General features: G+C 36.9%; 1 protein-coding gene across 1 annotated transcript; it reads right to left on the bottom strand.

Moving 5' to 3' along the window:
* Positions 1 to 19,364: 19,364 nt before the first annotated feature.
* GALNT3 (polypeptide N-acetylgalactosaminyltransferase 3) lies at positions 19,365 to 64,522 on the bottom strand. The gene is made up of 11 exons (XM_003266189.4): positions 64,248 to 64,522; positions 41,855 to 42,478; positions 36,466 to 36,638; positions 33,422 to 33,571; positions 30,873 to 31,107; positions 30,287 to 30,404; positions 28,602 to 28,802; positions 26,483 to 26,614; positions 26,178 to 26,279; positions 21,302 to 21,454; positions 19,365 to 20,465 (listed from the first exon to the last, which is right to left on the bottom strand). Exons 2-11 carry the CDS (start codon positions 42,367 to 42,369, stop codon positions 20,343 to 20,345), a joined length of 1,902 nt encoding a protein of 633 aa, XP_003266237.2. The 5' UTR covers positions 42,370 to 42,478; positions 64,248 to 64,522; the 3' UTR covers positions 19,365 to 20,342.
* Between the last annotated feature and the right edge of the window lie 7,567 nt (positions 64,523 to 72,089).

Genomic DNA, 72,089 nt, shown 5'->3' with positions numbered 1-72,089 from the left:
ATATTTTTCATTATTTTTATACCATACACGTTTTATATCTAAAAATTTCCATATGAATATTATATTATTTCATAATATATGAAAAAAGCAGTCTCATTCCAATAAGTGTTTGTATTTTTTTCCATGTTTCACTAAACAAACCCCTTACAAATATTCTTCTGTTAAAATGTTGCAAATATCCTCTTTTTTATCCTAGGATAAATTTCTAGAAACAGAATTGCTGAGCAAAACGGTTTGTACAATTTTAAGGCCATTAATATATATTATTAAACTGCCACCCAGCAAAGTAACGTCAATTTCTATTCCCACCAGCAATGAATGTCATTTTCTCTCATTCTTTGCCGACACTGAACACAATGAAGAAGAAACAAAATCTCTGCCAATTTGATCAGTGAAAATTTGTGTTTCATATTTTCTCTAACTTGTATTTCTTTAACTACTAGTGTTATTAAACCTTTTTAAAGTTTTTACCCATTTTCTACTTTTTCTTTTATTAATTGCTTATTAATGGTTTTTTTTCTGTTAGGATATTATCATTCTTATGTATTTATAAGGTTATATAATTAAAGATTGCAAACTTTTGTCTGTCTAACTTGTGGTAGGCAGAATAAGGCTTCCCCCAAATATCCACATCTTAGTCCTCATAAGCCTCCGAACATCTTATGTTACATGACAAAGGGGAATGGAGGTTATAGATGGAACTGAGGTTGCTAATCAACTGACCTAAAATAGGGAGATTAACTTGGATTATCCAGCGGACTAAATGGAATTACAAGGTTCTTAGAAGTAGGAGAGAGGTGGAGGAGGGATCAGAGTCAGAGAGAGGCTTGAAGGTGCTGTACTGCTGGCTTAAAGATGGAGGAATGGAGCCACAAACCAAGAAATGCTGAGGGGTTCTAGAAGCTGGAAACAGCAAAGAAATAGATGCGCTCTTGGAGCTTGCAGAAGAACACAGCTCTGCCAGCATCTTGATTTTTGTCAAATGAGACTCATTTCAGACTTCTGATCTCCAGAACTGTAAGATAAATAGATTTGGGTTGCTTTAAGCCACCTATTGTGTGATAATTTGTTGTAATGGAAATGGGAAACTGATTCACAAGTTGCAAATGTTTTCCCGATTTTTATATACATAATCTTTACAAAGCAATCAAAATGTCCCTTATATTTAGTGCCATTTTAAAATGTATTCAGTATACCTCTTCTATGTTCAACTACAGTGAAGCAGATAAAATTTGACCAAAAATACAATTTTTATTTTTTTCTTTAAAAAAGGAGGGTGTTTCCTCTTCACCCTTTCTTTCTCCTTTTCTCTTCCCTTTGCTTGAAGGTGGCTGGGGGCTGAGGAAGCTAGAAGAACACGGAGAAAATGGCTGAGGAGATAGTCCTGGGGTCAGGAGCCAAAAAAAGCTGATGACATAGTAAGTAGATTGGTTACATGCAGGCGGATTAAGGAAATAAGCAAATTTTGAAGATAGTGAGAGCCAGGTTTCTCACTGTCAGAGAAGGGATTTATAAAAATGCAAATGAGCCAGTGCTTTGACTCATGCCTATAATCCCAGCACTTCAGGAGGGCAAGGTGGGTGGATCACTTGAGGTAAGGAGTTCCAGACCAGCCTGGCCAACATGGCGAAATGCCGTCTCTACTAAAAACACAAAAATTAGCCTAGTGTTGTGTCACGTGCCTGTAATCCCAGCTACTTGGGAGGCTGAGGCAGGAAAATTGCTTGAACCTTGGAGGCAGAGGCTACAGCGAGCCGAGATCTCATCACTGTACTCCAGCCTGGGTGACAGAGCAAGACTGTCTCAGAAAAAAATATATATGGAAATGGAGAAGGCTAAGGTATTATGTTGTCATTGAGAAAGAGAAGGAGGGAGGGAGAGAAGTACAGATGAAACAGATATATATATATATATATACACACACATTTTTATAATTAGATGGATATATATAGAGAGATAGATGACATATAAATACAGCTCTGTCGGCCTGGTAGTAATGAGTATACTAAGCACCCAGATCTGGATTTATAAATGCCTCTACCAAAAGGAACCAGACTGCAGAGAAAAATAGTTGATTCTAAGGTTGAGACACGGAAAGTACAAAATTAGCCTGAAAGTATGGAAATATTCTAAGAATAATGGAAACACGCAAAATAAACCCATGGAACTTAGCTTGAAGAGGCTCTCATGGCCAAATCTGAGACACATGAAGTATCAGAATAAATGATGATAGTAACCAGATTATAACCCATTGAATAAAGTAGGAATCTATCAGACCACAATGAATGAATAAATGAATAAAAGGAGAAAATTCTTGCAGTATAATGCCAACAAACTAATGTAGAGAGAATGACGACACGTCAGAGAGGAAGTTGAATCAGGTAGGAGTCATCCGTGGATGCCAAAGCCAGTGGGTAGAAATTTGATGAAGAATTATATATTTGCATAGTCTTGAGTATCTCCCCATGAAACACTTTCACTCACAAAGGGGAAAATGGTGGACCTATGGTCCAGGAATCTGGCAGACACCAACTTGAACAGGTTGTCAATGTTAACATCTCCAGGGTTCAGATGAATTAACGTTGAAGGATTCCTGATATACTACTGGAAGTACAATATCATTTCAGTGCTATTCCTGATAAGAATGTATGGCGTGAGTGTGAACATGAGGAAATATTAGATGGTTCCAGGTTGATTGACATGGTTTATACTCTAAAACTGCAAATTACATGAAAGTCAAGGAAAAGACTGTCAAGCCGCTCCATGTTGAAGGACACTAAAATATATGACAACCAAATGCATTACATGATCCCAGATTGAGTTCTAGAACAAGAAGGAGAAAGAAATATTATGGGAACAGGAATATTTGAATGAGATCTTCAGAATAATTGGATGCTAGTATTGTATCAATGTTTATTACTTGATTTTAGATAGTGGTATCTCTATTATGTGGGAGAGTGTTTTTTGTATGAAACGCACTATGGGGTGTTAGGAATCATGAGACATGCTGCCTACAACTCTATGATCCCAAAATGATTCAGGAAAAAAAAGAATGAAGTGTGCATGTGTGTGTGTGTGTGTGTGTGTGTGTGTGTGAACTTTCATGCCACAAATAGTTATTCAAGCCTATAAGAGATGCTAATCACTGTAAACTAAATATTGATAAGCCAAGAATTTTAAAAATGTAATAGCTAATACTTTATCTTAGTGGGCAGTTAAAAATATAAACAATGCCTAGAAAAATAGTTTTACACAAGAGGTAATTAAAATGGACCTAGAAGACCATAGATTTCAAACATTAAGGAAAGTAATAAACAATAGGCAAAATATGGTAGTGTAAAACTGAATGGCATTTCAGGGAATAATGAGGTCAGTACATTAGATGTAAGTGACAAGAAGGAATATAGTGAGGGGAAGAAATCCCTAAAAAAAAAAAAAAAAAGAAAAGAAAAGAACAAAAACCTAGAGGCCAAATTATGACACTAGAGCCTTTGGATAGTATCTGACCAAAGAGTAGAAAGCCACTGTAGCTGGGCATGGTGGCTCATGCCTGTAATCCCAGCATCCTGTGGGCAAAGGCAAGAGGATTGCTTGAGACCAGGAGTTTGAGACCAGCCTGGGCCACATAGTGAGACCTCATCTCTAAAAAAAAAAAAAAAATTTAAAAATTAGCCAGATGTGATGGTGTGCACCTGTGGTCCCAGCTACTTGGGAAGCTGGGGTGGGAGGTTGAGGCTGCAGTGAGCCATGGTTGCATCCATGCACTCCAGCATGGGTGACAGAGAAAAACCTTGTCTCAAAAAAGAGAAAGTCATTGTAGGCTTTTAGTGGGCAAATGATGTATTCAAGTCTGTAAGTTATTAATCAAAAGCAGTTTAAATATAGAAGCCCATATAAAAATACAGTTTAAGAAATAAGCACCAGAACAAACAATTTCTGAAACATTTTCAGTGGATTATTTCCAATGGAAATAGATAAAAATGTGTCCAATTAAAGAATCTGTTATAAAAATAGGTTATAAGATAAAAATGTAAACATTCTTCATACTCAGCATCTCCAAGTACTCAAAGATCCCAGAGTCACAGCACTTTAAAACTAATGTGATTTTTAGAAAGGAGTGGAAAATATGCTTAGAATGCAGCATAAAAAAAGTAAAAATATTAATTTGTGCTTTTTTAATATGGCAGAGAACATCTATTCTTTCATTTAAACTGGAGTCTCGCCTTCTCCGCAAAGACACAGGGAGAGGAAAATAATTGACAAGAATAGGAAGTGAAGAATTTATGATTCTCAACAAAAGTATGTATTGAAACAAAATCAGTACTACACATCTTCTAAAAATTGCTGCTGGATGGCCTAATAAATGCTAGGTGCATGCAAGACAGCTGAAAAATGTACTTGTTACCACAAGAGGGAAGGTGTTTCTCCAAGTGCTTTGCAGCAATCTACCAAAGTTTGGAAGTTGGAGCAGTAGGATTGACTGACATACCCTGAAGCCATCTCAGTATCAGTCTAGGGGTAGGGCAGGCAAGCTGAGAGAAGTCCCTCTGATATGCACTAGAACTTCGCTAGCTGCCCACTGAAAGCTGAGTGAAAGGCCAAGAGAAGTATCCCAAGTTGCAGAAAAGTGGGGGCCATACTACAGAGAAAATATAACTCCCAAATGACCTAAAGAGCTGGACAGTCTAGTTATAAAGCAGAAAGACCTCTTCCATGATTTGAAAAACAGGTGTCTGTGCCATAAAGTATAAGGAGATCTGAAATCTCACTGATGTACAATCCTCAAGTTCTGCTGAAGACCCTAATTCTGCCCTCAGAATACTTTTATATGATAATGACCTGAATCTTATTAAAGTTATAATAAAATTCAAATGTTGCTTAAGAACATATTAAATTGACCCAATTCCCAACTCCAGCAGCTTGACAGAGGAGCATGCCCTTTTCTGTAGATAAATATTGTCAGTCTCTACTGTTTTTCGTATACAATGCTCAGTATAAGACCAATAACAAAAAAGACAAGCAGAAAAGTGTTACCCCCATGACATGCAATTTACTCATGTAACAAATCTGCACATGTACCCACTGAATCTAAAATAAAAGTTGGAAAATAAAAACAACGACAATAGGATATTTACAATATCCTCAAATTTGGAAATTAAGCAATACACTTGTAAAGAGTTCATGAGTTGAAAAGATAAACTGAAAAATAATTGGAGTGCAGTGATAATGAAAACGCCATATATCATAATTTGTGGTATGCAGCAGCTAAAATATTATAGGAGAATTTATAGCTTTGAACAAGAAAAAGTGTTTAAAATCAATTACTCAAGCTTCCACCTTTAGGCGTGCACCACCATGCCTGGCTAATTTTCGTGGGGTTTTTTTTGAAGAGATGGAGTCCCACTATATTGCTGAGGCTGGTCTTGAACTCCTGGCCTCAAGTGATCCTCCTGCCCCAGCCTCCCAAAGTGTTGGGATTTCAGGCGTGAACCACTGCATGAGCCAAGAAATTATATTTATATTATACATTATCTTTCAGAAAATAAAAGTGGAGGAAACAACTTTCCAAATGGTTCTATGTCCAGCATAACCTTGATAATAAAACCTGACACATTATAAGAAAATTCCCAAATAATATCTTTCACAAACATAAACACAAAAATCCCCCACAAAATATTAACAAATTAAATCAATCAAAATATAAAAAGTATTTGTAATGCAGGTTGTAGTCAGGGCAACTAAGTGAGAACAGAAATAAAAGGTATCCAGATTAGAAAGAAAGAAGTAAAACGATTTCTATACACAAATAGCATGATCTCGTATATAGGAAGCCCTAAGAAATCCACTAACTATAAAAACTAACAATTCAGCAAGGTTTCAGACTACAATATCAATATATAAAAATCAATTGTATTTCTATACACTTTCAATGAATTCAAAATAAACTCAAAAACAAAACTAAGAAAATTTACAATTGCAGCAAAAACACAGGAATAAATTTAACAAAAGACGTGCAAAATTTATAGTCTGCAAACTATAAAACATTATTGAAAGAAATTAGATATTACAATAAATGGAAAAACACCCCATGTTCATGGATCAGAAGACTTAATATTGTTAAAATGGCAGTCTCTATTAGAATCCCAGATATCATTGTGGAAATTGACAAGCTGATACTAAAGTTCACATAAAATTGCAAAGGGTACATAAGAGCTAAAACAATCTTGAAAACACAGAAAGCAAAGTAGAAAAAAGTCACACCTCTCAATTTCAAAATTTATTCCAAAACAATGGCAATCAAAATAGTGTGGTGCTAGCACAAGGACAGAATATAGACAAAAGGAACTGAATTAAGAGACCATGTTTCTATGGTCAACTGATTTTGAAAAGAATGCCACAACCATTCAGTGAGGAGAAGAATAGTCTTTTCAACAAATGGGGCTGGAACTATTGGATATCCACATGCAAAATAATGAGGCTGAGCCCTTACCTCACACCATATACAAAAATAAACTTAAAATGAATCAAAGACCTAAATTTAAAACTGAAAACTATAAAAACTCATTGAAGAAAACATAGACATAAATCTTCATGACCTCAGATTTGGCAAAGGATTCTTACCTATGGCATGAAAAGTATGAACAACAAAACAAAAAAATTGATAATTTGAACTTGATAAAAATTAAAACCTTGTCCTTCAAAGGAAACCACCAAGAAAGTGAAATGAGAATTTCACAGAATGGGAGAAAATATTTGCAAATCATATCTCTTATATGGGACTTTCCAAAATATATAAATAACACAACTTACTAAGAAAAAAGACAGCCCAAATTAAAAATAGGCAAATCACAATAAACATTTCTTCAAGGAAAATATACAAATGGCCAATAAGCACATGAAAGATGTTTAACATAATTATTCATCAGAGAAATGCAAATAAAAACCCAAATGAGATACCAATTCAAACACACAAGGATGGCTAGAATCAAAAAGTTAGATAATAAAAAGTGTTGGTAAGGATGAGGAGAAATCAGAACCCTCATATATTGCTGGTGGAGTTGTAAAATGGTGCAGCCACTTTGGAAAACAATAGGTAATTCCTAAAGTGATTAAACATAGACAGACAATATGACCCAGCAATTCCACTCCCAGATATGTACTCAAGAGAATTAAAAACATGTTTTCAGCCAGATGTGGTAGCTCATGCCTGTAATCCCAGTACTTTGGGAGGCCAAGGCAGGTGGATTGCTTGAGCTCAGGCTTTAGAGACCAGCATGGACAACAAAGTGAGACTCCATCTCTAAACAAAATACAAAAATTAGCTGTGTTTGGTGGCATGTGCCTGTAGTCCCAGCTACTCAGGAGGCTAAGGAGGGAGAATGGCAAGGCTGCAGTGAGCCAAGACCATGCCACTGCACCCTAGACTGGGCAACAGAGCCAGACCCTGTCTCAAAAAACAAAACAAAACAAAACAAGCAAAACAAAACAAAACAAAACATTCAGACAAAAATTTATGCACAAATGTTTTTGTGTATACACAGCAGAATTATTCATAAAAGCCAAAAAGTGTCAAATGTCCATCAAGTGATAAATGAATAAACAAATATGGCTTATCCATATAATGAAATATTATCTGGTCCTAAGAAAAAATGCTGATACTTACTGCAGTAGGCATGAATCTTGAAAACATTGTGACTAAATTAAATAAGCCAGTCACAGAAAACCACATATTATATGACACCATTTATACAAATTGTCAAGCATACGAGTATCTGTACAGACAGACAAGTAGATTATTCTTTTTTTAATCCTATGTTATAAAAGGAATACTTTGTTACGACCAAGTGTAGGTTACCCCAAGTATGCAAGGTTGGTTTCACACATGAAAAGTACAACATGAGTAGGATAAAGGATAAGATCCTATTATGGACTCAATAGAAAACATATTTGACAAAATTCTACACTTATGCGTGATAAAAACTCTCAAACTAGGAATAGAAGGAAATTTCCTGAATTTAATAAGTGCAAAATCTATAGTAAAGACCACACTTAAGGATAAAACAGTGAATATTTTCCTCTTAAGAACAGAAAAAAATGCAAGGATGTTCATTATCACTTCTATTCAACATTGTATTACAAGTCCCAATAAATGTAATAAGGTAAGAAAAAGAACTACAAGGCATAAACATTGTGTGGGGAAAGTAAATTAACAAGTAGATTCCAAAATTTACAGGAAAAATGCAAATAATCTAAAATAGTCAAAATAATGTTGAAAACAGAATAAGTAGGACAATACACAATCTATAAAACTACAGTAATCAAGATAGTGTGTGTTGCCATAAGCAAAGACATGTAGACCAATAAAATAGAAGAGTGAGTTCAGAAATTGACACACAGAAGCATAGCATCCATTGATTTTTTAACAAAGGTACAGACACAATTCCTGTATTAGTCCATTCTCACATTGCTATAAAGAACTGCCTGTGGCAGGGCGCGGTGGCTCATGCCTGTAATCCCAGCACTTTGGGAGGCCAAGGCAGGCAGATCACGAGGTCAGGAGATCGAGACCATCCTGGCTAACACAGTGAAACCCCGTCTCTACTAAAAATACAAAAAATTAGCCAGGCGTGGTGGCGGGCGCCTGTAGTCCCAGCTACTCGGGAAGCTGAGGCAGGAGAATGGCGTGAACCTGGGAGGCGGAGCTTGCAGTGAGCCGAGATTGCACCACTGCACTCCAGCCTGGGCGACAGAGCAAGACTCCATCTCAAAAAAAAAAAAAAAACAAGAAAAAAAAACAAAAAAAAAAGAACTGCCTGAGACTGGGTAATTTATAAAGGAAAGTAGTTCAATTGCATGGCAGAAGGGGAAGCAAATGCATGCTTCTTCACATGATGACAGGTAGGAGAAGTGCAGAGCAAAAAGGGGAAAAGCCCTTATAAAACCACCAGATCTCATGAGAACGCACTCACTATCACAAGAACAGGATGGAGGAAACCGCTCCCATGATTCAATTATCTCCAGGACATGTGGAGATTATGGGAACTCAAATTCAAGATGAGATTTGGGTAGGGACACAGCCAAACCATAACAATTCCTATAGGAAAGCAAGTTCCCAAATGGTGTTTGAACAACGGAAAATATAAATTAATAAATCTCAACCTCCTACATCACTCTATGTACAAAAATTATTTCAAGATTCATTATTGACCTAAAATAAAAGTTAGAAAAATAAAGCATCTAGAAAAAACATTGAAATAGGTCTTCATACGTTTGAGATAGGCAAAGATTTCTTTAGAGCATAAAAAGCACCAAACATAAAACAAAATTTGATAAATTACACAACATCAAAAATAAGAACTTCTGCACATTAAAAAATGTTATAAGAAATAAAATCAAGCTTCAGACTTGGAGACAATATTTACAACACAAATATTTTACAATACAAATATCTAACAAAGGACTTGTATTTAGAATATATAATGACCTGCAAATCAATAATGAAGAAATCTACTCAATAAATATGCATATAATATGCAAACATTTTACCAAAAAAAATGACTGTTCAATATGAACATAAAAAGGTGCTTATCAGGAAAATAACAATTAAAACCACCACAAGATACATACTAGAATGTTTAAAATAAAAAAGACTGAAAATATCAAGTTTTGGCAAGGATGTGAAACCACTGGGAACTCTCATATATTGCTGGTGGAAATGTGAAATAGCACAACCATTTAAAAAAACGTATGGCAGTACCTTTTAAAGTTGGACATACATGGTATCCATGAATCCATTCCTAGGTGTCTACCTTAAAAAAAAGTGAAAACATTTTTCACTGGAAAATGTTAAAGATGTTTCATTGTGGAACTTTTTCTCCAGTGAAAAAGTAAAACCTTTTAATTTTTTTTTTTTTTTTTTTTTTTTGAGATGGAGTCTTGCTCTGTCGCCCAGGCTGGAGTGCAGTGGCATGATCTCGGCTCACTGCAAGCTCTGCCTCTCGGGTTCATGCCATTCTCCTGCCTCAGTCTCCCAAGTAGCTGGGACTACAGGCGCCTGCCACCACGCCCGGCTAATTTTTTGTATTTTTAGTAGAGACGGGTTTTCACCGTGTTAGCCAGGATGGTCTCCATCTCCTGACCTCGTCCTCGTGACTTGCCCACCTCAGCCTCCCAAAGTGCTGGAATTACAGGCATGAGCCCGGCCATGTTTTCACTTTTTTTAAAGATAAAAAGACTTGTATATGAATGATCATAGCCCCCTTATTCAAAATATTCAAAAATTTGAAATAGCTCAAAAGTCTGTCATGAAAGAATGGACAAAGAAATTGTGGTATATCTATACATGGAATAATAGCAATTGAAAAGAAAGTCTACAAATGGACAAAACCTCATGGATTCATATCAAAAAACATTATAATGAACAACCAAAAGCAGGTACAAAAATATGTAATGTATTATTCCATTTAGATGAAACAAAAGAATAACTGATGCTAATACATGCTGATAAAAATCAGGATGGTTGCTTTCAGGGTTGAAAGTTTGAGTTGAGGGAGATGCAAAGCACTTTCTGGTGTGAAGGAAATATTCTAGATCTTATTTTGGGTGGCAGTTATAAAGATATCTAAAAGTCAAAACTCATTAAACTGAACTCTTAAATTCTGTGCATTTTATTATATACAAATTATTTTGCAATAAGAATTAATTTTTAAAAAGCAATAAAAATTGCTGCTCGGTGAAAACAAATTATGACTATACTATCTAACACACTTTCTGGTGTGAAGGAAATAGTCTGGATCTTGTTTTGGGTGGCAGTTACAAGGATATCTACAAGTCAAAACTCATTAAACTGAACTTTTAAATTCTGTGCATTTTATTATATATAAATTATTTTGCAAAAAAATTAATTAAAAAACAATAAAAATTGCTGTTCTGAGAAAACAAATTATGAATATACCATCTAACTCTACAGAGTACAGAAATAAAAATATAGTAATATCTTTGACCTATTTGAAAGTCAACAGAAGAAAAGCAAGAAAGTGCCTACAATATGATTAAGTGAATGGCATTTATATATATGTATAATCATTTAAATGTTTACAGTTTAAAGGAAAAAATAGTGAGGAAAAGAATGCTATGGTTTTCAAATCCTAAGGTTTGTACTAAAGTTGTTTGTCTTTTTTTTTTTCTTAGCCACCTGGCATCTGAACTCCCTTTCTGTGCCTGTGAAATTTCCACCTTCAATTGCAGAAGCTGCAAAGCCACATACTTGCTTTCATAGCTTCCATTGCCTTGAGGGTAGGGAACATGAATAGGCTCAGTTACTGTGAATTCAGCTTGGATACTGACTTGGGAACTAGTGAGAAAAGAAGCACTCAGTGGAGAATTCATTCTGGCAGCAATAGTAGCAGTTACCTCGAGGATCTAGTCACAGCTGTAGCAGGGGGGTCATCCAGTAGCCAATGTCAGCAGCAAACAATGCCAATGCCAATGCCAGGGAAATGAGAGGTACAAACCATTCATCTAGCATTTGCTGGCAGCAGAAAGAATATCCTCACCAGTCATGTTCTGCAGCATAATTTTAGCTTCAAAGCTATGCACTTCGCTTTATCCTGCCTGCCCATTTCTTAAGCCTTTCTCTAGTGTTCCAAATGACTCTGTGAACTACTCAATATCCTTTCAACAAACTTCTTTTCCACTTGAATCATCCAGAGTTAATTTCTATTGCTGGCAATACTAACTCTGATGGAAAAATAGAATAATAAATGCACTCTAACACAGAATAACAGAAATAATGCTCCACCTAGTTAACAAGGATTTTACAAACAAGTAGAAGTTATTTGGTCTTCTTTTTAACATACATTCTTAAAAATAACATTTTTGACACCATGAATTCCACCTGTGCTTTCAAAGAAAAGTATTTTTCACAATTAACATTATGTTTTAAAGGAGATACATTTTCAAAAGACCCCCTGGAAAAAATTAGACTTCTCCTATAATAACTTACACAATGAGTGGCTGAGATTCTAAAGGAATATCATAAAATTATGATAATATTAAATAAAAGCAAATACTCTCATAACTTTCAAGGAAACATGCTATGACTGATGTAGTATCAAAGGGATATGTTTTGGAAGATGCTCTCTTCTATGTGACTCTGAAAATATGGGGACATGCTATACATTCTATTTTTTCTTATTGATTGTGAATTTGTTAGTCATCAATTTTGTTGAGTCTATTCAACATTTCCACTTACATACACTCTTTGAGTAATGAGTTTCATAGATATATTGTGTGCTATGTGAACTAGTACCTCTATTTCTTAGTTCCATCATTCTTGTACTATAGGATATTGTAAATAAACCTATGTTTTCTGTAACATATCTTTTGAATAAATAATGCATCTTCTCAGAAAACTTTTCCTATCAAGAATTTTTATTGTTGCTCTTCATCAGTCTAAGAAAAATCTGTCTTTTTTGCCTTTTTTTATTTTTCCCCATATTTTTCTCTTCATCCTCCATTCCTATGCTCATAGCCCATCCTCACTGGCACCAATTCTGTGTTTAATGTAAACATCCTTGAAAAATAGTGTTGTTTTATTTCGAGGATAATTGAAGTTACCTAAATTTGAACATAATATGGATTTCATTATTTCTTATCTTGCTTTTGTGAAGATGACATTTTATGGAGACAAAAGATAAGTTCACGCATAAAATTTCAGGTAGTGGTAAATGTAACAAGGAAATAAACACGGCGATTCAGTAGTGATTGGGTTACTTTACAAAAGATGGTCTCTTCTCAGAATGTTTTATTTGAGCTGAGAACAGAAACATATAAAAGATACTGTTGGCCGGGCGCGGTGGCTCATGCTTTTAATCCCAGCACTTTGGGAGGCCGAGGCGGGCGAATCACGAGGTCAGGAGATCGAGACCACGGTGAAATCCTGTCTCTACTAAAAATACAAAAAAATTAGCTGGGCGTGGTGGCGGGCGCCTGTAGTCCCAGCTACTCGGAGAGGCTGAGGCAGGAGAATGGCGTGAACCCGGGAGGCGGAGCTTGCAGTGAGCTGAGATTGCGCCACTGCACTCCAGCCTGGGCGACAGAGCGAGACTCCATCTCAAAAGAAAAAAAAAGATACTGTTACTAGGGGCATCCAGACCAAGAAAATGTAGGCTCTAAAGCAAGAATCAGTTTGATACATGAGACAAATCCAAGAGGCAACTACTCTGTCTAAAGCACACTCAGCACAGAAAAGGTGGTCCTAGATGAGGCAGGAGAAATTGGCAAGGAGTCGGTCATAAAGGTCCTTGTAGGCTACAACCAGAAGCAAAAATTTTACTCTAAGAACAATTTGAGAGCCATTGGAAGGTTACAAAGCAGAGGAGCAATGTTTTTTTTTTATTTAAAAAGTTAAGTTGCTGTGAAAAAATTGGAAGTCATGGAAGAATTAATGGGGATTTATTGTCAAGAGTGTCAGATTCTATCCTCATTTTCTTCTGCTGTCTTCCAAAATCCCATTAAAATGACAGTAAAGATATAGGGAAAAAAATATATATCCCTGGAGAGAAGAGTAGGAGAAGTTTAATGACAACACCGTTTTGAAGCCTGGAAAGCAAATTAATTAGTAGTTAGTCCAAAGCTATCATTGGAGAAAGCAGAGTAGTAATGCATTTCATACTACAGAACCACAGAAAGAATCAAGAACTGGTGGAACCAAGCACCTCCAAAAGTGAGAAAGATAGGGAGGAGGAGTAGTTGACACTCCATTTACCAATCAGTTAGACTCCTTGTTCCTCTCCTACACCCAAACAGAAGCTTAGACATGCATTCACTGGAGAGGATAAAATAGAGTGTCTCTAGAACAGGGGCTACCAGCACAGTTGAGGACAAGAATCTTATACTGAAAATTCATCCCCAGTCCTCTTCTCCCAATGATTCTCAGGTTTACACCTTCCAGAGTGATTGGAAGATTCATCTCTGGGGATCTAACTTGTCATTTTGTTTTCCAGCACAATGGCCGCAGTTGGGTCAGCCTACAGGAAAGACCATAGTCAATAACCCTCCTCAGACTAAAGAGCTTTTTAGTAAGTATTCAATCCTCTGTTCAATATGAACAATTAAAAATCACCAGACTTTAGAGGAAAGCATCTGTTATGAAATGCAGAGAGTAAATAGGGGGGGAAAAAGCAGCTTGGAGGAAATAGACTATGCAAGTAGATGAAACCTTTAAAAAAAGAACTAGCATTAATATTTTTATTGATAATCTCAGAAAGACAAAAGAAAAAAATCACATTCACAAAATAATAGTGGTATTCAAGAAAAATTCAGAGAACAAGAATGTGATCTTGGAAATTACGAATGACAGAAAAGAAAAACTCAATAGAAGGCTTAAAGGAGTACATTAAGAATACATCCTGGAGTATGCAAAGATATGGAATATAGATCAGAAAAGCTGCCCTCCTATATAGACTAGAGAATCAATATGTTAAGGGTCTGATAAAATAAGATTCCCAGAAAGAAACTGAGAATACAAAGGATAAAATTAATAAATATTTGGAAAATATTTCATAATTTAAATACATGAGTATTTAAAGAGCACAGTAAAGCATACTGTAATATGACTTACAGTGAAATTTAACACATTGGGGCAAATAGGATATCTATAAGTATTCAGAGTGAAAATAATAAAATCACTAACAAAGAACCAAGAATCAAAAATAGACTGGAGTTATCAATACTGAAATTTAGAAAAAAAAAAAGAAACAAACAAAAGTTTTAAAGTATTGAAAAAAAAAAATCCATCCAAGAAATCTATACTCAGCTAACCTTCTAATTGTGAGGGTAGAATACAGGTATTTTGGATATAAGGGTCTGAAAAACTGTATGCATCCTAAACCGTTCCCCAGAATATTACTGTGTAATGTACTCCTCCAAAATGAGGAAGTTAACCAAGAAAGAGGAAGTTATAGTATACACAAAACTGGAGACCTAACATATGAAAGAGAAAGAGGAAACAAGATATCCCCAGAAAGATGGTGAATGTGCCCAGCACGACAATTGTTTGGATGCAGAAGTAGTGGTTGCAAATATTTTGGTTTATCCAGGTTTTGAGGTTTTCTAGGTAAGCACGATGGAGAAACAGACACATGAATTGACAGTGAAAGAGAATTGTTACAGTGATGAAATATTAAAACCATTCTGGATAAGAATAAAAGTATAGACTAGAGGAGAATGATAGTGAACAAGTAGCAAAATCAATGGTTTAGAAGTCCTGAAGAGATCGAAAAAGTTTCTAGAGAGCAAGAACTAGCATAAATCAGCTAGGAAAGGAGGTGGTAGTCAGAGAGGTTAAGGTGATCAAGATATTAGAGAAGATATGGTTTCTGGTGATGACCAGGGAATGTGTGGTTGAGGGAAGGAAATGTGGTGGTCAAATACTGAGAGCTCAGAATGGTGGAGTTATCTGCACCAATAATGAAGTCACCCATAGGGTGACAGAAGTAGAGGTATAAAGAAAGAAAGGCCAACAGGAACTAAAGTATTCAGTTAATGCAGGGAACGAATTAAGATAAATGACCTATAGATTCATGGTTGACAGTAGCACGAAGGGGTAGAGCATAATATATCCACATGACATGGCCTCAAATAAGCTGGGGCATTTTTGAAGAAGGACACACCTATCCCAAATCCCAGCCTTGAAGTACAAGAGGAATGATAGAAAACAAAAACAAAAAACAATAACCCTCACTAGAATTGGAAGATTTATCCTTAATTAATGTCTAGTTCAGTTAAGGCAAGACAATACATAGAATTTTCAGAGACAAAATTTCTGATATGATAGAGTTTTCTAATCAAAGAAGTTTGCAGAGTAGAAGGTAATCAGAAAGGTGGGAGATTTATCAACGTAGAGATATACAAAGGATGTAGGAGCTGCCAGGGAAGAATAATGATGATAATGGTTGATAGAGAGGCATTGACTTCTGGTCGTACTAGAAGTAATTATGGATGTCAAGCATGGTCAAAGTCATCATGGTAGTCTCAAAGAACCCTGGGCATTTGTTCACTGGGTAGCCTTTCTATTCAAAGCACGGTACCATGGCCAGTCGCTTTGGTATCACCTGAAAGTTTGTCAGAAATACAAAATTACAAGCTCTACCCCAGGCCTAATCAGTCAGAATCTTATTCAATCTGATTGATTCTTAATCAATCAGAATCTTATTATTGTGTGTACAATAAGGTTTAAGAAGCATTACTTTAATTATTTACCTCTAAAATATGGGGTGCCTGTTTTCTCCTCTAGCTCCTGTCAGTGGACTCACCAGAAGTTGAATATGTTGACTTCATCACGGGACTATTTCTCTTTAAAACATCATTATGAGACCACATTGACGACCACATTACTAAACTATAACTTTCTCCACCTTCAGATGGGGACTATTTTGTATATTATTAGTGTTTGGTGCCTAATAAAATCCCTAAAACAGACACAAAAAATTTCCTAGGTGTTGTGGAAGCCTAGAGAGCAAGAGGGCCTCGGCGTGCAGGAGGAATCTCTTTTGCAGTTGGGCTGGTGATGTGGAAAAGTTAGGACTGTAGGATTGGAAAAGGGAAGATTGAGTAGGTTGATAATTTGGAAAAGGTAATTAAAATATAAATTCATAAAAAGATGTCAAATATTTTAATTTAAAATATACACACTACACACACACACACACACACAATGCTACATTTGTATGTGTATTAATTCCTTCACAGATATTCTATTGTAGGGCCAAGACCTTTTATCTGAGTATGAACTACTTTCTGAGAGTTCTGCAAACATCTTTCTTGCACAAAGCATACTAAAAATGCATTGTCTAAAGATATTTATTTCTGCTGTCTAAAGTGAATTGTGAAGCAATCTGAGTACAGAATCTTCCTAGATTTTTGTTTTCCCTATCTTTTACAATTCTCATCTACACATAACAGCATTTTAAAAATGATTTGACTTTTTTCTAGTCTTTCCAATAAAGTCAACCTTGTCCTTTTTGCACTCATATTTTGATGGTATATAAAGTACTTAACTAAATTGTCCAATACTAGTCTCTGGTAATATAGGGGCTTAAAAAAATCCATCATCACTGGTTATAGTAATGGGCAATTCTAGTGTGTTGCTTATTTTCTCCTATAGTTAACTGTGTGATCCCCTCTCAGATTTCAGTGAACTTGCCCATCAGGTTAACCCTAGTGGATTTGGCAGTGCAGCTTACCAACCTAGAGTTCTTAGGATTTGGTCCTCTGGAATGAAGGCAGCATGCCAAGTCTTCTGTAGCAACCAGACCATTTGCCATGGCAGCTTCAAATTGAGCAAGAATTCCACAATTTCACACTTGAGTGCAGTTAAGTGTCAGGTGGATGGCAGCCAGGCTCCATAAATAACTCCCTGTTATCATTGTTTCAAAACTCAAGACTTTTAAAAGCCACTACCTACCCTAAAGGTCCAGTCCTGAATGACCTGATTTGTATGACACTTGAGCAATAGCCTGAGGCTGCCAAATCAGGTAAGAAGGACTTTCCCATAATAATATCAACCTACTCTAAGTAGATTTCAGTTGGATCATGGTATGTCAACATATGAGCGATACATGCAGGGCACGCACTTTGGTTTTTTTGAAAATATGCTTAAGTGGCTGGGCACGGTGGCTCACGTCTGTAATCCCAGCACTTTGGGAGGCCGAGGCGGGTGGATCACGAGGTCAGGAGATCGAGACCACGGTGAAACCCCGTCTCTACTAAAAATACAAAAAATTAGCCGGGAGTGGTGGCGGGCGCCTGTAGTCCCAGCTACTCCGGTGGCTGAGGCAGGAGAATGGTGTGAACCCGGGAGGTGGAGCTTGCAGTGAGCCGAGATCGCGCCACTGCACTCCAGCCTGGGCGACAGAGCGAGACTGTGTCTCAAAAAAAAAAAAAAAGAAAAGAGAAAAGAAAATATGCTTAAGTTCATTTATAAAATATTTTTGAGAAATAATTTTGTGTTTAGAGATATAATAAGCTCTAAGAGAAATATATGCTCATGGATATTCATGCCTACTGGTACTTACTATCTACTTTAAAATTACTTGCCTTTCTTTCTGACCCATGAGACATAGCTCAAAAGTAATAACAAGTCTTACTCTGCCTACCATCAGTTCTGATATGGTTTGGCTGTGTTCCCACCCAAATGTCATCTTGAATTGTAGCTCCCATAAATCTCACGTGTTGTGAGAGGTGCCCAGTAGTAGATAATTGAATAATGGGGGTGGTTTCCCCCACACTGTTCTTGTGGTAGTGAATAACTCTCACGAGACCTAACGGTTTTATAAGGGGAAACCACTTTCACTTGGTTCACATTCTGTCTTGCCTCCCACCATGTAAGACATGCCTTTCACCTTCCGCCATGATTGTGAGGCCTCCCCAGCCACACGGACCTGTGAGTCCATCGAACCTATTTTTCTTTATAAATTACCCAGTCTCAGGTATGTCTTTAACAGCAGTGTGAAAACGGACTAATACAACTTCTGATAGAAAATTAGGCACATAATACACATTAGTTGAAATAATCAACTGGAGAATGTAGGCTTTTTTTTTTTTTTAAAGAATCTTGCTCAGTCACACAGACTGAAGTGCAGTGGTGTAATCATAGCTCACTGTAGCCTCGATCTCCCAAGATCAAGCAATGCTTCTGCCTCACCTTCCTGTATAGCTGGAACTACAGATGGGTGCCACCACACCTAGGTAATTTTATTTTTAATTTCGTTTTTTATTTTTATTTTTTGTACAGATGAGATTTTGCTATGTTGCCCAGGCTGGTCTGGAACTCCTGAGCTCAAATGATCCTCCCACCTTTGCCTACCAAAGTGCTGGGATTAGAGGCTGAGCCACCATGTCCAGCTCAGAATGCAGGCTTTTTAATACAAATTCAAACTTACAAACAAACAATGAGAAGATGGGGCCAATAACCAACATATGCTCTTTTTTGTACAACTGAGGCTCTGCCAGATTTAAAATATGAAACCAATCATATTTTACTTCTGGAACAAGAATACAGGAGATCGAAATATAAACTGACGAAAAACAAAAAAAAAGTGTTAAATCTCCTAAGCAAGCATCAAATTTTTTTAAAAAGTCATTCTATCAGATGCTTAAGGAACATTATCAGAAATTAATACAAAATTTTCTAAATATTGAACGCAGAAATTTTACTATTCCTCATTTTTTGTGCCATCAGAAATATCTGATGGCTTTACAAACAATAGGCGCTTAGAAATTCAGCATACAAAATTCATTTTCCCCCACCTATTATCAATTACAGATTTTACCCAAAACAGGAAAAAAACTTAACCAAATAATTACAATAGTGTTGAGGATTTTTTATTGTGTTTTCCACATAGATAAAAAAATAAGGCTTTTTGATGAAAAGAATCCATTACAAAGTCAAAAATCCATTACGATTATAATCGAATCAGTAACAAAATTTAGCTTTAAATGAGTCAAGTATTCTGCATTTGAAATTTAATATCACAAACATTCAAGATTAGTGAATTTTGGTAAGAAAAAAATACTAGCAGAAAGGAAAAGGACACCTTTTCAACAGATAGTAATTTATAAAAATTTTTTCAAAAGTGCTTTGGGAAAACACACAATATCATTACTTAAGAAAAGTCATTTAAGGAAGACTTAAGTGCTTCAAGTGGAGTGCGTTACAGACTAAAAAATGTTTTAAAATTTGCCAAGAAATTTAAGTGTTAAAAATACTCCTCTTCTTATTCAGTTTCATGTTTAAGGAAACATTTGACAGACAAGTAAACCAAAGGCAAAAAAAAGTTCACCTGCATTTTAAAATAATAAATTCTGGATCTGTAAAAGCTCTTGGTTTGTACACAGAGGCCAATGCTGACCTTTATTGATCTATTTCTATGTAGTTAAAAAAATACAGTAACAAATCTTTCTTCCTATCCCCCCAAAAAACTAGGGGAAATATTTTAAATTGTGAGTGTGTGAATGTAGCTATATATATCCCTAAGTGTACAAAACACACAAACATCACTTTACTTGGAAAATTATTTTCGTCATACTGTAAACATCTCTTCCCCTACATCTGGACATTTTGAAATAGTCTTTGGTATTACTAGTTATTGTGCTTTGAAACAGAAACTTGCAGAATTTCTGTAGTAGTGCTACATAGATAAAGATATAAATAAGAAAAATGCACTTGGAATAAGTTACATTTAGCTGCTTTTGCATAATTTTCAAAAACTACAGTGTATGCCTAGTCACAGTTTTATGAGAAAGAATATTTCCTTTTTCAACTTAATTTTAAGGAACACTTAATCATTTTGGCTAAATATCCATTTTTGGAGTGGATCTGACGGGTTGCATGACACTAAACTTGGATGCTCTCCATTTGCTGAAAGGCACATTTTTAAGAATGGATTGTATAGAAGTTGATCCTAGAATAAAAGGAAACGACAGACATTAAATTTCAAGACTCATAGTTAAGTGATAGATATGAAAAAGATTTTATGGTTTCATTGAAGCAAACCTAATAGTAAATCTTTCTAAGGTGAGCCATGTCTGATAAACTCTTTTTGGCTTCCAGTGTAAATGCCACCTTTTAAGCTACTACTGTTCAATTAGTAAGGTATTACATAATGAAGAGAGGCAGACAGAACAAGGTTTGAATCACATTTTCAAACAAGAAGTATTCCCTTGATATATCCATAAGTGACAAACTCTTAAAAACATCATAAATTATAAAAGCCAGTGTTAAGGTTTTCTAGTACTGCACAAAACAATGTTCAGGTAAGAATTGCTATGATACAGCTAAGCCTTAAACATGTTTAAAAACAGAAGAGACCTGTTATGCACTCTCTCAATTCTAGGTTTGTGAAAAAGTGCTAAAACAGGGCAGAAAAAAATTAATCACTTCAAGTGAGAAGATATAATAATTTTTCTTCTCTCTGCCAGAAAAAAATATGACTGTTGCAAAAAGCATTATAAGAAACCCTAAATAGTAAAAAACAAGCGACTAATATTAATAATTACAGAAGTGCTCATCTGCATATATCATGGTTCAACCAAGCAACTTAATTTTTTGTTACTAAGAGTATTTAATTCATAGATATATTCTCTTATCACATGGGTAGAAACACATAATAACAAAGTTAATAAAGGGAGAGAAATTCTGATAGATAATATTAATGTACCATGTTCCACTCATTTTCCCAGATTAACAAGTAGAGCTAAGAAAAATAGTTAAATAGATGAATTAATTGCACTGAGGTACCTTCTGGATCTCCCATATCTGCTCTCCAGTGACAACTGTCTTGTGACCTTTGTAGGTACATGCCTTCAGCTGAACGAGACCTTGAGCAGCATGAAGACATAATTCCTTCTGGATGTTGTGCCGAATTTCATGTTGAGCAGAGTATTCAAAGTACTATGGAAGGAATAGCACTGTTACTGACAAAAGCAACCCATGTGCTCAGTTGCAAAATAAATAAATAAATCAGCAACTCGTTAAATAATGAAGTCATTTCTATTTCAACAAAATAATACAATAAAAATAGTTATTAGAAACATAAGCTGAGTTTTTATGATAGACGATACAACAGTCTTCCTTCATCAACAGGTGGTTACTTCATTAACAAGGTACTGTCTTCCTCCCCATACCAGAAGTTGGAAGTTATCAAGGAGAATGGAGGCTATCCCAGGCATTCCTCAGAAAAGGGAATGAAGAGTTCTAACAAGAACATTAATCGCCTCTCTCCCACAAGTGTTCCATCTCTCTTCTTCATTTCAATTAAAGGTGTTTTCACTAAACTAGGAACTTCAGGGTGTTCACCATGCCTCAGTTTTCTCACTAGAAAATGGGTAATTTAATAGTTCCTACCCCACAGAGTTATGAAGATAAGTGGGTTAATATGTATAATACACTTAGAACAATGACTGGCACATGGTGAGTTTTCATACATTTTAGCTATTGTTACTACTGATGCTTCTCTTTCTCCACATATCCAAGTAATTCGTCCCTTAGCTGTACTATTCCTCTCAGATGTTAACATCTCATCCATTCTCACTTCCGTGTACTCACTTCTGTTACTCAGACTCTCAGAATTTTTACTGAAACACCTACAGCTACCTCCAATTTCTGTTCCTATCATCCAGCAATCCAATCTGCTGCCAGATAGCCTTTTATAGCATTGGTTTGATCCCTGACTGCCCTTGCTTAAGTGAATCACTACTGTTGCTAAGATAAAGTCCACACTCCTTAATTGGTACATGAAATCTTTCTTTTTGATCTTGCATCAACCATTGCCCCAGTTATATATTATGCTTCTTTCACACAATTCTACCAATCAGAACATGTGTATCTATAACTCTAAGACTTTGCTTTACAGTCTGTCCTCTGCCTGGAATATACTTTTGACCCTTTTCTGCCTGGCTAACTCCTTTTTAATCCTTCAAGAGCCAACTCAAATACTACCTTCCTTCTTTGGCTTTGCCTGAATTTGCCCTGCTGCACAAAATTACAATCTTTTCAAGGTTCCCATAGTACATCAAAGATAACTTTTCTAGCACTCTATTAGAATTATGTGTGGTGTGTAGACCTGGCTTCCCCATAGACTGAAGTCAGGCAATTTATCGAGTCATAACACCCATTACAAATCCAATATTTCATAATATTGACATTATAAAGATAAAATAAGTTAACATAATTGATTTTCAATAATGAAATAATTAGTAGGAGCACTAATATTTGTTAAGTCCTTATTACATGCTAGGCAGGCACTGTGTTAAACTCTTTATGTATATTAGAGTAGGCACTCTACAAACATTCGCTGAATTCACAGAGCCAAATATCTTGAGTTTCCCTGCTCTTAGTCTCATGCTTAATTTATCTCTGCCCACAAGCAAAACATCAGTCATTTTTATAATTAGTAGTTCTTCAAATGGAAACCCTGGAAGAAAATGGGTTTAGATGATGAAAATAGCATTCTAGCTATACTTGGCTAAGAAAGATAAGCCTTAAGATCTCAAAGATGGTAACAAAGGCTGTCAAATATTTTACCCATTATTAAAAAGTCATTAAAATAAAAATGATAAAAAAATGGAAAATATTGAAAGTACTTTGGTAACAAAAAAGAGCTCATAATTGGATAGCTGTGAATGTTGGAGAGACCCATTACTTAGAACGAGTAGAGAAGAGGCAAAGCAGTAAATATAATCAAGTTATAATGACTCAAACTGCATTACACTAGTAATATTGGCCAGCTTAGTCACATAACCAAAATATTTATTTTTACTTGGCATACATGAAGTTTTATGCTATAAAAACATTATCTGATCAAAAGTAGAAGGAAACATGAAAAAATGATGAAGTTATATAATATCTAAAAATTTTAGCACTCAGGGAACTAAAATTTGCAAAACAGTTTAAGTGCAATGCTTGATTAAAAATAAAATGTCAAGGAAATAAACCAAAATAAAATCAATAGCTGTGTTAGGGTTAACAAAAGCCAAAGTTTCTATTTAGTATATACACTAGATAATATTTATTCTCCTGCTCAAAACTCTTCAATCGTTTCTGTCAAACTCAGAATTAAGTCCAAGTTTCTTAATGGGGCCTGTTGAGCCCTACATGATCAGGTCCCTATCAAGGCCCCTGACCTCATTTCCTAGTCCTCTTTGCTAGACCACTCTGCTCTAGGCACACTGGCTATCTGCTTTCTCCATGTGTCTGCCTCTGGGCCTCCACTCTTGGAAATCCTTCCTCCAAGATGAGCATCTTCTCCTGGAACACTCTCTCAAAGTATTCAGGCTCCCTCTAAGGTCGCTTTTCCAAAAAGGTCTTCCCTCACCTCTTAAAATAACCACCCCACCCCGAAACACTATTCCCTTACCTGCTATATTTTTCTTCATGCCCAAAACTACATATTTTTTTCTTTGTTCCTGTGAAACATAAACTCCACAAGATCAGGAGCTTTGTCTTTTCACTACGGTAACAGTCAGTACAAGCTACTTTATAGGTTCTAAACAAATATTTATTGAAAGAATATGTGAATTTTTTCCCATCCCCCAATTTCTAAAAGATAGCTATATTCTATTTAAAATGTAAACATATTTTTGATACAGAGCTATCATAAAGCTGTTATTATCTTTATGAAAATGATAACAGAGAAATGGAAAAAAGCAATGTGTACAATATATCTTCAGCTTTTAAGATAAAATAAATGTAATGCTAGAAGAAGCCTAAGAGAAATTTATAGGGATTTACATTTAGTGATAAGATTTTAACAAATGCAGAAATATTTCCCTTTGTTCAAAATCTTAATTTTTATAAGCATAGATCAGTGTTATTTCCAAAGAATGCAATTATTTATGTAACTATTTTTCTTCTAATATATGGAGGGTAAGAAAATTCTTAAAAAGATGCATATAGATTTATGCATATACACATATATGTACAGATATATATGTATATAGATATAGGTATAGATGTATGTCTGTCTATATGTGTCCATATATATCTCCATCCTATTTCAGAATTACACCTTAACCATCCAGCAATAGATCCAGTTCACCAGCTCTGGCTTCTGGGCATCTGTATCATCTGCCCTCAGTAGATTGATTGGTTTAGGTTAATAAGGATTAGAACTAGATTAAGCTGAGCCTAATGGGTAGGAAGAAATACAGAAGAGAATGGACCAGGAGATAAACTGGCTCTTTTTTCCTAAAACTGACATCTCAAAGTTTCGTCCCATTAAAATAGGACATCATGGATATTAATTATTGCAAAAATCCTCCACACACATCTTGGACTCTATACCAAAATACCTGCAATGCTCAGAAGAGATACTCCAGGCTCTTCTCTTCAGTTCACTTTCCTTCACACTCTTCTTATTCTGTTGCCATTCCCCACAGCCACCTCACTAGCTCCTACCTACTTTTTTTTTTTTTTTAATGTTTTCAAATGTCATCTTTCTCAGGAAAATGTGTGGACACCCAGTCTCATTCAGATGCCCTTTTCTATACCCCCAGAACACTCTGAATGCTTTATCCTAAGGAACTGCTAGTTTATAGATTTCCTGAAGGAGTTAGAGTCTAAATAGCTTGAACTCATCATAGTATCTGGTATGCAGGGCTCACTCAATGAATTTGTTGAATGAACAAATGAGAGAAATAGTCTAAACTTTCCAGGAGTTAAGTTGCAAAAGGTAAGGAAAGGAAGCTTAAAAAAACAGAAACTTTGTATATAACATGTTCTCTACCCATAGGCAAGTAAATAGTAATATTTGACATTTGAATCTTAATCAGTAAAATAGTCAAAAGGTAGTAAAGCAGGTATGTCACTAATCAAGGAGAATCTTCCTCTTTTGTTGGAGAAGGAGGAACATATTGAAATAATATTGTGGCCCACAAAATTAATTTATAATGCTCCATTTTGTTATCAACACTTGATGTAATTTGTGATTCAATCCAGTTATATGTGGCCTTTATGTGTAAACTTGCAAAATCACCATGCCAATAGTCATGCAAAAGTTAAAGCATCAAAGAGCTACATAGAAGTTTCTTTCCAAAAAAAAATTTCAAATGGCATTATTCTATTATTTTCTCATTTTCATTTTTTTTTTTTTTCATTTGTTTGTTTTTGAAACAGAGTCTCACTCTGTCACCCAGGCTGGAGTGCAATTGTGTGATCTCGGCTCACTGCAACCTCCACCTCCGTGGTTCAAGCAATTCTCCAGCCTCAGCCTCCCGAGTAGCTGGCAACACAGGCATGCACCACCATGCCCGACTAATTTTTGTATTTTTAGTAGAGATGAGGTTTCACCATATTCGCCAGGCTGGCCTCGAACTCCTGGCCTCAAGTGATCCACCCACCTTGGCCTCCCAAAGTGCTGGGATTACAGGCGTGAGCCACTCTGCTCCGCCTCCTTTTTTTTTTTTTTTTTTTTTAATGGTTAAGCTACTCAAATTGTTTTCAGAGCCAGAGTAAAAACCAAAAAAAAAATACTCATCAATATCAATTGCCAAACTCAGTCCGAAAACATTTCACACACAGCTTACCCAAGTATAAAGCTGCTGTTGGACTTCTGAAAAATAGGCAACATCTCACTTGTGCTTGTAAATGCTTTACAAGTGAAGGATTTTGTGCTCACCTGGTTTCCCCCAAGTCCATGACATGTATACATAATTAATGGTTTGCCTCCTTGATTGTTTTCTCCAACATCCAGACATAGAGGCTGACCAACGCTTTTAATCTAAAGGAAAATTTTCATGTTATGAAAAGTTTTTTAATCCATGCAGTTTATGTATTTTTAAAATAATTTAGAAAGTAATGTTAATGATTATAATGTAAAATCTCAAAAGCAATAAAGAAAGTATTTCAGCAATTTTCTTAGAACCATATAAAGGTTGGTGGCAAGGAGCATATTAATTAAAAAAGGAACAGGAAAATACTCACATATCCAGATATAACAGGATTAAGGTCTGGCACATACACCTCTGGATAAATATTGTTCAGATACCATGTAAAATTTTTACACTGAAGGCGGTGTTTTATTTCAAATCTTTTTGAAAGATCACCAAATGCTTTCTGTAGAAACATGAGAAATGAAGGGAATGCTTAATTAAAACAACATTGATAAAGTACTGAAAATACTGCTATTTGTATTTCTATTTAGGTATTTTTAAAAATCCATGCTAAAAATTCAAGAGGCAATTCAACAGCCTTCATCATTCATTCAAGTAAAAAGTATGCCTGCCTGTTCATTTCTGGCTTTAAAAGAGAGTCAAGACCACTTCAGTGCTGATTAAAATACTAAAATGATGCTATTTTATTCTCCATTTGTGCTGCAAACATTCCCTACAAGACAAAGATTTCTAGTAAAATGCTATGGGCAAAGGAATGGTGGTAGGAGCATCCAAAATTGGTCCCAACTTTATACCTAAAAGTGATCTGCAAAGTGAGGTGTGAGAAATCAGGTATAGACAAACAGTGCCAATACACAATGCAACTTCTATCTCTTCCCCATCAAGTTCAAAGAAAACCACCAGCAAGAAATAACCCATTGGGAGTAATTTTTCTAGTTTCAGGATGTTGCTTGTTCTTAACAGTATCCCCAACTGAACCTTTAGTATAAAAAGGCAATTTTCAAGTTAAATGAGTTTTGTTTTCCTTTATTTTAAGGTACTAAGAAAATAACTTTTTTAAAAAACCATTATTAAACTTCAAGGTATTTGACCTACAGGCAAAATATTAGAGAAAAAGTACATGTAATATCTAAACGTATGCAAAAGTAAATACTCAATCTTATCAGTTCAACTAAAGAAAATATTTTCTCATGCCAACTTTGATGTCTTGAACCCAGGCGTTTTAGCAAAAAGTATGAGTCTTTAGGACTTCTGGCTAGCTTATTACATTTACTATGTAGATCTATGTGCCCTGTGGTAACAAACAGGTATTTGCTGACTCATGTGCCCCTTTGTGGGGGACAAGCAGAGCATAAGCTTCATTTAGTGCCTACTTGCCTGCTTAGCCAAGTACTATTGTGCAGTACACAATCTGCCCAATTTGTCTTCATGGCCTTGGGTAAAAAGACAGCAATCTAACTCAGTAGTGCTCTGAATTTGCATCCTAACAGGGAGATACTGGAGACCAAAGAAAAGGGGAAAGAAATAACCAAATCGTTCTCTACCACAACAGCCAAAATATTGATACCCTTGACTCCCAATAAATACTCCACCTTCCCTCACCCTGCAAATTAGCACTATTTCCTATAAAGAGACAACTACTATTCACTGAAGCATGGCCTTAAACTATCTAGTTAATTTATCTTATCTAATATTATTAAGACTATTGGAACTCACTTCTAATATATTAGGTTTCATGGTTCTGCAGAGCAGAATCTATTTATGGCAGGTTAATAACTAGAGTACCATATATTTGTTAGCACTTATCACTTTCTTATTTCACAGCTACTCTGGGAGAGAGGCAGCATGTGTATTTCATCTCTTAAAACAGGGAAGGAGAGAAAAGAAACATGTTAAGCTGCACTCCATGTCCAGCCACCTTGCAGCCACTCTAGGAAGTGTCTTCCCTATTTTACATTCTCAAAGGCTTTGCCAAAGTAACATCTCCAGTAAGTAGTGAAACTAGAGCTTGAAAAAAAAAAAAGGCTTGGCGCTCCTGGTTTATTCTCATGCCACATTAAGACACTGTCTCTATCTCCAGTGCAAAAAGTCACTTAGAACCTTTATTTAGGTGTTATATCTCCTAAAACCAGTAAAAACAGTTCTACTTAATTTTCTTTGAGTAAAATATTGAAACAGGGCAGCAACAAAAATGAACTATCTTTCATATTAAAAACATCAAGTAGAATTCCTGATTTTTAAAAAGGAGTTTACTTAGTTTTTTACTTAAAAAAGGAAACTTGGATTCATAATTCATGTACTTTAAGAGTTAAAATTGAAAACCTACTTTCAAATTTTTTGATGTTTTGTACTTGAGATGAATCGACGCAAAAGGACATGTGAACTTGTTATAGATTTTATTGCAATTTAACTACTTAGCTTTAACTTACTTGTTTAACAATTTTTGCTGCATCTGTATTTCTCCTATAAAATATTTCCTTGTATTCATCCATCCAGACTTCTGCAAGGCGAACTTGGTTTCTAGCAATCACCTGAGTGCCTTTTGGAAAGCTATGAGGGCTTTTGCTGCGAAAAACATGTCCAACAACAGAGCAAGGCATAATCTCCAACTGCCCACCACATTGCCATACCTGATAATTAATGATATTTGTTTAAATTTACAGTATTTTAGAAAAATCAAAGTGTTGCTTTTAAGTTCACCTTTAAGGTATTATGAAAAACAAAATTAGAGATTACAATATTACAAATAGTCTCTGTCCCCTGCCATTTCAACTTAAGTTCTTAAATGTAAGGAATTATTTTATTAAATGGCATAGACACTAAAGACAACAGAAGTGCATTTTCAGTAAGTTAACAAAATGGCGATTTCAGATTTTTCATAAAAATGAATTCCAGGCTTTTGTTTTTGCAAATAATTATGTAAGTTCTCTAATATGCACAGAAAACTAAAGGCTCTTATGCATTTGACTTCTGTCTGAACTACTGACATAGTCACTTAAACTAGAGTTTCTCTTCTAAGCTTGGATATAAGTGGACTCAGACCCTATTTATCTCTTGTATATTCAATTTTGTAACCAAGAAAACAATTACAGATGGCTATTATTACCAATGACCATTCTACTGAACTTGCAAAGTAGTGGATGATTATTTAAAAATTCATGCCAATTTAGAGATAAAATGTCAAAAAAAACCTTATTTGCATTAATGCTAAATAAAATGGCAAATCATGAAATCAATGCCTTTTCACTTAAATATCTTAATAATTGACTGCCATAGTTACCAAGCAAAGAATCAGAAAAAAGTCATATTTAATACTATGTGCTTGTAGTAGAGCAAGTGATTACAATCTCTTTCTCTCCTTTCTTTCTTGAACAAATGAGAAGACTCAGTGATATGTTCAATTCGACAAACTGTGCTTGTGACCCAACACGTGCTAGGGGTTGGAAATACTGAAATGAATAAACAAGATCCCGCTATAAGCAGTTCAAACTTGGCTAAGATCATCACTGCCAGTATGTGATGGAGCCCAAGCCAAAACTTAAATCTTCTAACTCCTAGTTCAGTTCTTTTTCCACTACATTCCAGCCTAAGAGATGAAAAATGAATGATAAAGTTACTGCAGAAAATGAAACTCATGAAATCAAATACATAAGGTACATACAGAGTCTACCCAAAGCCTTTTTTTGTATTAACTTATAATATATATAGAAAAAATCCAGCTCATTCAATCCAAACAGTTAAGTCCAATGTCCTTTAAAATTATTCATAAATGTTTTTCCATTCTAACTCCCTTGATGATCAACTCATTTCCTGAAGCACTACATTTAATTATATTTATCTTGGCTGGAATTCAGTAGCTACAAGTGCATTAATTGGTGTTACTGCCTGGACACAGGAGTTTAACTGATTCCTTTTGTTACATTGGCAACAATGAATAAATATATTAAGTTACATATTAAAAGAAAATATTCTTATTCCAAAATTTCCAGCAATTAAGTTTCAGAAAGCACAAAAAGTAGAGTGCACACATCTGTAATCATATGTACCAGCTGATTAGAACACAATATATTTCACCGTTTAATATATCTGCTATATTTAATTTCCATAAACTTACTCTGAAAGACATTTCTATATTTTCACCTCCCCAGATTTCCATTTCTTCATCGTAACTTCCAATATACTCAAAATATTCTTTTGATATGGAAAAAAGTCCTCCTGCAAAAGTGGGTGTTCTGAAAAATAATCCATTGTCAAATTTTGTTATAAAAACTAAACAAGATAAAATAGCATATTTTAAGAACTGAAATTAAAAAAATTAAAGCCATATCACATTTTCAAAGCTTTTATTCAGATTAATAAAAACTAGAAGTGCTATCTTCAAAGTCAAGATTTTTGGGGTGGGGGGGAGTACTTGGTGTCCTCTCCCATTGGAGTAAACTTAAATGTCTTCTCCTACCATGTTTTACGATTTTTAAGTAATGATTGATGAGGAAGACATAAGAGCTCACTCACTACCTCTTACTCAGCAACATCATGTATAAGTAAGTACAGAGATCAATGACTTTTAGATTCTCTTTATATAGAATATGTGCATTCTTTATCAATTACCTCAGAGGCAATTGCTATAAAGCAAACAGTGCGTATGTATTCAATGTATGGTATAGGGTGTAAATATAAGACTCTGAGAGCAATCATCTTACTTAATTGGGTAGGTTTCATCTTTCCTTCTTTGCTTCTCATGATCAGGAAGCGACTCCCAGCCAAATGAAAGACTCCAGTCAAAATTTCCACGGTTATGGTTACTTCCATAAGGAGAAGGTTTGTTGAATTCAAACGTGTTCAGATCTATGGATGCAATATCTGGACTTACGACAGCCGTGTAGTTCTCAGCTATTCTGGCCAACAGAGGTTCTAACCAACCATAGAAACACTCACCTGGAGGGAACGGAATTTTAATTAATTCAATAAAAACATTGAAGTTTTTTTCTTTAGTTATTTAGGTGAAGGTTTACAGAGAAATGAGAATAACAGAGTCAATTTGCGTTTTGAACATGTGTATAATGGAGATTTCTTTCTTACTCAGATTTATTGAGATACTACAACAGACAAATAAAAATTCTATATATTTACAGTGTATATCATAGTGTTTATATATGTATACATTGTAAAATGATTATTGCAATCAAGCTAATTAACATATCCATCACCTTATCGGCTTATGGAGCGGGTGGTAAGAACATCTAAGATCTACTCTTAGCAATTTTTGAGTAGACAATATATTATTATTAATTACAGTCACCATGTTGTACAATAGATCTCCAGAAGGGGAGATTTCTTAAAGGTTTATTGTGATGAGATGAGGGTAGGATGAAAAAGGTGAAAAAAGATTCAGTACAGTTAGAAAAATTCCCCTACAGATGATGACCTTCTTTCTTCTACAAAAGATGCAAAATAACACTAGTGTATTTAAAATTTAGATGATGTGTTAAAATGGCCTATGAATCAAAGGTAGCTTTTTGCTGTTCCACATTACCTGGCCCTAAATGTGTTCTGGTTTATTTAAACTCGTATCTCCCTGAGTAAGGTACAGTAATTGAAATTTTCATTTATCTGACTGGGTCTTAGGAGAAAATAAGGAGTCAGTATAAATTCCGATTTTAGCAACTGGAGAAGAAGGACCATTCAAAGCTGCCCCAGACCTAATATAAAGGGAGGGCCAAGGAGTTTCATGTCATGATAGGTCTAGGCTCTGGTCACAGGCCAGGCTGTTTTATATAACACACAGCAAGTTCAGCCAATGCATGTGCTGTCCTATTCTGGGCTCCCCACAAAGCAGTATTTGGCAGTCATGGTCCAGGAGGACCGTCAGACATATCCACCCAGTGGGTAGTGGGTAAGAATGTCCAGTATGATCTTATTGTAATTTTGAACAAGGAAAAGAAATACCAGAGGATGGTATTTTCCTTTTTAAAGCACCTCTCTAGGATTACCTTTAGTGTTCTCTTCATTTTCTAAATGTCTGGTATTAAAAGAGAACTGAATGTGATGGCTCTAAGCAACCCAAGCACATCCAAAAGCCCTTCTGTAATAATCGGTGTGTGCTCAAAACTAGTAATTGGATGAAACATAATCTAAGCACTGGCCAATTCAAAGCTAGACACTCATACAGAGTATAGCCCACTAAACTCAAAGTTCAAGGGACAAAATGACATTTTAGTAATAACTAGCATGCATATGACACATTGACTCTAAAAATGCTTTCCAAATATCAAAAACTTTGACTCTGAAAATAATTAAAGTACAAAGAAAAACCAACAGCAGCAAAGTCAAACAAAAATTGACAATGTTTATGTAAGGGATACCAAAGAAGATGGGATGGGGCACCTCTAACCTGGCATAAAAACTATATATATAAACATATTTTGGTTTTGTGGTTTTTATTGAAAATTCGCAGACTCCTTTTTATGCCAAGGAGTCTGCAAATTAAAAAAAAACACACACACAAAAACTAAAATATAAAAAAAGCAGCAGTACTAGGACAAAGTTTAATGATAGGGTGGATTACATTCATTCATTCATTCATTCATTTTGAAACGGAGTATTACTCTGCCGCCCAGGCTAGAGTGCAGTGGTACAATCTCAGCTCACTGCAACCTCTGCCTCCCGGGTTCAAATGATTCCCATTCCTCAGTCTCCCTAGTAGCTGGAATTACAGGCACACGTCACCATGCCTGGCTAATTTTTGTATTTTTAGTAGAGACGGGGTTTCACCTTGTTGGCCAGGCTGGTCTTGAACTCCTGACCTCAAGTGATTCACCAACGCCGGCCTCCCAAAGTGCTAGGATTACAGGCATGAACCACCATGCCCATTTAAATAGTAAACAAGCTTTCATTCACTTTAAAGTGTAGGAATCAAGAAAAAAACAAACAAACAAACACTTTTTTTTTCTTAACAGAAAAGAAACATGGAAAAAAAAACGAGGCAAGGATAACTGGCTGGAACAGCTAGTAACTGGAGAACATTAAAGTTGAGGAAACTTAAACACAAAGGAGATAAGAATTCTGCATAAGTGAAAGGAATTTTCTCCACAGAGCTGTTATCTGCTTGGGCTGTCATTGCTATAATCACCAGTTGAAAACGCTGTTAAAGAAAATGCAATTAGGCATTTAGAAAAGAAAAGTCTTCCTTACCTTTTAAAATAGAGAGGGAGGGAAAATGTTACAACCATATCCATACATATATACTTACAGTGAGCGTCTAAAAATGTGAGTGTTTCAGCTGTTGCGACTGTTGCTCCTAGCAACCGAGCAGTGATCAGACCTTTTCTTTCTCTTTGTCTGACTATTTTTACTATAGAAAATTGTTTTACGTATTCATCTAGTTTATCATGTAAGTACTCTGTAAGGAAAAAAAAATCAGGATTAATTCTTTCTAAATGTATTTTCATATATAGCTTATGAAAGCTAATGAAACCACAGAGCAATGATCCTTCCAAATTCATAATCTTAACAGTTGCATGTGTCCTTCCAGTAAAATGAAAATTTTATCTTTAACTCCTTACTGGGGAAAAAGGCTAGCTATGCAAATTATCACTACTGTAACACAAAACACTGTAACACATACTTATTCTGTACACTTCCTATCAATAAATATAATGTGTTTGGAGGGAAGTGAGAAACTTCAAATGGAGTCAACCCTAGCCATTCAGAAGACTCATTCAGAGGTCTGAGAAGATTGACTACAAGAGTGAAAGATATGGAATTTGGCCAAAAAGACATTCAATGCTTTGAAATTGGTATTTAAATCTGGAAATCTTAAAGAAAAATGTCAAATATCAAAAGGCCTCTGATATTTAAGCAAGGATCAAAATAATTTAACACCAAAATGTTGAGCCACGTCAGAAAGTCCATGGCTATAGCAGTTTGGGACGATTCCTACACAGAGTCAGCAGAAAAATTTGTGAAAGCTTTGTGGAGTCTCCTGACAGAATTTTACTTAGTAAAATATGAAACAGGCAAATTTTAGTATTGGGTATATACTTTAAGATATTCAATATACCAAATTGGATAAGGTTTGTAATAAGCAAAAATTGAGATCATAGGTTTTAAAAAAGTTATTAACAAATGTCAATCTAGTGTTGTTTTTTTGTCTGTTTGGTTTGGTTTTGAGACAAAGTCTTGCTCTGTCGCCCAGGGTGGAGTGCAGTGGCACAACTCACTGCAACCTCCACCTCTGGGCTGCAAGCAGTTTTCCTCAGCTTCCCAAGTAGCTGGGACCACAGGCATGCTGAAACACGCCCAGCTAATTTTTCTTTTCTTCTCTTTTTTTTTTTTTTTTTTTTTTTTTTTTTTTTTTTTTTTTTAGAGACAGGGTTTCATCATGTTGCCCAGGCTGGTCTGGAACTCCTGAACTCAAGCTATTTGCCGGCCTCAGCCTCCCAAAATGCTGGGATTACAGGGTGAGCCACTGTGCCCAGGTGTTCATATTCTGAAACAACTTCTTAAGCCTGTTTTTCACAATTAAAATTTTGATATCTTACTGAGTACAAAATGCAGTTCTTCAAGCAGACTTCTTGGGCCCAAAACATAGCCTCAAAAAGATTTGGGAATGTTAAGAAAATCAACAAATGTCCTGGGGCAAAAGTTTGCTTCTGCCAGATTTTAGAAGCAAATGCAGATGACTTTGCTTTTATCTGTGATAATATAACCTTTTTTTCAATTCTCCAGTGGTTCAGTTAAGAGAGCTACTTATTTAAAGCTTAAACATTCATAAGAGAGGTAAGTGCAGGAACAACCCTTGTGGAAAAATAATTCTATCAAAACACTGTTGTCTCAGAGTAATAGATTAACTTTTTAACACCTTCTAACTGCCTCAAAATAATTCTCAGATTAAGCTTTTAACACCTTCTAACTACCTCAGAAATAATTCTCAGAAAGACAAGCAGAATTGTTAACTCATCTTAAATATATAATCATAAACATTGTCTGTTTTAAGAGGCTTGTAAAAATTTCAACATTCTTGATTAGAATTATTTTAAATGGAGTTACTACAGATTCCTTCAATATACCCTCTCACTGTTGGAATTTGTAAAAAAAAAAAAAAAAAAAAAAAAAAAAATTTACTTACCCGCAACATATAAACTTCCCGTAAATTTATATCTGCACTCTAAATTTAGCTCCCATGCACACCCTTTATTAGGGAGGTTAAGAACAGAAAGCTACATGAAATCAGATGTCCTGATTTCACTTTATGGCACAATTACTTTTAGCTGTGTGACCTTGGGCAAGGAATTTTACCTTTTCTCTGCCTCAGTTTCTTTAAGATGAGGATAATAGGCCTCACCATCACAAGACATTGCTGGGAGGATAAAATGAGACATCTGACCTTCAGGAATCTAACTCCAAACTTGGATTTATTAAGGAATAAATTTTGTAATCATTGAAATAATATGTATCTGTTTGACACAATATTTAAAATACTTATGATGTTTGAAAATTTACAAGTTAGAGCATTTGTTAAATTAGCCTTGTGATTCCAATTTAAAATGTGTAATTTAGTATTTGACTTCCAATTTTAAGTGGAAATGTACTAAAGAATTTGGCTAACATTGTAAGTAATATTGGAATATTTAAGAACACCGAAATAAAATAGAACATGGTGACTCTAGTGATTTTTAACTATTCATTTATGTTATTTATTGAAATATTATTTATATTAACTCATTTAGTCTTTAAAACAACTCTATAAGTTATGTACTAGTTCTGTATTTCCTCAATTTTAAGCTACACAATTGGATTCTTCTTATAATCAATTTCTTATAATCAATGGCATGTTAAGTTTAATTAGCTGTGGGTTTTCTCAAGTGATTTATAAATTAATGACACATAATATATTTCATGAAATATGGCATTATTCCCATTTTGCTGATAAATCACAGCAGAGAGGTTGAGTAACTTGCCCAAGTCATATAGTTGGTTAGGAAAAGAGCTGGGATTCAAATCAAGGCAGCCTGACTCAAAGGCTCAGGTCTGTGCTCTTAACCTCTATGCCTTACAATAACAGTCTCACATTGAGGACTACATAGTTATGAATAATGGTGTTTCATACATTTCTGCATTTGAAAATATTTGAATATGTTCATCTTGGATTCTAATTTCATTCAGCATACCCACTATCCAAACTATTATATTCAGGCTCTGGGATGGCATACAGAGAGCATCATATAACCAAGTAAACTGTAGATACCACCATATGGATTTGGGAAACAATCTAATTTGCATGTGCTTTCTTACCATCTACACTAGCATCATCCACCAAAATGATTTCCTTCAGCAGTATTGCAGGTGAAGAATAGAGCACACTGTGGACAGTTCTAAGCAACGTGGACCACGCTTCATTATGAAAAACGATTATGACACTGGTGGTGGGCAGGGGAGGGCAGCGCTTAAATTTTTGTTCAATACATCTAGAAGAAGTCAAAGAAGTAGAAAAACAATTACAAATTTTATAATTTTATTTCACAGCTATACCATTGCTAACATTATCATTATTGAATCTTTATCACTGAAAAATGATAGTTTTCTTCTATGTAATATAATCTCAATGCTATATAAAATGTAAATAAATGAAAACAACTTTTTTACAAGCAAATCACTCACCCAGAGATGATGTTTACCAACAGAGATGACAACATATCAAGGATTACAACATGTTATTATAGCTTTCTCAACAATATAATTTTAAATGCAAATAACATTTTAAATAATGAAAATAACCTACAATGAGACAGCATGTAAAAATGACAAATCCTTATAATTGCTCAAATAAAAACCAAATTTTTCTTATTTCATGCAGAAATCATCCATTTTTCATATTTGCAACTTTAAAAATTGTACCACTTTGTTAATTTTTTTTTTTTTTTTTTTTGATGGAGTCTCACTCTGTCACCCAAGCTGGAGTGCAGTGGCGCGATCTCGGCTCACTGCAAGCTTCACCTCCCAGGTTCACACATTTCTCCTGCCTCAGCCTCCCAAGTAGCTGGAACTACAGGTGCCCGCCACCACGCGCTGCTAATTTTTGGTATTTTTAGTAGAGATGGGGTTTTGCCATGTTAGCCAGGATGGTCTCGATCACCTGACCTTGTGATCTGCCCGCCTTGGCCTCCCAAAGTGCTGGGATTACAGACATGTGCCACTGCGCCCACCCTATTAAATCATTTTTATAAAGATTATCTTTAATTATTTACCTAAGTATGTAATATAGGTTTATTATTTCCTAGGTTTATTGAATCAATTTACTTAATCTGTACACAGAATCAAAAGGGAAAATATAGCTTTATTGTAAAACCTATGTTCCTCTTATTATTATTATTTAAAATACAGAGAGAGTCTGTGATGTTGCCCAGGCTGGTCTTGAACTCCTGACCTCAAGCAATCTTCCTGCCTCAGCCTCCCATAGTGTTGGGATTATAGGCGTAAGCCATCATGTCCAGCCTAAACCTATGTTTTTATGATGTTCATCATTCAGCAAATACTTATTAAGTACTGCCATTTGCCATGTGTTAAAGATTTTGCTCCAATAACTTGATCTACTATTAAGTAAGACTAGCATTTAAAAAACCCTTTAAAAAATACATAGAAATAAAGATCTAAATGAAGACCTAAATCCATGTTAAAAGTCCTGTGATCATGTCACCATCTAAAATATTGATTGGGCATAGGGAGAGAGACCCTAAGTGCCCTTAACTGATTAGTGGTACTATCTATTAGCTAAAAACATTAGTTATAAATTGATATCAAATTCATTTGTATAGGAATGTCTTTCCTCAATGAAAAATATCTTCATATTAAGCCACTGGGGTCCAGATGAGTCTGTATAGTCTCCAGCCATTGAGGCTAGAGATGTGGAGATAACCACAGTGCCAAGCCTGCTGAATTGAGGTGAGGATTAAATGAAAGAACATATAGGAGAGGACTTCAAGTCACTGGGACATAAAATAAGACTGTGTGAGGTTTATGGGAAAGATAAGCAAATAAAGCAACTATATCTTTAAGGTCACTTAAAAACCATAAGTGGCTGTACAATTTTGGACAACAGACTATGAAATCCTCCCTTACAGTCAAAAGGCACAGTAAATACAGTGTGTGAACAATTAAACAGTGCTGCTCAAACACAAAGATAAGGAAGTAAATCATTTACTCATGGAGATAAGAGCCCAACACCCTTCAGTTCCTCTGCCAGGGCCAATGGGGAAACTGTAGCCTCCAGTGTGATATTAGGGGCCTGAGAAAACCGCCCTAAAAAAGATACACAAATTATCCCATTAATTACTTTCATACTCATACCTCAATAGGAATGTCTCTGATACCCTTTTCTAACAGCAAGTCTTTAGAATGGAATATTTGTAGTGATAAAAAAAGGAGTTGGATTGGGGTAAAATATCAAGAGAAGATGTCAATAACAGATTAGAAAAAGGAGAGGATGGGTTCTGAGTGAAAGTGGCATTGCTCTTCAGTTTCTTCATGATTTCAGAGCATGATACAGGTGCATGGGCAGAAAAAATAAGCACCTTCTTCATCATTCCTAAATAAAAACAAATTATTTATTCTAAATTGAATTTTGGATAAACTACCAATTAAAAAAAAAACACTATTCATATACACACTTGAACCATAATTACACAGAAATAAATGACTAAATATAAGCTTATATTTTGAACCCATAAAAGTTTATAACCAACATAAACTAGAAGTAAAAATTATGAAAAATTCCATATTGTGGTATTTTATTTGTAAAGGAAAAAAAAGGGGAAACCTATGATTTGTTATAAGCATTTTGAGGAGAAAGTGAAATTCTGAGTATAAGATTTTTTTCCTACCTTTATTTGCTATGTGGTTAATTAATATAGTATTAATCGATAATTATAAAATGGTTTTGAAGATTTAAAGTATAAAATTTCATAAAAATTCATACTAGTAAAATGTTATCACTTTAATCTTGCAAGATTTTCCGTCAGTTTAAACTAGGATTTATTTGCTTAACTGATAATTACCAATATCAAGTAAAAATGTCATGTTATATCATTAATACAGGTAATAAAATTTCACAATATAATTTCATAAACCCCATTCATTTTGAAACAACATGTTAAATGTATGCTTTGAAAACTGTTTTACATATTTAAAATAGGGCAATTAAAATAACTTGCCAAAGTGACTGTATCATTCCAGTCAAACCACTTGAAAAACCTGGCACATAGAAACATGCTTAAATTATCAGTCACATGACCATCTGGCTTTGGAAGAAACTAGGTCTATATTTCTAATGAGCATGGAAAACATTAGCAATTCTTCAGAAAATGTGTTATTTGCTGATACTGGTTACATTCAAAGTAAAAAACAAATCTTTTTTTTTTTGAGACGGAGTCTTGCTCTGTCACCAGGCTGGAGTGCAATGGTGCAATCTCGGCTCACTGTAACTTCCGCCTCCCGGGTTCAAGTGATTCTCCTGCCTCAGCCTCCCAAGTAGCTGGAACTACAGGCACACGTCACCATGCCCACCTGATTTATGTATTTTTAGTACAGATGAGGTTTCACCATGTTGGCCAGGCCAGGCACGGTAGCTCATGCCTTTAATCCCAGCACTTTGGGAGGCCAAGGCAGGCAGATCACGAAGTCAAAAAACAAATCTTTTCCACCTATACAAAACTCTGTCCAAAGTAAGAAATAATTAAATCTTCAACCAAAAAGTGTTGTTAATGTGCTTGTTTTTCACTTACTTAGCGATTAACATTATTGAAAATTATTGCAGCTTCTTAATGCTATATTGGGAGAAAAAAGCTCATTTTGAGCTGTCACTGATTGTCATGTCAAAAGAATAAAAATCATGATTACTGATTTTTAATGTAGCTTACTTTTCAGTCAAAACCTCTCCTCAAATCAGTAAAGTGCAATACTGCATTCTAATCTATTACTGTATAAAAGGAAATATAACATGCCTTGTTATAACAGCTAGAATATTTTATAGATATTAGTTTCTTTACACATTCATTTAAAAATTATGAACAACTTAAACTTGAATCAATCAGATTAGAATAGCTCAACAGAAATCTAAGCTACACAGTTTCAACATTAAGGGACTCATATACTTGGATCCGGTATTGATAATCCTAAATCTAGAAAAACCTGAGTGAAACAATAGACCAAAAGTTATCTTCAAGTTCACTGCCAAATGTAATTCTTTAATATCCAGAAAGCAAAGCAAAATACATAGGCATTGTTTGCTTCCGGTTTATCTTGTACTCTTTTTTTTTTTGTTTTTTGGAGATGGAGTTTCGTTCTCGTCACCCAGGCTGGGGTGCAATGGCATGGATCTCCACTCACTTCAACCTCCACCCCCAAGGTTCAAGCAATTCTCCAGCGTCAGGCTCCCGAGTAGCTGGGACTACAGGCACAGGGCACCCTGTCTGGCTAATTTTTGTATTTTTAATAGAGACGGGGTTTCACCATGTTGGCCAGGCTGCTCTCAAACTCCTGACATCAGGTGATCTGCCCTCCTCGGCCTCCCAAAGTGCTGGGATTACAGGTGTGAGCCACCGAACCTGGCCTATCTTGTACACTTAAAAATCTACTGAGGGGCTGGGTGCAGTGGCTCATGCCTGTAATCCCAGCACTTTGGGAGGCTGAGGTGGGCCGATCACTTGAGATCAGGAGTTCAAGACCAGCCTGGCCAACATGGTGAAACCCCGTCTCTATTAAAAATACAAAAATTAGCCGGACGTGGTGCCACATGCCTGTAGTCCCAGCTACTCCGGAGCCTGACACTGGAGAATCGCTTGAACCCGGGAGGCAGAGGTTGCAGTGAGCCGAGATCACACCACTGCACTCCAGCCTCAGTGAAAGAGAAAGACTCCATCTCAAAATAATAATAATAATAATAAATAATAATAAACAATCTGCTGAGGGTGGGCTGGGCGCAATGGCTCATGCCTGTACTCCCAGCACTTTGGGAGGCCGAGGCAGGCGGATCACCTGAGGTCAGGAGTTCAAGACCAGCCTGGGCAACACGGTGAAACCCTGTTTCTACTAAAAATACAAAAAATTAGCCAGCTGTGGTGGCGGGCGCCTGTAATCCCAGCTACTCGGGATTGTTTACAAAAAATAGGGCATTCTGAAATATAATTAGGTACTCAAAAACTTTGAGTCAAAGTAATCACAAAGTCTGTGAATTGGTTTACACATACATAAAATATTATCCAACAGTTCCAAAATCTTGGCATATTTTTAAACATTTTTATTCCAAAGAAATACACAGAGAAATGAAAACAATTCCTCTACCTTCTACTTCCTATAAAAATTGTCCAATAATTCCCCCTAAATAGATGAGAAAACCACAGTATTTAGGAATAAAGGATTTCCTTGTGGATAGCAGTCAGATCTAGAATTCAGTTTTCTAATTTCCAAGCTAATAACTTTTCATATCTGCACTGCCTCACCAAGCATAAATAGGGATATGTAGCCTCAATCATTATAAGCAAAAAATAAATACAACAGGTTAAATAAACAGTATTTGCTGATTTTCTGCCTTAGAGTAGCTAAAAAACAGATAACTTCCTTAGCTCACCCCTTTCTCCCCTGCAAAGCCTGGTGATAAAGAATAAACAACAAATATTCTTCAACATACTCAGGAGGTCGAGTGTCTGGTCCAAGATCTCGGTGCAAAGAAATCCTGTCACTTGCGAAAGCATTAAAGCAGTGTTTAGCTTCCCCACGTTCCTTTTCCTTTTGCTCTTCAGCACTTAAATTGGTTGTCTTGAATGCTTTACCAGAAGCACCAGGTGCATTTGAATCCTGAGGTGGACGGTCAAGGACAGGCTTCAATTCTGCTGCTGTATAATATCCTTGCAAACAAGGTCTCTCACCAGCATCAATGTTTTGCCTGACAGGTGCTCCTATTTGCATTTTTGGCATTGCATCCTTAATATTGTTTACAGCTTCTAGCATTAAATCCAACATCTTGTTTTTGTTTTTCATGTTTCTTTCCATCCTTGATTCCTCTTTGGAATATTGAACACTTACTTCTCTTTGCATTAAAACCAAAACTATTATAAAGAAAAAAATTACTGCACCAAGCTTCCAGAACTTTTTATGGTAATGTCTTTTAATGTGTAATTTTACTAGTCGCTTTAGGTGAGCCATTCTGACATTAAAAGCTTGTCACTTGACAAATAACAGTTATTTCTTCTCCTGTTACTTATATTTTTTATCATAGATTTGCTGAGAAGAAGGTACCTTTAAATGGTAGTACCTATAAACAGAAATGATAGATGGTATTAGTAGCTATTCAGTCCTACAGGCATGGCTCAATTCATTCATTTAACCAACAACTGAACATAAGCTACCAATGTACTCTTATGGTTAATGAGAATACAAAGATATCTTGTCCTCAAGAAAATTACACTTTTGGAAGAAAATAATTGTTACAATTTACTACAATTTATTGGGGTTGCAAAAATATTGATATTCCTCTCCATTAAAAAATACATTCTTTTTAAACTCTAATATCCACTATATACTATGTATAAATTAATTTTATAAATATGTTTTGAGTTAAAAAAGAATATCTTCACTTGATAACCAAGGAATCAAAGGACCTCATTAAATAAATTACAAAAAAGAGAGCTCCATAAGGAAGCAAGGGTATACTGATAAGTACTATCAGGCATCCATCTAAAATAGTGGCCTTCATTTTATGTAGTTTACCCTCAAACTGTGATCTACTCCAGCTTAATGAACGATAATAGAGCAGTTTCATCAATAACTATCATTCTCCCAGATTTTCCAACCCAATAGTACTTGTGAATCCTGAAGGAACCCCTAAAAACAAGAAAATCAACAGCATTTAATTTGTTGTTATATAACAGCTAGTTTTAATAGCTCACAGAAATACAAGATCTAATAGTAAAAAGAGAATTCATTAGCTTTACTTGAAGTGTCTTTAGGGAGCCTATAGAAGTCATAAAGTTGGCCGGGTGTGGTGGCTCAAACCTGTAATCCCAGCACTTTGGGAGGCCGAGGCGGGCGGATCACGAGGTCAGGAGACTGAGACCATCCTGGCTAACATAGTGAAACCCCGTCTCTACTAAAAATACAAAAAATTAGCCGGGCGTGTTGGCAGGCGCCTGTAGTCCCAGCTACTCGGGAGGCTGAGGCAGGAGAATGGCATGAACCCGGGAGGCGGAGCTTGCAGTGAGCCGAGATCGCGCCACTGCACTCCAGCCTGGGGGACAGAGAAAGACTCCGTCTCAAAAAAAAAAAAAAAAAAAAAAAAGAAGTCATAAAGTTAAAAAAGCAGAATTTGGTTTGATAAAATATTGCTTGCAATTGACCCTAAGAACAGGACAGCAAGTTTATTAAACCCTAATATGGGACAACAAGAGCAAAGGATAAGAAAAATAGTACTTTTCAGGTAATGATTACATACTATGAGCCGTGATAGCCAGTTAAGAAATTTGCAGGGACAAAGGGGAGGGAAAATGCCTGTTCTTCCTAAGGTCTAAACATATTTTAAAGAAAATATCATTTATAGCAATGAAAATTAACTTTTGACACCTTCTTTAACTTCTCTTCCAAAGTTCTCCCTAAATTTAAGAAAACCAGGTTCTAAGATGGATTCTCTGGCTTTTGGTAGGAAATTTTAAGCTGAATAAACAAAATAGGCAGAACTTAGTTCTATATACTCTTTCTAATTGGAGTGCTCTATATTCTTTTCAGTATGGAGTGGATACTTCTGCTCCAAAAGATAACCCCAATTCTGACATATATTGCTCATAAAAGTGAGATTCCAATCTTTCTGAGGTTTGGTTGCTTTAAGAACTTCAGGTAAAAAATGAAATGACCTCTTAAGGTTTTGAAAAGAATATAAGAAGTTATAGAACCACACTATGACAGTTGTGTAATTAATTATGTGTCAAATGCTGTGCTAGGCTGTGGTTAAGAAATTAAAGATAGCCCTTACCTTCAAGAAGCAGAATTGAAATATAGGAAGCCAGAGGACAGTCACAAAGCAGTGTGATATGTGCTATGACACGAGACTAAGAAAGGTACACAGGCTTGGAACAGTGGCTCATGCCTATAATCCCAACATTTTAGGAAGCTGAGGCCAGAGGATCACTTGAGACCAGGAGTTCGAGACCAGCCTGGGCAACATAGTGAGACCCCATCCTACAAAAAAAATACAAAAATTAGTCAAATGTGGTGGTGCATGCCTGTAGTCCCAGCTACTCAGGTGGCTGAGGTGGGAGGATGGCTTGAGCTCAAGAGGTTAAGGCTGCATTGGGCTATGATTGTGCCACTGCACTCCAGCCTGGGTAGCAGGACAAGACTCTGTCTCAAAAAAAAAAAAAAAAAAAAAAAAAAAGGGAAAACAATGTAGAAGGTCAGGAGAAATGTTAAGGAAAGTTTCCTAGAGATAACGCTGTTGAGCAAAATCTTGAAATACAAGTACACTTTAGGCAGGTAGACAGGAGGGAAAATAGAGGGAATGTCAGATGCAAAACCATAAAAGCAAGAAAAGGCATGGTCAGTCCTTGAGTACAACGTAAGTGGAAGGCACAGGGAGAGAATGACAACTGATGTGGCTCGAAGGTCAGTTAAAGATCAGTTCGTAAAAACCCTTGTGCATCTTTCAGTGAATTTGGAAATTACCAATTTTTTCCAAAATAGATGGAATGGAGAGGACTGTTTTTAAGAAAAGACCACAATCAAATTTATGTTTTAGAAAAATCACAAGTTTTTCAACCCCAGTAAAGGTGATGGATATTAATGAGATGAGAGGGGTCAAAGGATGGAGTGGAATGATTTCAAGAGAGTCCAGGAAGTGGAATCAAACAATAGGACTTGGTGAGAGAAAGGGAAGAATGGGAGATGAATGGTGATATGGTTTGGCTGTGTCCCCACCCAGCTCTCACCTTAAATTATAATAATCCCCATGTGTCAAGGGCAGGGGCAGATGGAGATAATGACTCATGGGGGTGGTTTCCCCCATACTGTTTTTCATGGTCGTGGATAAGTCTCACGAGACCTGATCGTTTTATAAATGAGAGTTCCCCTGCACATGTTCTCTTGCCTGCCATCATGTAAGACGTGCCTTTGCTCTTATTTCACCTTCTGCCATTATTGTGAGGTCTCCCCAGCCATGTTAAATTGTGAGTCCATTAAACCTCTTTTTCTTTATAAATTATCCAGTCTCTGGTAAGTCTTTATTAGCAGCACGAGAACAAACTAATACAAATGAGTAAAGTGGTAACATTAACAAAGGCAAGAAACACAGGAAGAAGGATAGATTCAGGGTAGGAATTAAGGAGATAATTTGTTCAGTTTTGGACATAGCAAATGTAATATGCTAATGGAAATTCCAAAGTGAGTTTCCAAGAGCAAAAAGATATATGGGACTGGAAATTAGGAAAAAGCTCTGCAGTAGAGATGAAAATTTGAGTCAGTCTTGGAGTAAATGTAATGTAAAACAAAGAGGATAGAGAAATACCTATATTTAAAAGTAGAAAAAAAGAGACTGACTGGAAAGTCCAATTTTTCCAATCCTATGGAGGGGTGGTAAAAAAAAAAAAAAAAAAGACAAATGAAAACACAGATAAATTATCCATGTCAAGTGGAGGTAATTTTACAATCTTATCTCACACTTGAGAGATGTTAAATGTGCAACAGTTGGTTGACCTTTAAAACTTAACTTCATTAGACCTGGCCTAATGGTCTTTAGTGAAAAATGAGAAGAGAACCTTGGCAGAGAGAGTAGTTGTAGTCATGCCTTCAAGATCCTAAGGCTTAGGATTCAGGGCACTTCCAGAATAAAAGGGCAGTAACCTCATCTATGGGGTTCCAGGAAGATAAGAATGGTCAAAATGTTGGGGTCTCATAGGAAAGTTGTTCCCAGTTGACGAACTACAACCTCATCCCCTCTAACTGTATCTTGACAAAAGTAGATATTCATCAACCTGTGTTCACCTCCTTTCTGTTCCTGAGAGGACTACCAAAAATCCCCTGCCCCAGGGCTATCGAGTGACACTCAATTTTTCTGTAGCTAGAAGTAGGCTAAATTAGGAATTTGAGAAGAATTGAGCTGGACTCCCTATTTTGACAGAACATGGAAAAAGAGTTCAGAGAAAGCACAGAATAGGAGGATATGACAGAACTAGATTCTTCTACAGTAGTGATAGTTTTCCCAAAACATTTTATGTCAGAAATCATACTTGTGGATAGGGTGGGAATTGAAAAGAAGGATAGAATTAATGATGCAGATAGAAGATAGTTCTTTTTAGAATAAATCATAAACTAGAGGAATTGTTCATCAAAAGGACAGTAATCCTATCATTGTGAGTGCATGTGTATCTATGTTAAGACCCATTCAATTAGTAGGTTTTAGTTTGGGATGCTTCTGATAAAGGAGTCAAGGAAAGCTCATAAGAGATATGGATAGCATCTTATTCATGGCTGTTTTTCTGGCACTTACCATAATGTTGGTAACATAGTAGGCACCCAGAAAAATTTGTTGACTGGAAAAAGGAAGAAAGAAGACCAAGATTTCATCAGAAACAACAATAAAAACAATACTTAACTTGTGTTAAATGTTGACTAGGTCCCTGGTATTAAATAACATTTAACACATAAGTTCTCATTCTCCCAGAAATATTGTGAATTCTTCTTCTTCTTTTTTTTTTTCTTTTCTTTTCTTTTTTTTTTTTTTTTTTTGTAGAGATGAGGTCTCGCTATGCTGCCCAGCCAGGCTGATCTTGATCTTGAACTCCCAAACTCAAGGGATCCTCCTGTGTCAGCCTCCCAATGTGCTGGGATTACAGCCATGAGCTACTGCGCCTAGCCTTTGTTATTCCAATTTTACTGACAGATATGAAGAGTCAAAGAGATTAAGTGGCTTGGCCATGCCAGTTCAGTTTAAGACCAGCATTTTTCTAACTGTGTTCAAACTCAAGTTCAATGTAAAATCCTGAGCTTTTAACTGAAATTATCTAAAATAAAATGTTTAAGAGTCAAGAACTGATATCCTAAATAAAAGGTGATAAGAAAAAAAAACTGAGGAAAAACCATAAAAACTACAAATAGCTTCCTATCATTGGGTAAATTTTACAAATAAATGATTTTTTAAAACTTTTCAAAGCACCTTTTCAGTAATAAAGATTGAAAATAAGGTTGTAGATCTTAAAATGGAAGATTAAGAGGTTGAGAACCTTACAGAGGCAGAGCCTAGAAGTAGGAAGATGATGTTTTGATCTTTTCAGACTATATCTGAAGGGATTAATCTTCTCTTATCAACCCTGATCACTTAAAGATTCCAACATCGATGGGATTTTCATTATGACTTTTCTGTACTTTGCTGTTAATGTGCAATATGAGGCTTCCATTAATGCTGAATGACACTCAACACCAAGCATCTCCATCAGTTGTCTTCAATTCTGGATATACATTAGTGAAAAGCTCTTAAAAAATAAAGTGCCTTAGGCTTCACCTCTGATTTAATTGGTGTGGGGGCAGGGCATATACTCTGCTTTTGTTGTTACTTTAAGCTCTCCAGATAATACTAACAAGCAGCAAGGGTTAAGAATTACCTGTCTAGATCACAAGACTTTGGGCAAATCAAAACTAGCATCTGATAAGGGTTGTATCTGTCCAAAGGCAACCACATTACTAATTTCTAATACGCCAAAGACGGGTGTTTCAAAATAGATTCCTGATGTAAATAATAGAAGTTATTTAGACATGGAGATATATGATAAAATCCAAAGCAAGAATGACCCACAGTTTTCCAAAAAGACTCAGGGACTTCTGCCGATATAAATGAGGCACTGAGGTTTTACTGCAAATTATGATTCTGTAAAATCATTTTATAAATATTTTATTCCAATCACAAAAATGGGAAAATTGATACCTGAACAATAAAAGACATAAGCCAAAAGATACACAATAAATGAATGAGTAAAATGAAACCAGGATTTTTAATTCCTTTTTCTGGGAATAATGCCATGTTCCTTGTCAGTACTACCTGCCAAATTGGAAGCCCTGTGTAAAAACAGCTCATGAAACAAAACAAATCTCTCCTACAGTCAACTTCCAGTTGGACTCAGAAGTTTGAGAGTTGATAAGAAAAAAACCAGCACAACAGCAAACTCAGGATATAACATGTCATATTTGCACAGTAGAAATGATTAGCAGATAAAGGGTTTGTTCTTCTTGTACTCTTTCTAAAACCTTTAAACACACCTATCCAAGATGGCTATTTGCTAATTAGCAAAGATCAGATTCACAGAGGAAGAGAAGTCAAAAATCATAAAATAGTTTTTAAAAACTAAAAAGAAAAAAAAAGAAACATTCAGAGATCTTCTAAATTCTAAATTCTTATGAATTCCTAAGAGTGAAATTCAGAGACCTGGTTTTAAAAAGTTATTAATCTGTAACCTGGTATATATGTAGCCATTGTAAAAAGTCATTAATAAAAATATTCATAAAGTGAAAAGCTAAAGCAATATACACAATTTTAACTGGTTGTGACACTCACTGTGTTAAAATCAATGGATTATTCTCAGGGGTAAAAATATGCTTCCATCTGAAATCTTACAAATTTAAAATAATCTAATTAAAAAGTGGTATCTTCCAGTTATCTGGACTACAGCTTCTCAAACTTTAAAGTGACTATGAATCACCTGGGGACCTTGTTTAAACACAAATTGAGAAGGGAAAATATCAAGGTAAGACCCATCATGATTGTCCCTCTAGGTGGAGAAGCATAGGTTGAAGAAATATTAGTTGTTCATTTAACCTAAAAATTCCAGCTGAAGCAATTTTCTGAAGTAGTGGAAAGCAGAACATTATAATTTTACATGAAAGTGACATTTAATGAAATAAGATAGTGGTTCCTCTCACTTCTTGTTTTCATGTTTGTGACAGTAAACCATTACAACTCCAGAGGTTTAAAGTCTGGTTCCTGATGAATTTAATTGCCATGATGTCTAATTTGGTATAAAAAACTTCCTTACTACTGAGTTAAAGCATGCTGTAAAGAGTTAGGGGTAACCACACTAAGCAGAAAAAACACAAAATTACATCCCAATATCCTAATATAGATTATAGATTAAGAAAAGTACACTATTGTGAATTATTATAAAACTCATTGGATCTTTGCCACACATTATCTATCACCTGTATTTCCTAACTGAATTCAAAACAAAACAAATAAAAACAAAATTTAAAGACCTTGCCCTGATAATAAACGTTTAAGTGTTTGGGTAGAAGTTTTATTACGTGTCCCTCATCTACTGGTTAAAGTGTTAGGGAACAGAGGAGTGGCAGAAAGTCATTTCTGCTTGCATTTATTGGTGGGTCAAATCTCATGGTGTTTTGCTGCTGTAGTTTGTTAGTTTTGATTATGTTTAAGTTCACGTTTACATCCTTGGCAGCATTTCTTCTGAGCAGGAAGCAGCATGTGGATGTATGACAAGAGACAAACACTGATGCAAAGCAAACTGCATGGAGACAGCCACATTCTGTCTCAGAGGGGGCAGCAGATCTCAGCTAAAGGCAAAGTAGAGTTACTCTGGGTGGCTGGGCAATGCCACCAGTGGAAAACTAAACTACTTGCAATTGTTATAAACTAAGAACAGCTTTCTGAACAAAGATATCTGCAGGTTGTGAGACAAAAAGCTCAGTGACAGAGTTCACCATCAGCAACCGTGAGGCACAGGTTTCATTCAATACTGAGAAGGACAGAGTCAGACATCCAACTTCTCAGCTACCCCTGGTCAGATAGACATCATTGTCATCTCTGAATGTGAAAGGTTGCTGACAGAATCTTGATTTGTGAGCTAGCCAACTCTACCTTGACAGTTTGACACAAACAAGTAATTATGATACTATATTATCTGTCAAGGGAATCACAAACTCAGGGGCCTCAGGGGCTCACATGTTCTTTCCTGCCACATCTGCACCTGTGAATGACTTTTACATTACGTATGAAAGATACGCATTGATTACTTATGGCATACTACGGAGTAGAGGAATTCTGAGGAGTGATTTAGGTGGATCCAGAGATCATTCATGTAACTGGTATTCCCTCCCCACCAGGCAGAGGCACTGCATTTTAAAACATTTGTCCATCTATTTACCTTGTAAACATGGTTGGTGGCTTTTGGATTAGTAAGGAGATAGAAACCACATGCTAATTTGAACAGAGAGAGTTTAATACAATCTGGTATTAAAAGAGGATTGGAGTAACAGGAAATTGCCTAGTGGGAGTTAAGGAGAATTCTAAAGAATACAGGAATTGTAAATACAGTGTAAGGGGCAACCACTCCCCCTAGGGCTGAAATAAGTGTTCAAGGAAGGGCTTTCCTCTCACCAGGGCTGAGATCCAGAGATGTCCATGAAGATGCCCTAGCTTTGACTACCTGGTAAAAAGTCATAGAAGTACTTCATTCATGGGACTTACCAGAAATCTGCTCCTGAAGTTCCAGAAGAGCCATTCACAGCCGGGCGACAGAACCCTAGAATTAGCTAGGTGCTGAGGAAAACTGCTGGCTGCTGAGGGAATCTGGAATCACAGAGGTTGTCCCCTGCAGGAGTTTAGTGCACTTTCATGTGCCACACAGGCAACAATGGCTCGGGGCTGGCTGCCCGGGACAAAGGTTGGGTAGCTGGCTCCCTAGACACCCAGTCTTGTGGGGCCCCGAGTTGGCATGTGGGGATCTGAGGAGAGAGTTTGGGGAGCAGTGACTTGGGTGATAGAGCAGGTCCATGGTGTATGTGGCTCAAGGGTACACCACTGCTGCCCAAATCAAGCTCTAAAGAAAGTGCAGTGTGGGTGGGACACCAACTCTAGAAAAAGCTGTGTTCTGTAGATACCTAGTACTGGAGAAAATCGTATTGGGGAGTGAGCAGTGGAGGAAAACTATGCTCAAAAGGAGCTTAGCCAGTTAGCATCACAGAAACCAGAAAGAGAAGCCTCAGTCACTTCAGTGTCCCTCCAGTGCCCTCTACTGACAAGGCTTAACACTGTGTGAGCCAGCAAAAAAGAAATTTACAAGGCCCAGCTCCATTATTACAGAGCAGGCTAATACAGTAAATTTGGAACTAAGAGACAGTAAACTGATAAGCAGCAAAGTCTACACTTTTGACTACTCAGCTTCCACATGCACCCTCTCCCACACACTGAAACTCCTGTACAATAACAACACAATTCCATATTTCACCTAACAAAGTCTAACTGTCCTTCTTTATAAGTGAAGAAGTTCTATCTCCTCAAAAATGAGAGACATAGAGTCCTAACAGTTATTGTAGTCATTGCTGTGACTCTGAGTTACTCCTTAAATTCTGTCACAGTCCCACTAAATATTCTGTTACCTAAATTGGAAAGTTTATTTCCAATGGCTTCTATTTAACGTTTTTTAAAATGAAAATGAGAGAGAAGAAAATTGTTAATATATACAAAAAAACACCTAGATATAAGAGGCAAAGAAAAAATGTGCATTGAACCTAAGAAAGCTGATTGAAAAAAAAAATTTTAAAGAAAAAATATGCAAACCTACGATAATCCTCACTTATCTAATTGGCCTTGAGGCCATAATGAATGTCTATGGCTTCTTTCTTACACTAACTACTACTCGGTATTCATCATGCCCTTAAGCATTCTAGGAGTCCACAGATGTTGGTGATGTCAAGGAAGGGCAAATCCATATCTAGAATACTTGTCTACCCTAGTGAGGAGAAGTCTCTGCCCCGTCAATGAAGGAAGAAATCCAGTGTAATGAACCTGCCACCCAGAGGCTGGCTGATCCCCACAGGGGCTCAGTGTTGGACTCTGCAGATTAGCAACTCAGCAGCAGCACTATCCCAGTCAACTTTACAAAGGGGAAACAATGTCGCTGAGCCCATGCATACACAGCTCCAGTCTTGCCACCAAGACCCCTGTTTATGGGCCCACTGAGACAAGCACCACTGAGACAGCTGGAGAGAGAGGCTGACTAACATGCAGAATGTGCCATTTTGTCTACTTGATTATTAAGAGCCTCCTCTGCAATGGATGTGTTTTTGTGGGCACTCAGAGGGGATACAAATTTTTTCAGGATCTTTTCATTTTGAAAGGTTCATTCACATACCTCTTCCTCAAACTAACTACCTTGTCACCAATCTTCCAATCCTATTCCTTCCAACTCTGACCATAAAAACCATTAACAACTACCCATCAACAACCAATATAGATCTGTATTTCTAGGCATGTCTCATTCCCAACATAGCGGACAACCATATTTACTGTTCAAATCTCTGCCTACAAAAAGAATTTTCCTTATCCAGTATTATTCACAGTTACTCATGGGTAGGGCTGTAGTGCTATACAGTCTAATATTGGGTAGTACTAGTGTATTGTTCAGATTCATCTGCAAATCAGGTTTGAGGTTTTTTGTTTTTTTCTTCTAACAACTGGACTAAGGGAATCGCTAAGAAGCCAAAGGCATGAGTTGAAGGAGACGAGGCAATGCCATTAGAGTTGCTACCAAAGAAGTCTGAGTCCTTGGTTCATGCAACTTATTTGTACTATCCAGGTCTGCTCTAGTTCTGTCTCATGTACTATTTCCACTCAGTGATATATTGCTGTTGTACGTCGCCAACCTTATGGCAAGACAGGTAAGATTTTACCCAGATAATGATGGGAAACTTGGTCCACATGATAACCCGACACTGCATAATTATGCATTCAATATCTACCTAGTAGCAAGTCAGAAACTGTTTATCAAAAAGTAAACAGGTATCTGAAAAAACTATTTATTTCAAAATCCTAGATGTCTGCATTGTGATTCTGCTATTGGCACTTTCTAGAGGCTCCATAGAGCATTCCTCTTTGGCACAGATACTAAGAGAGTCATTGAGTTTGCTAGATCATAAAGCTAAGTGGTAGTATAGCCTGTACTGTTGGGCTTGCTGCAGAGCCTTCTCCTACTTTGATCATCATTAAAAACTGGCAGCCTTATGAGTTACTCTGTAAACAGGTTGAGGTAGCATATTCAAATGTTTTAAATGTTGCCCCCAAATTCAAACGTGACTATTGAGGCTGGGTGCAGTGGCTCATGCCTGTAATTACAGCACTTTGGGAGGCTGAGGTAGGCGAATTGCTTGAGCCCAGGAGTGCAAGACCAGCCTGGGTAATATGGCAAAACCCCATCTCTACAAAAAAAAAAAAAAAAAAAAAATACAAAAATTAGCCGGGTGTGGTGGAGCTCACCTATGGTTCCAGCTACTCAAGAGGCTGAGGTGAGAGGATTGCTTGAGCCCCAGAGACGGAGGTTGCAGCGACCCCAGATCCCACCACTGCGTTCCAACCTGGGCAACAGAATGAGACTCCCTCTCAAAAAAGAAAAAAAAAAAAAAGCCGATCGAGCATGGTGGCTACTGAATGCCCAGAAATTTCGCTGAATTTTTATGGGGATGATTTATCACCCTCTAATTCTTATATGCTCTACAAGGGTATCGAAAGTATTTGCAACTTTCTTCTCATCAGAGAAAATCAGCATAATATCATCAATGTAGTGGATCAGTGTGATGGTTTGTGAAATGTTACAGTGACTAAGATTAAGAATTGATCTAGCCCTGAGGCAAGACTGTGAAGCCATATTGTTAGCCCTGCTAGATAAAAACAAATTGTTTTTGGTGGTCCTTGTAAATTGGCAGTCAATAGCTACATACCAAATGCCAGGGGCTATGTGGTTTGATAAAGATATTACATCTGGGTCAGCAACTACATTTGGAGTCACCCAATAATTAAGTTTAGGGTAGTCTACAGCCATTCTCTAAGATCCAGTTAACTTCTGCCCAGGCAAAATAAGTGAGCTAAATGGGGATGTGATAGACATCACAAGTCTTATTTCAAATCTTTGATAGTGACATCGATCTTAACAGTTTCCTCAGGGATGTGTTATTACTTCTGATTTACTATCTTTGAAGAAAGGGGAAATTCTAAAGTCTTCTACTTAGCTCTCCTATCACATGGTCCTCCCTCTATGGGTTAGCAGGGGTGTCCAATCTTTTGGTTTCCCTGGGCCATATTAGAAGAAGAAGGATTGTCTTGGGCCACACATAAAACACACTAACACTTGCGATAGCTGATGAGCTGGGGGAAAAAAAAAAGAATTACAAAAAAAAATCTCATAATGTTTTAAGACAGTTTACAAATTTGCGTTGGGCCACGTTCAAAGCCATCCAGGGTCACGTGTGGCCCATGGGCCACAGGTTAAACAAGCTTGGTTTAGAGAGTCAATATGGAGATTCTGCCAGTTACCCAGTATGTCTATTCCAATTATTCATTAAAGAACTGGGGAAATAAGCACAGGCTAGATCTGCTGACCCCCTGGACCCACTATGAGTACAATGAAGCTAAGACTCCATTTGTTACCTGAGCACTGTAAGTCTCCAATTTGAACAGTTGGCCACAATATTTTTGGGTCCCCCTAGGAATTAATATGAAAGGTCTGATTATTTCCTTTTCCCCAAAGCATAGTCTCTGGTAAATGGCTACAGGTCCCTTTGGGGAAAAGCTCTGGGAGTGTGAATTGACTTAGGTCTGAAAACTGAGTGAGATGCTGTGACTCTTGATTGTAGCAACTAAAGTTAACTTTTTTGCTACCAGAGCTAGAGATTTTCCTATTATACAGATGAAGGGATGCTATAGTACTGCTTACGTATTTCATTCATTAGCTACCACTAGGCATATACCAAATACATTATCTCAGCTGTCAAAAACATCTGCAAGCCAATGTTTTCTGATACCTCTATGTCCCAGCTTTTCATTGTGGGAGATGTATATACTTTGTATTTGGTATATAAGGGCTTACCGCCACTTGGCTTTTACTACTATGGAATTTCATCATCTTCAGTAAAATCAGAGAGCCAATTTCAACAGTCTACAAAGGAGAGCAGCCACAGATTTTTTCATGGACGCAGGGAGTCCCTTCACTAATGTATCTTAATACTTTAGTGAAAGGAGTGTCTACTGGGCCTTTTCATGGCATGTATTCGGAAGATGGGCAGGTTGCATTCAATTAATTTGATCAAACATTCCTTTTTTGAAGGAGTCCAAACACACACAAGCAGTAGGCAATTTCTCTCCATTCATTCTTCCTTTGAGGCCCCAAGAATATTAAGGAACAGGGAGTGAAGGAACAAAGAAGATTGCTTGCTCAATTGTTACCATTTTGCATTCACCTTTCTACAGGTTTACCAACGCTGATGTGATGGATACTTCTCCTCCATCTCTCAGCTTCCATTACCCTCTAGAAAAAGTGTCGACAAACTTTTTGTAAAGGACTAGATAACAAATTTTTTTTTGCTTTGCTGGCCATATGGTCTCTACTGCAATTATTCAATTCTGTTGTAGTACAAAAAAGACAATTTGTAAATAAATGATCATAGCTGCATTCCAATTAAACTTTGTTTTCAAAAACAGGTAGTGGATCAAATTTGGTCTAAGAACTATAGTTTGCTAACCCCTGCTCTAGAAATTCTAAAAGACTTCAAATTCTAAAAGACTTCAAACAACTGCAACTACTAACACATTTTTAAGAATTAAATAAAACAGAAAGGAAAATATGTGAAGGTAGAATAAAGAGTTTTAGACATGCAGTATCTCACATTTCTTAATTCCATGCACCATTTTTCAGGAAGCTAGTGGTGGATATGTGTTTCATCCAAATGAGGGTGTGAATAAAAAAACAAAAATCATAGTATCTAAGGAACAGAGGCTCTATCAGAGATGTCAGCAAAAAGAAATTCCAAACAACCACCATGGAACAGGCCTAGAGAGCAACAGTCCAAACGGGGACAAGAGGACAGATTGCTCCAGTAAGGGACCAATAAATCTGTTATGTTAGACTATATGGAAAACCAAGCTGAAAAGATGTTAGAGTACATAGAAATTGTACTCCAATAGATATATGGAAACACTAAGCCAAGTGTTTTCTTAAATGAGATCATTATTACTTCTAGGATTAAAAAAAATATTTTACAAGTAAGGAATCGTACTCGTAATATGCTTGCTTGACTCAGTAGTAAAAAATATCTATGTAGTCACAGTAAATAAATACTAAAATGCAAACAAACAATGTGAGAATTATATTAGGAGGTCAAGTAGGGAAAGTAGAGGTGGCTGTGTATGAAAGAGCTAAATATTTATCTACCATAATGGGAAGTCAGTAGATATTGCCAAATATTGATACATTAAGAAACAGCAGAATAAGCATATTATTTGAAAAGGTAAGAGCCAGAAGAAACATTTAAATAAATGAAAGTAGTTGCTTTTAGGCAACAGGACTGGGAAGATGAGAAAGGAGGGGCAGAGTTGACTGGATTTTTATTGTTGTTGGAAGTCTTTTAATAACCCTATTTTATTTTATTTACATGTAAGTAGGATAAATGTACAGTCATGTGCTGGTATCTGCAGGAGACTAGTTCCATAATCCCCGTGGATACCAGCATCTGCAGATGTTCAAGTCACTTTTATAAAATGATGTAGTATTTGGATTTAACCTATGCACATCATCCCAATTATATTAAATCATCTCTAGATTACTTATAATGCCTAATTCAATGTAAATATTGTGTAAATGGTTGTTATACTGTGCTTTTTTATATTATTTTTTATTGCTACATTACTTTTTTCCTGAATATTTTCAATCTAAGGTTGTTTGAATTTATGGACACAGAACTCATGGAAACAGAAGGCGAACTGTGCAGGATTTGGAATTGTACTGCTTGGACTTGAGTGAGTCTTAGCTCTAATCTTTCACTAACCTTGTAAATAGAGGCAAACTACTTAATCTCTCAATTTTCCTATCTTTAAAATAGGGAGGAAAATAGCATGCACCTCTTAGGGTTGCTTTGAAGACTAAACAAGTAAACTCATGTAAATTGCTTAAAATATGCCTGCCATGTAAGTGTTCAATAGTAAATAAGGACCAGTACTTATTATGAGAATAAATATAAACTATTATTACTTGATAAAAATATAAAGGCATTAATAACTAAAATCTATTTTTAAAAATATGGGTCATATATTAATGTCTGTTTTTGTTTTTATAAGTTAATGCTCCCAGGTACTAAATAGGACTTTATTTCTTTAGGCTACAGTCTTCACTCTAAACCATAGTTAGGGGGAAGGATGTGGTGAGACTGTTGAAAAATTCCAAGTTACAGTTAGTGATGAAAAAGTGGGAGCTCACACTGGAATTTGAAGACTGCATGTTAAGTAGTTAGGCCAAAAGGGGAGGGAAGAGCCTTCCAGGCCAGGAAGACCACTTGCAAAGACCTAGAGGCAGAAGGAACAGAGAAATATAAAGATTGGTGGAGCTGGAGCAATGATGAGTGTGCTATATGTTTGATGGGAGCCAAATCATGCCAGGCCTTTGGGCATGTTAAGGAGTTTGCCTTATCTTAAGGGCCATGAAGGGCTTTATGCAGGGTATAACATAACCACATATTTTGAAAAGATCACTCTGGGTGCAGGGTGAGGAACCAACAAGCAAGAAGCCAGAATGAGCTCAGATAGACAAACAGGGAGGCCATGGCAAAAGTCCAGGCAAGAGATGATGACAGAGATAGGAATGAATAAAAGTAGATGGATTTGAGGAACATTTAGAAGGTAAAACTTACAGAACTTGGCATAGGACTAGCCAGAAAGAGATGAAAGGAGGACTGCTAATTCCAAGAAATCTTTTGCCTCATTTTATTTTTGTTTTTCTTTGTTTGGGAGAGGGTTTTGGTCTAGTCTAACTCAATTATATTTTTTAAGTAAAAGCTGCTCCCTTTAAGCTCCTCAACAATAATAATATACTCAATTGTGGAATATGTATAAGCAAAAGCTGCAAGACATTTCAATTCCAAAGTTAACTTTTCACTTTTAAATGATAAAACCCCGAGATCTTGGAACAGAACCAAAAGGCCCCAAAATAAAATAGAATTCAAAGTAATAAGATGGAAGTAACAGCAATCCAAATTAAATGGACTAAGTCAGTGAAACAAGTTCGCTACTCCCCAGTTTCTTTGGTTACTTCCCATTAAAAAGGCAGATTGGGCCAGACGCGGTGGCTCACACCTAATAATCCCAGCACTTTGGGAGGCCGAGGCGGGAGATTCACCAGGTCAGGAGATCAAGACCAACCCGGCTAACACGGTGAAACCCCGGCTCTATTAAAAATACAACAAAATTAGCCAGGCACCTGTCGTCCTGGCTACTTGGGAGGCTGAGGCAGGAGAATGGCATGAACCTAGGAGGCGGAGCTTGCAGTGACCCGAGATCACACCACTGCACTCCAGCCTGGGCAATAGAGTGAGACACCATCTAAAAAAAAAAGGCAGACTGACTTATATTGCCTGCCGATCCCTCTCCCCTTTCCGTGACACTTCTACTCCAAAATTTTTATTCCACAAAAAGCTTAATGGAAAGAGAAATTTTGCATGTTTTGCAAATAGTCCAAAAGGGGTGTGTGTGTGTATACACAGACAAGAGCAAAAGCAGACTATATTTATATCGTGTCAAGCAAATAATAGAAGTATACACAGGACACCTCACCCTGCTCAGGTATATGTGGAGGTGTGGGTGAGGGGACACAGTTTCCCAAATGAGGCAAGACCTTCATTTGAGTTTTAAGAGCCATTAAGAGCTATAGATAGAGGTAAAGGTAGAAGGAAAGGCACTCTCTGCAGTGGGAAGTGCAAAAGAAAAGCACACAAGAAAAAAAAAAAACAAGAACTCTGTTGCTGGGAAATACAATTTCAGCTTATGGAGTATCAATCCAGAGTTAAGCAAGTGTCAGATCCCATGGGACCATTTTAAGGACTGTGGGTTCTATCCTGTAAGCAACAGAAAATTGTTGAAGGATTTTAAGTGAGAGAGAGAATTTACATTTCTAAAAAGATCATCCTCATCCTCCAGATGATGGACTTGAGGATGACAACACTATCTCTTGAGATACTAGGTAGGAGGCAGCTATGATACCTTAGTTAAGAGATGTTAAGTTAAGACCCTAAACTAGAGCAGTAGAAGTGAAAGAAGAATTTATGGCTGGGAGAAAGGTATAAAATGTTAAGTGGATTCAGTGTTCTAATGGTTGTTGTCTGAGTTCATGCTATAACAAAATACCTTAGACTGGGTAATTTAAACAACACAAATATACCACTCACAGCCAGAAAGCTGGGAAGTCCAAGATCAAGCTGCTGGCAGATTCAATCTCTGGCGAGGGCACATCCCTCATAGATGGCCTCCTATGTATCCTCACATGGAGGAAGGGCAAAAGGCTAACAAGGCTTCTCAGTTCTATTTCATAAGGACGTTATCTTTTACAAAAACACACGAGGCCAAGGCCCTCATGACCTAACCACCTCCCAAAGACCCTACTCCTAATACCAACACATTGGATTTGATTTCAACATATGAATTTTGGAAAAACACAAACATTCAGACCATAGCAGTTGTAGAGGCTAAGAAAAAGAGTTTAAAATTACCTCTGGATTTGTGGTATGGCACCTGGATGGTGGTACACATCTATGATTCACTCCCTCAAATCTCTGCAGCAAAATGTGTTTCAAAATTTAGGATTTGACAGCCTGTAGTCTCAGCTACTTGGAAGGTTGACACAGAAGGATCACTTGAGTCCAGGAGTTCAAGATCAGCCTGGGCAACACAGTGAGACCTTGTCTCATAAAAAAAAAAAAATCAGATTTTTTTGATGTTAGAAAGGTGATATGGTTTACATACTCAATGTAAGAGTGTACCCCAGCAGGGCCTGGGCAGTATTATGTAATCAAACAGCACTATTTCTGCAGCTAGACATAATCCACTAAGTTGGATACACAATCACAATAGCCTCCTGACAGTTCACTCAGGCTTTGCTCCAACTGAGTTCAAGTTTTGCTAACAAATGAGTTAAATTTTGTTTTGCTTTGTTTTCAGAGGCTGATTTTTGAATTATAGATAAGAAATGGTACAATGTACTACTATCTATAGATAGAATACAGAAAGTGAGCAGGTTGTTTGTTCATTTGTTTGTTTTTTGATGAGATGAAGGTTCTGGTTTGAACATATATAATCTCCAGTGATGAAGAAATGTTAGAGATGTCCAATAGGCAATCATATAGAAAAGAAAATTAGTTTGGACAGTTTGAAACTGAAACAATTATAGGGAAAAGGTGTACTTGGGGGAATATTCTCTCTTTAGTGCCAAAAATAAGAGCCCAGCTCTGAGAATGACCCAACGAAGTGTCATACAATTGTCAGTAGTCTCTAATGACCTAGAATTCAGAGTCCTACTTGTCTTTGCTTTGCAATAAGTGAATGTACTTTTGTCTCTTGCCACTGCTGGAATTGATTTGAATTCAGTTTTCCCCCTGAGTGAATATGAGTTGTGTTAAATTTCACCCAAATTACATAGTATGAATTATTTTGATACTAACAAAATGCATAATTGAACAGGTAATTGAAAATACCTTCCTTTTCAATAGGATTTTATATCTATAAAGTATCTATCATTCCAAACATATTTTTACACTTGATGGACTAGAGAACTGAATACATGTGAAGATGATTCAGGCACTGATCATTTCTAAAATCCTAAATATGATAATATTTTCCTTAGGAGAAATATTTCACCCACCAAGAATGCAAAGGCAGGTTAAAATTGAAAGTGTCTACGGAAGGCTTAGTTATCCAATCAGAGCTTCCAAGACTACATTCCTACAAATCATTTAGGGATCTATTTTAATCTCTCAATGTAGTCTTTTGGTGGAGAGGAGGAGTATAATTCCTATAATTTGTCTCTTACACTTGTTTCATAGTAAAAAAAGAAAAGCATTAAATATTAACAGAATATAAACCAAATAATAAACTGGCTATGTTTTCTCTAATAAATTTTCAGACTCCACCCAGAACTCTAACTCAGTCATAAAACTTTAAGAGTTTAGAATAGAGCCAGACAGAATGTTTCTCCTCAAAATTTCACTGAATTCTTATCATCAAAATCCCCTCAGAAAAAAATATTTCTAGTTTTTCCTGTTCCCAAATACACTACAGCATGATGAGAACCCATTTAACACAAAATATGTATAATGAACAAAGTTTCATACAGTTCTTAAGATTTGAAAGATTTAATCTAGCACCAAGGCCCTGGAGCCTCAAGCCCTAAAATACATGTTTAATTAGGATTACAGTAAAGTTTTTAAGAAATAATTTATTTTCTTTCACGTGAGTGGGTGTGTACGTGTGTGTGTGTGTGTGTGTGTGTGTGTGTATGCATGTATGAGACAGAGAAAAAAAAGCTGGTAGAAAAAATCAGCCTTTAAAAAAACAAAAATTCAACAGAATAGTGCTATTTTCACATTGTGGGCTCCAGCACTTTCGTGGTCATAAAGCAGTCTAATTGTTTAGACCAATATTTTTAAAAATAAAATAATAAAGAACATCCACGTTGTAAGGTTAAGCACTGTTTTATATTAATAAAACTTGTTTCATTTATATACACTCACATTGGAATTTACAGAGTTGAGGCAGAGAATAAATTAGTTATTGAGGATTGCAGTAAAAGGAAAAAAAAGTTTAAAGAAACTTAGTGTTAAGGAAGTGTGCTTGAAACCAAAAATCTGGAGTGTTGCAAATGGATGAAAGGCACTGGGTAGCTGCCTCATAAAATATATTTTAAGCCAATATAATAAAAAGATCAGAAGACTAAATAATGTTATCCACATTGACTTAAAAAATTAACTGTGGCTTGGAAATACCAAGAAGGAACTAAAAATCTCAACTGACATGGCATCATCAATATGCATGTTATTCCACAATGAGAGGAGCACGATGCCTTCACTGGGTAGTCTCCATGAAGTCAGGCATCATTTGGACAAGTAGAAATGAGGGTAAATCAGAGCTGAAGAAAGAGCAATGGACTATTCTATAACTACAAAGGCCTTACAAATTATATGAAAGAAAAAAGATAAACATCTTATGATAAGTGAGGATGTGGGTGGTGAAAAGTTAAGATACAGGAGTCATGAGTCAAGCCACTGGAATGATCATGCCATCTCTGAGTGAAATGAAGTTAGAACACCTCTCTTGACTTCAATTTTTCACAAATGGATGGTTTGACTATTGAATCTCCAAACTGAGAAAGGGATCCCGAGAATTCTAGGGCAGGAAGATACTCCTGATTGTTTTTAAGGCTTTGTTATCTTAATCTAAGAAAATATTATTTTTCCTATTTAACAGATAGATTATCACACCGTTACTCAGCTAATGAAAACATGTTACATTTCTCACTAGAAGTTAAGAGGAAAGACAGTCTGAAAACGTCTGCCCAGTAAGTAATGAAGACTAATATTCAAAATTCAGGGAACAACTCCTATATCTCATATTTAAACAGTATTTAGCACATTTATTTCTCTGTATGGAGACAAGATTAAGAGATCAGGTGAGAGTCTTTTAAGAAATGTAGAAAAGTCATGGTTGAATTAATAATTATGTTATGCTGTGGTTGGCTTTTAGATTTCCATCTAACCTTAAAAAGAAGAAGAAAAAAAAACCCACTACATGTTGCATAAGGCATTTTAAGTAAAACGTGCAATTTAAAATATATTTTTAAAATGTGTGGAGATAGAACAAAACAAATCTAGTGGAATTGTTATTATTATCAGAAACTTCTACGTAAAAATGTTGGCTAAAGCAATATATAAAGAAAGATTCTTGGTACAAATTGCTTGGAAAGTAACATGTACGCTAGACTTCAGATATTAAAAGTTAAATTAAAAAAAAAGAATCTAACGGCAGGTGTGACTTTAACCTCATGGATTTTAGCCACAAACGCAAAGAAAAATATATACAATAAAAGAAGCAACAGATTTTCCCACAAGCAGAGATTTTCTAATTAAAATGCTGTGACTTTAATATTTTTTAGCTATAGAATTTGACTGTAAATGTCTTCATTATGTAGTGCAACTTCTATAGCAAGTTATGTTAACGTTTTCAAGAATCGGAAATGTTGGTAACTCGATGGGGTTCTTAAAACAGAAATAGTTTCTTTGATGAGTTGGAAAGAGAAGGAAATAAAAGTCTAAGGTAAGCGCCAGTTTCACCCTCAATTCTTAGGCTTCAGAAAAGCCTAATTAGGCAGGGAAAGGAATTTGGGCCTGGCACACCCAAGCTTAGACGTGGCAGGATCCTGAAACAATGTTTTTTTGAACCTTTGAGTCATATGCCACAGGCAAACCATAGCTGCGATATACAGGTCCTTAAGTCAACAGGTCCTCTAACGAGATGGTGAGTGGTTGGTGCGTGGCAGTCGGATTTCTTCCCGCCACGGAAGAAAAGAACTCTTCTCCATTGATCAGGAAAGTGGGCCCAACTCTGGCTTGGAGAGCGCACCCGGAAAAGTGCAGAGCCGAAACAGAGAGAGAGGGGTGTCTGCGTCCCGGCCACAGAGCCCTTTCCAAACCACTCGGAAACCGTTTAAATGGCTCGGCGGCCGCGGTTTGCAGCCTAGAACTGTTTGGGGTCCCCGGCTGGGAAAGTTGCCTGGCAAAGCCATGCCCTTCGCTGTCGCGGGATGTCCTCTCGGGCAGAGAGGCTGGAGGAGACAGGCAACCTGCTAGCCGGAGTGGAAGTGCGCCCGCCTCCGGCCGGGCCCTCCCTCTCAGGGTCCCCACGCTGCGACCCTCCCAAGGGCAAGTCCGGGGCCACCAGGTCTTTGGTCTCGGTCCAGCTCCTCAGGGGCCGCCCCACAGGGACTGGCGGGGGCACCGTGGGCGAGAGGGTGTGACTGGGCTCCCTCCCGGGGCGCCACCTGCCCCCTGGCCCAGGGCGCCCCTTTCGGGGTCTCTCCAGGGGCAACCGAAACACTGCTCTCGAGACCGTCTCCAACCGGCCACCTGGACTGTAGCCCTGTCCCCAACACGTGAACCCCTGGGGCCGTCCTCCCGCCTGCTCTAACGCAGCCCAGGGGTACCGCGTCTCCCTCCGCCTGTCGCCGGCTTACCTGGCGGTGGGCAGGGCAGAGTGGCGGGAAGCGGCGGCCGGGCAGGCGCTGGACATGGGCTGGGCGCCAGGTGCAGGTGGCGGCGGCTGCGACTCCGGTTGCGGTCGCTACAGTTGCGGCTCAGTAGAGCTCCTCCTCCGCCGCCGCCGCCTGCCTTCCCGCTGGGCCTCCCGCGTTGCCCGGAGAGGCAGAACCGAGGCTCGGCTTCCACTTGGAGTCTCCCAGGTGAGCTCCAGCCTGCGACGTCGGCAGGGGCGAGGCCCCGCTCCCGCGCCTGCGCGCCAGCCTCCCGCCCCGCCCCAGCCCTACCTGAGCGCTCCAGGTGAGAACCTTGGACCGCGCACGCAGGGTGGGGGCGCCGTCCCGGCCAAGCCTGGCTGTCGCGCGGCTTCTCTCTGAGCGGTCGGCGAGGCTGCTGCTCCGCGCCAAGTTGTGGCTCCCGGCCCATCTACATTGGAGGAATCCTGCACTGGCCTGGTGACAAGAGATCACCTTGTAGCCAGAACACAGTCTGCTGGGTCCTTGGGGAACCAGAAGTTCTAGATTTCCCCCACACGGTTCCTCCCTTCCTCCTCGGTTCGCCAAAATGAAGGGGTGCGCTGCCTCCGAGGACCACTTCGGGAGGGCAACTGCTGGCTCATTTGGTTTCCTCGGGCAGGGTTCAGCAGCTTCTGTCACCAGTTAGGTTTCGTGAGCTTCCTTCCCGTGTAGTCTTGATTTCATCACTTGACTCACTTCAGCGCAGCTAGTGGTTTCCGTTTCTGTTCGCGGGCGCTCTGGTAGGGGCGCCTCACGTCCAAAGGAGGAGTCTTCTTCCAAAGAAGAGCCTTTGGTATTTGGCAGAGCCTCGCCAATTTGGGGCGCACCTCCCCTTCCTGGGATGCTCTCAGAAGGCAAACCAATTCCCAGAGGAGAGGGAAAAACAGCCACAACAGACAGAACCTTTGCTGTCCCTGTTTGGAAAGAGATTGGGATTTCCTGGAGAGGGCTTGCTTCTACTGTAGGTTTGTTTAAAAGCTCAACATCTATTCTGGAAGGGAACAACGCAGACTCCAGGAAGATGGTGGGTTTTGCTGTTTTTAAGACAAAAAAAATTGTTAAACAGTATTTGTTCCATTTATGACACAACTTTCTGTTTCAGCCTTCCTTCTGCTGCTGTAACAAACATTGACACACCCAAAACCAGGACTTAAAATGGCCTTTATACCTTTCTATGAACTCATTTCTTTGGCCCTATCCCAAAGATATCTAGGGATATAAATAGAAAACTAGCTAAAAACTTTTTGGTGTCGTGTTTAATCACATGGTGGCAGGTTTTACTATGAAGTTTAGTTGTGGCCTTCCTCCTACATTTTGACATGCTCTTATGGTGCTTATTTACTGTTTTATAAGTGCTATGCATGACCTAAAAATAAGGTTTAAAATACAGGTTAGTATAGTATCAACAAGTGTATCTTTAGTATTTGACTAGTCTAAGACATTGGTTTTAGCATCCATAGTACTATTTTATACTAGGATATCTATGAGTTAGGGTTTAAGACTTTAGTAAACTAGGTAGTTCTTTGCTTGTTTTACATGTCATGGTTATTTTGCAAGCACCAAGGAACCTTTATGTATTTGCAACATTTTAATATCAGTACCTACAAACAATTGCCAAGCTCCCCTTCCCTCCAAAAACAAACAAACAAAAAAGTAGTTCAGGAGACTTGTGTGTACTGATATACTAACTTGGTAATGTTTTTCCTTAGGTCCAGGTCCAGAACTGAAAATACTAACTACTCAAATTCTCTTCTCCTTCTCTTTCTCCTTCTTCTTCTTCCTTGTTGTGCCACTTTGTCGTTTACCCCTAACCGGAGGTTAATGTTAGTCTTTGGAAAATTTGTAAGGTATCCTAAATGTATAACCAAGAAACCTGTACCCTTTTTCACGCACCACTCATCTCTGAATGAAGAGCCAAAGATTGTCAGAGTTTTGATGTCCCACCAGGCGAAGAGCAACACTTTTCACTGACAATCAGGACAGAGCAGATGGATATAGAATAGCAATCTGGAATCCAAGAACTGAGATGCATTGACAGCAAGACTACTAACGTCAAATAACAACTAAAAAGAGAAGCTAGGGTAGACCTATTAAAAGAGAGAGCCAGCAAACAGGACCAAAATGCTGGATGAGGAGTCCAAAAAGAACAGAAGAAACATAAAAAAGATCAGGAGTTACTAAAATTTGACTGTCAGTTTTACAATGGAGACAGACAATTTAAAGAAGGAAGCAGTTTTTCTGAGTGTGGCATTACTTGTGCACGTTGAGTGTCATATAGAGAGAGAGAGAAAGAGAGAGAGTGAGAGACAGAGAGAGATATTTTGGGGATGAGACCCAAGTCTAAACACAAAATCCATTTATGTTTCATATACACCTTATACACATAGCCTTAAGGTAATTTTATAAAACATTGTAAATAATTTTATGCATGAAACAAAGTTTGTGTAAAGTACTTATGTGTGGAATTTTCAACTTGTGGTGTCATGTTGGTGCTCAAAAAGTTTTGAATTTTGGAACATTTCAGATTTTGGATCTGTGGATTAGGGATGCTCCACCTGTACTATTTTACACAACATTGCTTGTACTATTTCATAGCATTCTGAACGCAAAGTCTTAATATTAATAAAAAATTTTCTATGTCACAATAAAATTAAAATGCCGCAGGCCCAAGAAAAAAATATTATCATATTGAAATATTTAATGCCCCAAATCTAATCAGATGCAGGTTTTTGAAATTACCATCCTATTCAAAATTATGAAATAAAGAATTTGTTTCATAAAGAGAAATTAGCCTTTCATCATAAAATAAAACCCAGGAACCTTAGTGTAGACATGCTCCAGAAATAAGCTAATTTTAATAGTATATGTTTGACATATAATGACAGTTAAGATAGAAAACTGGGCAGATTTTACACAGGAAGGAAACAAACATTCTCTCTCTCTCACACACATACACACATACTTATTCCATACACACACACACACACACACACACACACACACACACACGGCTAGCCACAAAATGCTCATTTGTATGAATTTGAAACAATACTCACTCCTTAATACTTTCTGTTAACATTTAAATTAATGCCAAGACCAGCACCTGGCACTTAGTAGGTACTTAATAAATATGTGTTAAATGAATAAATTGACCCATCAAGTACCATAAAAAAATACGCCTAGTGTCTTGAGCAATTTACAGGTCTAAAGAATGGTTTTATCCAACAGTAAGGAGAAATACTCCAAGGCAATTAAGAACACTAGACTGGTAATCTGAATTACAAAGTTCTAAGAACAATAGCTACCAGCTTTCACATACCTACATTTCAAAAGACACTATGCAAAACAACTTACACTCCTACGAATTATTTTACATCTGGCTTAAATATTCTCTTCCACAAAACAAAATAGTGGTACAAGATGATCTCCAGGCTTCTTTACATTCTGATTCATATAAACTCCGTGCCAAGAGAATTGGGCAAATAAATAAATAAATAAATAAATAAATAAATAAATAAAACCTTCTGGATATAGCAATAATAATTAATGGGACAACAAAAATGAAGAAACTGAAATTATTTAACTGATCAAAATTTTAATTCATAAAAAATAATTGTAATATATAATGTAATAAGTAAATGTGTAAAGTTACTAAGCCTAACTTTAAACTATTTTAGTTTGTTAATTGTTTAATTGTTGGTTACACAACTTTGCTTTGAAACATACTCTAGAAACAGTTTTGCCTCATGAAGGAACTAGAGTTTTTAGTGAGGATCTCAAAGTCAGACTGAGAGATTTGGCTCAAAGACTGAACAGATTGGAATAATTTCTTCTCAAAGCAGTAAAAGTGTTGAAATGTTATTGATTCAAGCAGAGAATAGTGGTGGTATCACAGTGAAGAGCCACAAATATGTGGGTATTTTTTAAATAATGATTCAACATAATTCTACATTGTGTTTAAAATATTGCAAGAGTTAAAACAGTGAAAATATAAATAGGTTATTTTAGTATGAACTTTTTTGGACATTGTTTTATATGATTCTTCCCCCTGTAGAATCTCAGAACAATCATCTCAGATTTTCATAGTGGTACACATACTATGAGGGGTTGACTTAGATTACAACAAAACTATGTCTTGCTAATCTTGTATTCTTAGTACTTGGCACATAGTAGGCACTCAATAAATATTTGATGAAATGTATTGAATAGAGTGCATTGTTTCAAGCTTTTAAGCATTAGCATAAGAGCAAAAAGAAATGTCATGCTGAGTCAGAATAATATTCAAACTAACTGGCTCTAAATTCTGACAGTAGCACCAAAGAATATTTTGTGGTAAACTATGGTGATAGTCTTGCATGATGTTGACCGCAGTGATGTACTCAGGTATCCCTCATCACTCTTTTCCTAAATTGATTTCTGTTTTTCTGTAACATGTTTCTTTAAATTGAAAAGAAATTAATATTCATTACAGAGAAATCAGAAAATACACATAAATGCAAAGAAATTAGATTTGAAATACTCAGAATTCCTTATACCAAGATGAATCAGTGCTATCAGACCCTTTCTATCATGTATCTTTCCAGATTTTTTTTATTGAAAAAGTTGGCAGGAGGCACGGCATGGAATGGGGAACATAAAGGGATACAGAGACAGGTTTGTAAAATAAAAACTAGATCATTCTGGGGACTTGTTTTGTAGCCAGAGTTTTCTACTTAACATATAATTAAATGTCAATAAATTTATTTTAGAGTATTATTTTAATGGCTGCCTGATATCCCTTTGTAAGGATTTATTTAATCTGTCACTTACTGTTGGACAATGAAGATTGCTCCCAAATTTTGCTATTGCAAGCAGTGCTATAATGAACATACTCTTCATCTGTTGAAACATTTATTATGATTTTCTTCTAATTGACTTTTATTTTGTTTTTGTTTTATATAGAGATGGGGGTTTCACTATGTTGCCCAGGCTGCAATTGAACTCCTGAACTCAAGCAATCCTCCTGTCTCGGCCTCCCAAAGTGCTGGGATTACACGCATGAGCCACCAGGCCAGGGATATTTTTGTCTTTTGAGACAGGGTCTTGTTCTGTTGCCCAGGCTGGATCACAGTGGTGCAATCATGGCTCACTGCAGCCTCAACCTCCCAGGCTCAAGTGATCCCTCCACCTCAGCCTCCTGAATAGCTGGGACCACAGGCATGTTTCATCGTGTCTGGCTTTTATTTTATTTTATTTTTTATTTTTTGGAGAGATGAGGTCTTACTATGTTGCCCAGGCTGTTCTCGAACTCCTAGACTCAAGCAATCCTTCAGCCTACCATAGTGCTGGGCTTATAGGCAGGAGCCACCATGCCCAGCCCCGACTTTTATTAAGCCACCTTGTGTCAATTATCCAGATCCTAAACTATGACAATATCATTAGCGGCATCATATCACAAAGACAAGAGGTAGAATACGTATTAACAATTTACAATTTTCTATTGGTAAGAAAAATAAGAATATTAATTCTAGCTACCAGACCTTCATACAAAGAATGTTCTTTTCAATGAACACTTTATAATTTTAGAAATATGGAAATAGAATACCCCACTTATTTTAAAAAACTCAGATCTCTTATTTTCCTCTGATCATACCACAGTCAGTTTCCCACCTGTGAAAATCTTTGTATCTTCTGATATGATTTTCTTCCCCCTCTCCAAATCCCCTCCAGCCCAACTGAAGACCCTAGTCTCCCATGGAGCCTTGATATGGTTTGGCTGTGTCCCCACCCAAATCTCACCTTGAATTATAATAATCCCCACATGTCAAGGATTGGACCAGGTAGAGATAATTGAATCATGGTGGTGGTTACCCTCATACTGCTCTTGTGGTAGTGAATAAGTCTCATAAGATCTGATGGTTTTATAAATTGGAGTTCCCCTACACAAGTTCTTCTTACCTGCCACCATGTAAGACGTGACTTGGCTCCTCATTCACCTTCTGCCATGATTGTGAGGCCTCCCCAGCCATATGGAACTGTGAGTCAATTAAACCTTTTTCCTTTATAAGTTACCCAGTCTTGGGTATGTCTTTATTAGCAGCATAAGAACAAGACTAACACAATCCTCCTGGATCAGTTCAAATCACCTTGATATTTCTTAATTCCAATGCATTGGCATAAAGTAAATTTCCTTCCTCCCTTGGTCGTCACCTCTCTCTTGACTCCGATAACACAAAGAGAGAGTTGCAGAGAGATGCTACCTGGGTTTGATATAATTTGTTGCCAGATAAGTTATAATAATTTGTTAAGGCATTCAAGCCGTAGAGGATGAGGATGCTCTTTTAGCATATTAGGTTTGAGGTAACAGGCCAAAAGAAATAGCATTTGGTTATTAAGGTAAAAACAGAAATAATTTGTATGCATGTTAGAAGGGGAATTTTGAAGGAAATTATACTTTTTCTGTATATTTATATATTTTACCTTTTATTTACCAGGAGAAAAGGCATTTGCTGCCCAAAGTAGAATCCCATCACCATACTCCTTTCCTACATCCAATCACAAAATCAGAATGTGCCAATTCTCCATTCCCAAGTAAGTCAGCAGACCCTAAGATCACATTCCCTTTCTCCCTTCTGCAAAGCTTCAGGGACAGGAGTCCCTGACAGGCAGCTGACATTTGGGGTTGCATACAAAAAGTCAAGTCACTGCAAGAGAAGGAAGTTTGTTTCTATTGGAAGAGTTAGTGTATAACATATAAAAAGGGAGTGAGGATGGGGATATTGTACTAGGGAAGGGGTTAAAGGGCTTAGAAAATGATTTTTTTAAAGGCGGACAGGGGAAGAGTAGAAGGCAAAAAAAAGTCATCCATGTGGGACATCTTCTGAACGCCCAAGGAGAATCTTTGGGGATACATTCCCCCCAAGATTTAAAGAAGTGGCTTCACTCCTGAGAATGTACAGGGAGTGGAGAAGCTAAACCAGGAGCAACATCCAATTTCTTTGTCTCTCCTTCTCTTCCCACTGCAAACTCTGTACAGGTTTGGCATAACTATCTAAACTTTCTAGTAAAAATCATAGCCTTCATGAAGATCCATTATGTATTTGATTCACAGAAAGTTGGTATTGAATTGTAAAACATGGCTACAAATTTCTCCCTCTCCAATAGGCATGCCATTTTGGAATGTGACCGGCTACTCTTCTCATCAAAGGTAAAGTCTGCTTCTTCACCTTTTAATCTAGAGTAGCTGTGCGACTTTCTTTGACCAGTCAAATATGGTGGAAGTGATGTTGCGTGACTTCCAGATCTAAGTCTTAAAGAGATTTTTCACTTTCTGCTTTCACTCCCTTGGAATGTTGCCCTGAGATCACCACACCATGAAGAAGTCTGGGGTGAAAGGCCATGTGGAGCGAGAGGCTCAGCTTCCCAGATGCTCTCACTGAGCACAGCCCCTAGCCACTTGCCAGCTCAATGCAACCTGGTGATGGACCCAAGCAAATACCAGCAGAAGAATCACCTGGTCAACCCACAGAATCATGAGAAATACTAATTTGTTGTTGTCTTCAGCCGGTAAGTTTTGAGAGAGTGTTTTAACTGTTTCACCTAAGTTTGGTCTCTTAACATGAACATAAGCACTTTTTTGCATTTGTACATCCTTTGTACTCTTCCTGTTCATACCGAGAAAGCTTTTGAGATGCAAAAGCTCGAATGTATTGGAATTTTAGAAGTCTAAGCCTTGAAGGACTCTGCAAAAAACCATGCCAAAAATCATATATTTTGAAGAATATGTTCTCAGTCTGAGCCAGTTTTCTATTTCCACCTCAAATC

Source organism: Nomascus leucogenys, chromosome 17 (genome assembly GCF_006542625.1).
Source record: "Nomascus leucogenys isolate Asia chromosome 17, Asia_NLE_v1, whole genome shotgun sequence".
NCBI classification, from domain to species: Eukaryota; Metazoa; Chordata; class Mammalia; order Primates; family Hylobatidae; genus Nomascus; species Nomascus leucogenys.
Note: the sequence above shows the minus strand (reverse complement) of the source record. Positions and strands in the feature narration are given on the sequence as shown.

Coding starts and splice junctions, on each gene's coding strand:
- GALNT3 (XM_003266189.4), bottom strand. CDS start 42,369: ATGGCTCACCTAAAGCGACTAGTAAAATTACACATTAAAAGACATTAC. Junction 26,615..28,601: donor CAGCAAAAATTGTTAAACAA/GTAAGTTAAAGC, acceptor ATGTTTCTACAG/AAAGCATTTGGTGATCTTTC. Junction 21,455..26,177: donor ATGGACTTGGGGGAAACCAG/GTGAGCACAAAA, acceptor TTCCTTCCATAG/TACTTTGAATACTCTGCTCA.